Raw genomic sequence first — 72,089 nt, 5'->3', positions numbered from 1 at the left:
TAGCTTCATTCAGATTGTCATAGAGAGGAATCATATGCATATGCATCGGAGTCACGTCTTTCGCGGGCATTTTAGAGCTTGTTTCTACCACATGGCATCACCGAGTTAAGCATTGTTATAGAACACTTGATATAACCTGGATACGTTTTATGTATCTATTTCAAAATATAAAGCAAACAATATAGATCCTTTTTGCCCTTTTCTTTAACAAAGGGTATATGATACCCTCACTCAATTCGAGCCCTGGTTTAAGTCAAAGACACCAAGGTATTTAATCAGTGCATGCGACCAGGACTGGAATATTTGGTTATACATCTATGGATAGGATAATTGTGTCTATCAAACAGGTATGCTTACCACTTATTTTTTGGAAGATGAAGAAATAAATTCCAATTATCTATGTTATTCCATTTTTATGCCCATTAACATTTTTGGTGCACGTGTGCACATATTAGGAGATCCCTTACCAGGCAGAAGGGAATTTTACTTTAAACCCTGGATCGGAGAGTTACATTGTTGCTATCACTATGCAACCTACTACCTATAGTAGGAAAATGAGTTTATTATTAATAATATCCCAACTGTTATCACCCATGGCACGACCCCATAATTGTTACAATTACAATAAAATAACACTTATATGACATATTTAACATATTTTAATATTCCTGTAGAACTGTGAAACAGAGTAAGATCATTTGAACTTTAGAAACAACTGCTTTCATAAATGCATGGAGGGCCTCGTTTCACTGGAGCAGTGTCAAATAAGCTTTACGTCAATGACCCAGCCTTAACAAATTTTGTTTATTTACATATCGAATTTGATTGTCCAACATCAGTTTCAGCATGTATTTATTTAGTCTCCACCTAGAGTGACCTCTTTCCTCTGCTGTGGTGCTGCAAAGCAGTCAGCGATGTTTTCTCTCGGCAGCTGTCCATGGTCCTGAAATCAAATCATCTGAGTTTGCTTGGACACCAGCCTGATCTCCATCTCCTTTCCACCTCTAGAAACTATTTAGGTGGTCATGCGACTTCTCGTGCGAGCTGAGGATGTGGCACAGATTCTTCCAGGCCCTGGTTCCATCCCTGACCAGCGCAGATTTGCACTCGTGGGAAAAACGTTTTCAGCAAAAACAGAAGGCTCTATCGTTTTGCTTGGAATAGACAAGCCTTGGTCTCTCCACTCTCTCCTCGTGCGCCATCCACCAACTGTAGTGGGCCACCGAAAACTTTCGTTGCCCCTCATCTCTAGGGAAATGCCCCTACTTATCCTGATGTTGCCCAGCCTGCTCTAACATCCCGTAAAGATCCATTCATATATTTTGGCCACTCACCGGGATATTTTATGTTTTTTTTTGTCTGGGAGTCAGATTTAGCAGCAGCACCACTGTCTTGTTTTGTACGCTTTGTACAAATAATAAAACGCAGAACTACAGGATGTTTCTTAACATAACTCTTTTAACTAGCTACAACTGCATGTTCGCTTATCTCCAACCACGATCAACTGACGATGCCCTAACCGTCTGGGTGGTCTTAACCAATCACTGAACAGTAGGATACGGCGGTAAAATGCATCCAATTATAATTCAGTATGTATTCACATATGAATATTACATCCCCCTTCTTTTAAAACAAAATACAAATGTTTACATATTCTAAGCTTTTCTTTTGAATACATGCTCTGTAGTTTGAACTCAAGGTAAGTAACCATTTATATTGCATAATACACCAACTGAATCAACATAGACTCTGAAACAATGATCCAACATACTGTTACTTTAAGAACAATGGATTCACAGCAACTCAGCTTTCACTGTAGAAATGACATCTTAACATTTCAAACAAATACAATACTAAAGCATTTCAAGTGAACTTTCAATAACAAGTTTACAGTCTGGAACTCTTTTAGGGCAGCGATCCGCCTACACCCTTTGACATTTCACAGGTCGAGGACAGCTCTGGGCTTGACCTCTCTTCCTGACCTTGTGCGATATGATGTTGAGCATGCTTCTGTGTCAGTCAACAGCTCTTGTGGTGTTGCAGGTAAGTATGGTGTATGTTGTGCTGTGTGTGTGTTTAGTCCATCACGTTCTCTTTCAGGGGAACAGTTCATCTCATCAGTGTGTTGTTCTTTTGTGTTCAGTAAGTGACGACGATTGCGGCGGTACACTGCTCCTTCTGCTGTGCGGACGTGATATGAACGTTCAGTGTCAGCTGGCTGGATGACGACTGCTGGTTTCCAGAGGCCATGCTCCTGGATTCTAACTGACTCTCCGTCGATCAGTGGTGGCAGTGGTCTAGCTGACCTGTCGTAGTATCGCTTTTGTTGTTGTTGTCTCTGTGCACGTTTTCCATGCATTTCATTGTAGCTGACGACCTCAGGTTGCAGCTGCTGGTTGGTGCTGGGAAGGGTTGAGCGAAGTCTGCGGCTCATCAACAGCTGGGCTGGTGATTTGAAGTTGTCAACTGGAGTGTTGCGGTATTCAAGGAGACTGAGGTAGGGGTCTCTCTTGTCTGCTTTTGCTTTGTCCATGAGTGATTTAGCAATCTGCACAGATTTTTCAGCAAGGCCATTACTTTGAGGGTAATGTGGGCTTGTGGTGACATGTGTGAACTCCCATGCTTTTGTGAAGGATTCAAACTCATTTGATTTGTAACAGGGCCCATTGTCAGATATTAAAGTCTCTACAATGCCATGCCTGGCAAAGGCTGCTTTTAGCTTGTGTATCACAGCTGCAGATGTGGTACTGTGAAGCTTGTCGAGTTCGAAGTATCTGCTGTAGTAGTCCACTGTTACGATGTAGTCCTCGTTGTTCCAGGTGAACAGATCGGTTGCCACGACCTGCCAGGGTCGGTCTGGGATACAGTGAGGTAACATTGGCTCTTTGGTGTTTGAGGGGCGTCTTTCAAGACAGATGGTGCATCTACCAACAATGTCCTCTATTTGTTTGCACATTCCAGGCCAAAACATAATGTCCCGTGCTCTCTGTTTGCACTTTTCCATGCCCATGTGTCCAGCATGGATCTTTGTCAAAATCTCTTCTCTGAGACTGGTAGGAATAATGATTTTCTCTCCTTTGAAAATGATTCCGTTGATCTGTGATAGTTCATCACGATGGTTCCAGAATTCTGAGACGCTCCGAGGGCATTTTCTCCTCTCCTCAGGCCATCCATCCTGTATGACTTCCCTCAGCTGTGTGAGCTGAGAGTCCTTTCCTGTTTCTGCTTGGATCTCCTTCAGTTTTGTGTCACTAACTGGTAAGTTGCTGTACACAGTGTGTACTTGCATGTCCATGCCTTCACTGAGGCTGCTGTCCTTGTAGGTAAGAAACTTCCTGGAGAGTGTGTCTGCGACAGGGATGTCTTTGCCTGGACGGTGAGTGATTGTGAAGTCGTATTTTTGTAGTTGAAGGATCATTCTCTGTAGCCTTGGCGGGGCTGCAGCTAGGGGTTTCCTCATGATTGACTCAAGGGGCTTGTGGTCGGATTCCACAATGACTTGTCGTCCATATACATACTGATGGAAGCGTTTACATCCGAATAGAATGGCATAGAGCTCCTTTTCAATTTGAGCGTAGTTGATTTCACAGTCTGTGAGAGATTTGGAAGCGTAGCCGATGGGCTTTCCTTCTTGCAGTAGCACTGCACCTAGTACATACTTCGACGCGTCCACTTGGAGTCTGAGCTCTTTGTTGGGGTCGTAGTAGGCAAGGATTGGTCCTGGTTCTCTCGTGATCAAGTCTTTCACATTCTGGAAAGCAATGTCGTGTTGCTTGTCCCAAAGAAACTCACTGGACTGCTTTAGCAGTTGACGCAGGGGTGCATTAGCATTGGAGAGGCTGGGTGCGAACTTGGATAAGTAGTTGACCATGCCAAGCACAGTTTCCAGCTCTGCACGGTTTTTTGGTGGCTCCATTTCTTTTATGGCTGAGATCTTCTGTGGATCTGGCTTGATTCCATTCGCTGTGAGAAGATGTCCGAAGTAGCTGACCTCTGTAGCGCCGACTGTGCTCTTCTCTGGGTTGAGCCGGACTCCTCTCTCGCGGGATCTTTGCAGCATCGCGCGGAGGTTTCGGTCGTGCTCCTCTTTGGTTCGACCATAGACAAGGATGTCATCCACAATTGCCACAACTCCGTCGAGGCCTTCGTACACTTCGTCGATCTTTCGCTGAAACTCGTCTTGGGCTGAGATAATCCCAAAAGGCAGGCGACGGAACCTGTAGCGTCCAAACGGTGTGTTGAATGTTGTGAGCTTAGATGACTCTTCTGTGAGCTTGATAGCCCAGTAGCCTGATCTAGCGTCCATGACACTGAAGTAGTGTGCTCCCGCTAGCTTGTGTGTGATGCCATCTAGCGTCGGTAAAGGGTAATGGGGCCGTTTGATAGCCTTGTTCAAGTCTCTTGGGTCGAGGCATACTCGGAGCTTGCTTGTGCGTGGTTTCTCCACCACCACTAACGCGTTTACCCAGTCGGTCGGTTCTGTAACCTTGGTGACTATGTCAGATTGCTCCATGCTCTCCAACTCTTTCTTCAGACGGGCACGGAGAGCAAGGGGAATCTTTCTCGGGGGGTAGACCACAGGGGTTGCGTCTGGGTCAAGGTGAATGGTACATTCTCCTGGGAATAATCCTATTCCTGTAAAGACATCAGCAAACTCCTCCAGTACATTTTCTGTCTCTACTGGTGCTGTTACTGATAAAACTAGCTTGATGAGGTCCATGTCTAAACATGCTTTAAGACCTAGCACTGCAGGTGCTCTAATGTCAACAATGTAAAAGTCCAACATCATGTCACTTTCCTTGTATTTGCATTTGAAAGTGCATGTGCCTTTTACTGGGAGCTGTTCACCACCATAACCAGTCAGTCTGCGCATGGTGGGCTGTAGCTCGCACTCAGATGTCAAGCTGCGGTACTTATTCAGAGGAATAATGTTTACTTGTGCACCAGTGTCTAGTTTGAACTTTAGCTTTGTGCCTTGTGTTCCTATCTCAATGTCAGCAAAGGCTTGCTCTGTCTCTGATATGTGACTTTTTTGTGTCACTGAATCAATAAACAGTTCATCATCATTTGACTCTTTGATTGACATTTCATCTTCACTCACTGTGTGTACTGTTTTTCCACGGTAAGCTCTGCACACTTTTGCAAAGTGATTCCATTTACCACATTTAGTACACTGTTTGCCTTTAGCTGGGCAATTTCCTTGTTCGCCATGCACTTTGTATCCACAATATCCACATGTTTTGGGGCGTTTTGAGTCTGTGTCGCTCTGTTTTGGAGTTATGTCTCTCTCCGTTCTGAAACGCTCTCTCTGGGCACCGGAGGTGTGCTTTGATGTCTGCCTGACTGCGTGCACTGCTTGTTCACGTGATGCGCTCGTGCTGCGGCGCGAAATGGTTTTCATCTGAGCCTGTGCTAGCTCGTGAGATCTGGCTATGTCGATAGCTTTGTCCAGCGTTAGCTCAGACCCAACATTCAAAAGTTTCTCTCTCACTCGCGGTGAGTGTATTCCAAATACAATACGGTCCCTGACCATCTCATCCTTGTTTGCATAATCACAGTCTTTCACAAGCAGACGCAGCCCAGTCACAAACGGTTCAAAAGACTCGCTAGCTCCCTGTACTTTCTCATGGAATTTGTACCTAGCGAAAATTGTATTAGTCTTCGGCACAACATATGCTTCAAAACGATCGTAGTATGTTTTCAGTACCTTTGATTCAGCCTCGGTAAGTGTCCATGTGTTGTAAATATCTCTCCCTTTTTCACCGATCCAGAGGAGCAGGTAGCTACATTTTTCCTCTTCTCCTCTTTCCTTCAGAGGACCCGTGAACATTAGCTCCACATGCTGTTTGTACTTACGCCATGCTTCGGGTAAGTTTGTAGACTCCCAGTCCATTCGAGGTGAAGGAACTCCAGAAAAATCCATCTTTTAAGACCATTTACTCTGACACCATGTCTTGTTTTGTACGCTTTGTACAAATAATAAAACGCAGAACTACAGGATGTTTCTTAACATAACTCTTTATTAACTAGCTACAACTGCATGTTCGCTTATCTCCAACCACGATCAACTGACGATGCCCTAACCGTCTGGGTGGTCTTAACCAATCACTGAACAGTAGGATACGGCGGTAAAATGCATCCAATTATAATTCAGTATGTATTCACATATGAATATTACAACCACCACTGTCATCGGGGATGGGGAGCGACGAATCTGAGTCTGGGTCCAAGATAGTAGGGTTTTCGCCGGCATTGTTTGGAGGTGTGGCTAGGCCTGGTGCGACCACCTGTTCTTGTCCAGCCAGAGAGCGGTCATCATCGGTGGAAGTGCATGGCTCGGACTCTCTAGAGTCAGCGAACCGGGGCTCGTTGTTTTCGGCGAATGAATGGTCTGTCCTCGTAGGCTTGTCATTCTCCACACCGGCTGATGGACATTACTGCACGCTGATACATTTCACCAGCGAATTTCTTTGGTTTGGAGATCGTGCCTTTTTTCTCATTGTTTTTTTTTTTAATATTCGCTTCCTGATCGTTTTTGTCTCTTAGACATGGTAGCAAATTGTTTCAAAATCTCTATAGATTACTTTTGGCTAAAATTATATCCACTAATAGTAGCTAGCTAACGTTAACAGGCTAGTTAAGGCTACTGCCTTAATCAGTAATCGTCTCCGTTTCACACAAACATAAAAAAAATAAAAATACAATAATTGAATTGGCAGATTCATTTTTATTAATGTTTCACAATTGGATAATTCCATATAAAACACACACATCACCATAGCTACCAATGATAGTGGGAGTAAAACTTCGGGAGAAGCGGGGACGGGGTGCGGGCGGAAACTGAATCAACGCTATGAGCTGGTAGCTGGGGTGCAGCGGGCGGAGAAGTAGCCGATCAGGGGCCCCGGAGGGCGGCATCCAATTATCAAAATGCCGGCCCAAATTCAAGTGCCGCCATAGGCGAAGGCCTAATCTTGCCTAATGGGATCATTAGTGAGTTGGGTACTACCAACGCACCATTCATGTACACAGTGCAAAGGAGGAGATTACCGTGACTCAACGGTCATGTGTAATTTGACTGAAGGTGTGGTAGTAATATGGTCACTGCAACAGCCCCATTCATGACCCATAATCACTGTGATGAAGTTAGCCTTTGACTGCAGTGGGCTCAATCGGGGTCACACAGAGTGTTTCTTGGTAGTCTTAAACACATATACTTTTGTTTCAAAGTAGATACCTCACACACATGGTTATGGGCTTTAAAAAAGAAAACACCTGTATCATGTCAGATACAGAATTAAAATGTATTACATTTTGAGTTTGCATCCCAAGATGAACCTTTATATACATCACGGAAGACTGAAATATAGCAAAACCGTTTGACATTGAAACACCAGATTTTCTGTGGCTGTTTATCAATTATGAAATTATGAAAACTATGAATAACATTCCACCCATGAGGCCACTAGGTCATTTGACCTAGTTGCCTCATGTAGGTAGCATAAACGCAACCCCATGTAACATATGGATTTGCATTAGTATGCACATCAAAAGTCCAAATGCAAAGTTACACCTCCATTTTTGACTTTTCTATTACATAAAACCGATCAGAATTCTCAAGAATGCTGAAGTCAAGCCAGCCTGTTCCCTATAACGTAAACGCCATCAGAAATAACTTCATATGTATAACCGTTTGCACTCATGACTACTGGTTTCAATTTCATTTTCAGCGAACTTACAAGCAAATACTTAATGAATGTATTGTTACAAATCAACTTGCAAGGTTTCTAACCAACTAGCCTGCTAGTGTTATCCCCACCAGCCTGCTAAAGTCACGTTAGCACTACATGAGTCAGCCTGTTTCTATCAACACCTAGCTCACAGCTACAATAGATAATGCCATCTAACCAGTTATCAAAGAAGGCTAGCTATATGCAGTTATCTTAGCCAGCAAGCTAGCCAGCCACTTAATGTTAGCTATTTAGCCAACTAGCTATTAGCCTAGCCAGACTAGCCAACCACCACTGTTTTGGTCGGCAAGCTAGAGCCCAACTACTGGAGACCAGCTAGAACACAACTAACACAACATATACATAACCACAGATCAAAGCAAAGCAAGAGCAGAGACTTACAGATTGATGGCTGGGGCCCATCAGATGGTAAAACCTTTGAAAGCGTGCAGACTCAGTTAGCTATCAAAGCTAGGGGGAGGGGGCGCTTCACCGGCCGAATGAGAGGCAGGGAAATTCAAAATAGATAGATTCCAGATGTCTGTCGGCTAGCGCGCTAGCACTAGGGTGGAAAAAGTTACAAAACTCCCGTAGTCTACTTCACAGAGAACATGCAGAAAAGTTGACAAAACAAAAAGGAGAATAGACAAGGTACTACAAAATTAGAGCAAGCAGGTATGGTTTTCTCTTTTGTTTTGAGCCCACGTCAAGAAGGCACCAGAGCCTGCCTGCTAAAGGGTTTCCACTAGACAACACAGCCACAAAGTCTGTTAAGAGCATCCTGCATAGCCGCATGTGCTCCTTGTTAACATCACACTTCCCGTGATTTGTGGATTGTAGCTCACCACTGCCAACACTTGGTCTGGGATGTAATTACATGCTAGCATGGCTAGTGGCTAATGTTAGCCAACTTGAGCTAGCTACTGAGCTAGCATATGAATTCAGTAACACAGAGTAGATTCTCATATTCATCATTCATCATATTTTTGAGCTGTTCTTGCCATAATATGGACTTGGACTTTTACCAAATAGGGCTATCTTCTGTATACCCCCCCCCCCACCCCCCCACCCCACCTTGTCACAACACAACTGATTGGCTCAAACTTTTAACATGTCACACCTGTTAATTTAAATTCCAGGTGACTACCTCATGAAGCTGGTTGAGAGAATGCCAAGAGTGTGCAAAGCTGTCATCAAGGCAAAGGGTGGCTATTTTGAATAATTTGTTTAACACTTTTTTGGTTACTACATGATTCCATATGCGTTATTTCATAGTTTTGATGTCTTCATATTATTCTACAAAGTAGAAAAAAGTAAAAATAAAGAAAACCCCTTCAATTACTAGGTGTGTCCAAACTTTTGACTGGTACTGTATTTGCTAAAAACACACTAGGGGTGTGCGGGCAGTTGCCAAGAGCCTTACTTATAGTTCTTTGCACTCCTTACATTTTGGGACACAACTCTTTTCACGCCCCTTTTCACATGATTTCCGTAATTACATTTGTTTACTTCATCTTTGTGGCTCCCTGATGAAACAGTAACATCCGTTTCTGTAATTACTGTAGGTTTAGCCAACCTGTACTCAATGGGAAGATCTCAATTGCATACTGCTCGCTTCCTCTCTCTTCGTTTCCTTTTCAAAACCCATTGGATGAGAAAGCCAGAGGTTCCTACACTCTGACCTTCTCCTCCAATGGGTTTTGAGAAGGATATGAGAAGAGAGGACGCAAGAGTATGCAATTGAGATCTTCCTTATGGTCAGCGGTGTGTTGAACAGATTCCACTATCTGGAAATGTCGTTCTCGACACTGTGTGCACGCGTATGCACACTGAAATCTACACCCACCGTGATTTTTAGCACCGCCCTACTGGCAAAATGGTGTGAAAAGAATGTGTCCCGGACCATTGTACCCGCTTCTACTCCCTTGGAACATGACATGTCCGATGTTACCTCATATTATCTGTCTGTCTGTAAGAAAAACAACATGATGTGGAAAATATCATGCTTTCCTGGAACTGCTTGTTTTGTCTTATGCCTGTCATAAACAAAGAGGGTCCTTGATTCTTTCTGTCTCTTTTTACTGAGAAAGACTCAAGCTTGTCAGTTGGCTGTTGTCCATGTGAGCAGCTGGAGAGAATCAAAACGAGGCTAATGGCTTGAAAGCCCACACAGAGGTAATGAAGCAGGTTTGGTCACAGGAAGGGAAGGCCCATTGTTGGCTTTTTAAACCCATTGGACTGGAGTCCCTCCAGCAGTGACTTTTCCTTGGCAGCTCTGCATAGACAAATAGATGAAAGGCTTTTAGAGGTTATCGATTTTTTTTTTCTCCCACCGGTATTGCTGGATATTCTACCCTTGAAATATATTTGGACTCTGGATGGGAATGGGGAAAAAAGCCACTGGTATTTCTGCCTGAAAACCCTTGTGATAATTGCCTTTGATGTTTTGTCTCTGGCTTCTAATGTCAAGATTGTCTGCAATTATTTGGCCATTTAGAAAAAAAATGTATATCAAAGCTGCCTCTTTGCTGCTTTATAGCCCAATTTTCTTACCCACTTTCAAATGTCATCAATGTAAAATATGCTGTAATTAGATATATTTTCCCAAGAGATTCCATTATAAATTGGGTGTGGCGCCAGTCCAATGATAAGGAAAGTATCTACCCCATGATCAATCAAGATATAAACAAATTGTTCCCCTAAGGTTAGTGGATTATTCCTTCGTCAGCGCCACTAATGACTTTAATAAAGGTAATTACGCACCGTTGTGTGGATCAAATTGATTAATCGTGCCTGTGTCGCTGATCTATCCTCCTGCTATTACTACATGCGCTCCCAGCCCTTTACCTTTAGGGCTACCTCAACCACCAATTCCTCCCAAACACGTACCGCTGTTGATAAGTTATCATTCATCTCAATTCTCCTCTGTGTAATGAGTTGCGTAAGAATCCCTCCCATGTATCACTGGGAATGAATTACAGTAGCTAGTTTGATTTGCAAGTCAGCGATTTTGGCTTTGTATGGTCAGTGCATTTAAGGCTGCGATTAAACTAATGCATCACTTCTCTACAAAACTGCATTCCCCCGGCCAGAAAAAAAAGAATGAAATGAAGAAGTAACATATCTTCTGGCTAATAGACTTGCCTTTATACCTAACTACCTCTAACCCTGACATGTCTTTGCTACATCACCCCAAACTATGATCTTGAGTTGTGCAAACTGTTTCGTTTAGGATTGGCGGAACGGAACAGCCCGGCTACATTAGGCTTGGACACAGAAAGCACTTATGATGTACTGATGTGCTTTAAATAGGCTCAAAAAGCACTTAGGCTGAGAAGTGCTGACACGTTCTGGCCTTCTGTCTGAAATCTGAGACGTGTCACTGGGAATATATAGGTTAGTCTGTGGTAGCATTGGCTTTCGTTGTAGGCTAATAAGTCTTTGTTGTTTCTCTTTGTCTTTGACTGTTCTACACTTATGACTGAATAATGTTTTTCCTCATTTTCTTTTTCGTGATTCCTTCTAAACAGCCTTACCTATAGTACAAACACATGTATGCACGCATGCACACACACACAAACACACGTTCAACCTAGAGAGAGAGCTGGCAGAGACATGACCTAATTTCACAGTTGACCCCATTTAGGCCACACCCTCAATTAGTTCCTCAGCGGACCACTCCAGCGCCCAATCAATAGTTAAAGCTAAGAGCATGTACAGGAAAAGTGATATGGATCCCAAAGCTGCTACCAGTGTGCAGCCTAACCCAGGAGCCCCAACAAAGTAATCAACTGGCTGTTTGACCAGCAACAGCCACTGAGAAGCCATTCACCAGGGATCGCAACTCAGCATTCTCGCCTCTGGTGATGTTATTTTCCCATTATCATCAATAATGGAGAATCTGAAAGTGGTTCCAGGAACGGAGTGAGAACAGAAATCGGCCTGGGCAGACCTTTGTTTTTTTCTCAAGGCCCCCGCACGGCCCATCTTTCCTTGAAGCCCCCATTATTAGCCAAATAATGGTAATTTTCCGCAAAAAAGGAAAGAACAAATAAATAAATGTAGACAGGCCCACTAGCCTAAATAAAGAACCAGCCCTTCTGGCATTTGCCAGAACTGCCTTATGGCCAGTCTGCTCCTGTTCCCTGATAATACCTGGGCACTGGAAGCCCAGACAAATTTGATTAAATGAACCAACTACTGATTTGTAAAGTGGGATGTGATAGTACAGTATACATGATCTGGAGAAAAGTTTGACACCTCCAAACAATTAAGAAATTGTACTAACTATTGTATCCGCTGACAGTATCCACGTCTCCTGAAAGCTAACGTCACTATCACGGTGACACTTTGAACTGTTTGACAAATTAAAGGCCACTGTCATGTGGCATGCATTGGCAATAGTTGTGTTCTTACACAAGGATATTTGTACAGTGCATTTTTAAACTATAACATATACAGTGGCTTGTTAAAGTATTCACCCCCTTGGCATTTTACCTATTTTGCTGCCTTACAACCTGGAATTAAAATAGATTTTTAGGGGGGTTGTATCATTTGATTTACACAACATGCCTACCACTTTGAAGATGCAAAATATGTTAAATTGTGAAAAACAAGAAATAAGACAACAACAAAAAATAAAATAAAAAAGCAGATTCTCCAGCTCCACTTCAAATTGGTGTTGAAGACCAATGTACACATGCTAGGTATGAAAGAAAACTCTAGAAAGAATGTAGAGGATAACTACTTTTCCTGTAAGTGAAATAAATTAATCAGAATCCAACTCGTCTTGATTGCTTAACCAAAACAAGCTTCAATAGCAGAACTAGGAGCTGGGATAAAGTATACCAGGCAGAAACAATGGCTGACAGAGATGTTGGCATTCGCTGGGCGTTGCTCGAGCAGTGTTCGAAATGTGAAACGAGTTGAAGGGAGACGGTGACTGTACCAACAGGCTTCCCCTGGATGTCTGACACCTGGGAGCTGAGGAAATGGGAGAGAGGGCTTTTTGGAAAAGCTCTCAACCTTTACATCTTCACAGGCAAAGAGAAAAGCGGTGGGGTGATCACAGGGGGCCATTTCTTAAAACAAGCATCATTTTCCAGCAGCCTTGTCTCTATTACTCACGAACTGAGCTGAGGACATTTCGTGAATACAGCTCAGGGAGCCGGGGAACATAAGGCTATGGGGATAAGCTGACAACTAACTTGTGTGGGATACAGGGGGGCCCTGTTCACTGTCTTCCCTTGCAGAGAGAACGCATGTATAATTATTGGTAATTCAGTTTCTTTATGTGTTAGATTGTAAACATCGCTCTGCTTAGAACAAACTGAAAGTGCATTCTTGCAGTGCAAGGAAGAGAATGTTTTTCCTTTATCACGAAACACCGGATTTTACTTATAAGGGTCTCCGATTTTTCCCAGGTTTTAGTTGGTCATGTACACTACATGACCAAAAGTATGTGGACACCTGCCCGTCAAACATCTCATTCCAAAATCATGGGCATTAATATGGAATTGGTCCACCCCTTTGCTGCTATAACAGCCTCCACTCTTCTGGGAAGGCTTTCCACTAGATGTTTGAACATTGCTGCGGTGACTTGCTTCCATTTAGCCACAAGAGCATTAGTAAGGTCGGGCACTGATGTTGGGCGATTAGGCCTGGCTCGCAGTCGGTGTTCCAATTCATCCCTAAGGTGTTCGATGGGGTTGAGGTCAGGGCTATGTGCAGGCCAGTCAAGTTCTTCCAAACTGACCTCGACAAAAGGGCCTTCACTGTTGCCACAAAGTTGGAAGTACAGAATTGTCTAGAATGTTATTGTATGCTGTTGCGTTAAGATTTCCCTTCACTGGAACTAAGGGGCCTACCCCCAAAACATGAAAAACAGCCCCAGACCATTATTCCTCCTCCACCTAACTTTACTGTTGGCACTATGCATTGGGCCAGGTACAGTAGCGCTCTCCTGACATCTGCCAAACCCAGATTCGTCCGTCAGACTGCCAGATTGTGAAACACGATTCATCACTCAAGAGAACGCGTTTCCACTGCTCCAGAGTCTAATGGCGGCAAGCTTTACGCCACTTCTGCCGACGCTTGGCACTACGCATGGTGATCTTAGGCTTGTGTGTGGCTGCTTAGCCATGGAAACCCCTTTCATGAAGCTCCAGAGGAACAGTTCTTGTGCTGACGTTACTTCCAGAGGCAGTTTGGAACTCGGTAGTGAGTAATGTAACTGAGGACAGCCAATTTTTACGCACTGTGCGCTTCAGCACTCGCCAGTCCCATTCTGTGAGCTTGTGTGACCTACCACTTCGCTGATGAACCGTTGTTGCTCCTAGACGTTTCCACTTCAAAATAACAGCACTTACAGTTGACCGGGGCGGCTCTAGCAGGGCAGCAATTTGACAAACTGACTTGTTGGAAGGGTGGCATCCTATGACGGTGCCACGTTGAAAGTCACTGAGCTCTTCAGTAAAGCCATTCTACTGTCAATGTTTGTCTATGGAGATTGCATGGCTGTGTGCTCGATTTTATACCCCTATCAGCAATGGGTGTGGCTGAAATAGCAGAATCCACTAATTTGAAGGGGTGTACAAATACTTTTGTATATACTGTATGGTGTATGTATTTTCTACTCAACTGATCGAATGAGGGAAAGAATAGCCTGCAATCTGTGTTTGATGCAGCCCACAGAATACTCCCCTGCCAAGATGGGAATTGGAGGTTTCTAAAGGCTGCGTGAGTCTGTGAGGTGCTTGTCTTCCTCATATTAAAAGAAGAACAATTTATTCAAAGAAGCATTTCTGTGTCTACAGAACATATTGAAATTTGCTCATGATAAATTAAATCATGGAAAAGGCCAATAAATGAGGTTTGCTGTGTATTTTCTTTGGCTGACATTTCTGTTCGTCGTCTTATCAGCCAATTGCCAATAATTATTATCAAAGTGAAATAGTGGAGGCAATTTGAAAGATAAACACCTTCTGTGGATTTATAGTTTTTGCATTTTTGGTATGAAAATGGCTTGTTTGGAATGTTGACCACACACATCCATGTTGAATTTGGTATATTTGATATAATAAATGAGACAGCATATTATTGCTATAATGCCATATTTCCAGAGAGGTTTGCAGATAAATCCAATCATGGTTTTAAGACACATTCCTAAATTCCGTTTGTCATTACAGCTCATGTTTATACATTTCGGTTTCAACATTTTCTGTCAAAATTCACATTTATGTAGGCACAGTGAAGGTTCAATTGTAATAGCATGCGAGTTATCTTTCTGATATTTTCCAGTGTTCAGGTCCTCAAACAGACAGTGTCAATTCTTGCTGCAACAAAACTAAAACAATTGGCAGAAACGGGTGGTAATTTTTGTAGTTATTAATAAACCTCCATAAAATACATTTCTTTCACTGTGAAAGGAAATAACAAGGACTACTTTTTCCTCACTCCAGTCTGTAAAGGTCGGCTATTTTAATTCTCACTGAGTGGCCTAGTACATTCTCATGGATTGTGTTAGATACAATCCAAAACCTCCTTTTTAACTTCTAAATAATGCTAATAGGGTGTAAAAGTTGATAGGGAAGTATACATGTACTGTATTTTAATGAAGACACCAGTTGGAGAGGTGAATACGGAGTGATATAGTTTTCAAGGTCTACCAATGTCCTAATTGCTCCTTATTCCCTACATAGTGCATTACACCCGTTTGGACCCTGGTCAAAAGGAATGCACTACATAGGGAATAGGATGCCATTTGGGACATAGGCTCGCAGTCCTCTGATTTAGATGATCCACTTGGTGGTCGGCGAGAGGCAGTGTAGTAAATCAGCTTCATTACAGTGGAATTGCCCAGAAAGGCTAAGCAATAAAGCCAAATTGAATAAACAGGTTTCATTAAACACTTGATATGCATCAAATGAACGGGCTGTTTTAATGTAACGCGTCTCACTGGGTTTGAAGATTCCACCTGAGACTGATGAGGCTGAAAATAATTTGGTGCAATCTGGGATATTTACAGATGTCATAACCTGTCTTTGCAACCAAAAATGTGTCTGTCAATGTAAGACTTGGTACAGTTCTCCAGCCCAGTCCTTCAGTGTAACCTTTTTCTGCAGTCAAATGACCTAGTGGTCACGGGTGGAATGTTATTTATATTTTTCATAATTTCATAATTAATCAACATTATTTCCAAAAACCCTCCCGAAAATTTGGTGTTTCTATGTCTAACAGTTTTGTTATATTTCAGTCTTCTCTGTTGTATATAAAGTGTAATATTGGGATGTAAACTCAAAATGTAATACATTTCAACTCTATATCTGCCATGGTACAGGTGTCTTCTTTATTTTAAGCCCATAACCATGTGTCTGATGTTTACCCCCTTTTTCTCCCCAATTTTGATCTTGTGTCATCGCTGCAACTACCCAACGGGCTCGGGAGGCGAAGGTCGAGTCATGCGCCCTCAGAAGCATGACCCGCCAAACCTCGCTTCTAAACACCCGCCCGCTTGCAACCCAGAAGCCAACCGTACCAATGTGTCAGAGGAATTGATGTGTATACTTTTGCTTCAAAGTAGTTTTGTTTAAGACTACTAAGAAACACTCTGTGTAACCCTGATTTAGCCCACTGCAGTAAACGGTTAAGTGGTGGGACTGCCATTGGGCTGACACACAAATCCCAGATTGTAGCTTTTTTCAAAGAACATTTGAAGAGAGACAAAAGGGCTGTGATTTTCACTTTGCCAGCTCTTTTTTGCTGAGCAGAAAGATTTAGGCCCTGTTCTTCACCCTCCCTTCCATCATTCCTCATTTCCTCTTCCTCCCTGTCAATTGAGTGAGTGCAGTAACCACAGTGCAGGTGTCAGGACCTTGTCTGGGGGCCAGCACTGACAGAGAAACACACAGAAACACTGCAGGAAAAAATGCCTGCATCAGACACATGGTTTGCATCACAATACCAGGAGCTACGTTTCCTCTACACCACGGTTCTGCAACTGGCTTGTCCGCGGCCTCCCAATTTAAAAACCCAAAAACTAAATTGACATAAAATACTGTAAAAAGATCGGCAAATCAGCTTTCAAGTGATTTTAATTTGGAAATCTGTTCCACAGTATTATCACGCATAATATAGAGATATGTGTGATTGTATACAAATGTAAGCAAGGTTTGAAGTGATTATGTGTTAGTCATCTGTTTGGGCTTCTTGTGGTCAATTTGCCGTCTATAAATGATGTGTAATTATGTTCCCGCCCCCCTGACTATCTGCTCAAGAAGAAAAAAATCAGCCGGCAAATGAATCTAGTTGATGATCCCTGCTCTACACAGAGGTGGCCAGTCTTATCTAGACGTGGACAGTGGGGGTGCAGACATTTGTTCCAGTCGAGCAGTAGGATACACCCACTTTAACAAATCGAAAAGTTTATATTGAAGATTATGATTAGCTGATTAGTTGAATTAGATGTGTTACCGCTTGGCTGGAACAAAAACATGCACCCACACCGGCCTCCGCAGAGTTAAATTGCCTACATCAGATTGCCTACCTACGTCATCATTCTAAGTCATCCCCTCCCTGAGCCATCGACTTAACCTCAATACTATAGCCCACTGCGATAACACCACAGTTCCTTATGAATTGCTATTTGAGAGTCAGAAAGAATATGGGTCATCTCTCCTTTCACCGCTTGCAGTCTTCTAAAGTGCATTAGCACTAATAAGACAGAAGCCCACATGATGTAAATCCGTGTAGTTAAAAAGCCTGTGAAACAGTGAGCCTAAAATACACTCCTGTATCACTGCTTTCAAAGACTCTACTGTACGTGATGAGATCACACATCACACGAAAGTCATATTAGTCAAGACGTGTCAGCGCATGTCCAGATACATGTAAATCTTAGTCCCTACCCTCTTTATCTCGCCGACAAATAAGCGATGAAATTTGAATTTACAACTGGGAAATCATTTTAATTAGCCTAATTAACAGCCCTGGGGCATGTGCCTTCTGAAACAGCCCAGGTTGTTATTTTCCTTGTCATTTGAATAATCACTAATTGGATGAGGTGAGGAGGAAAGAAGTGAGAAGATTGCATTAGATTGCAATAGATTACATTAAGCAAATTAAACAGCAGGGATTTTATCAACCGAGGATATCTTTAAAGTCACCTTTAAATTGACATGTTTTGATGTACAATAGACCTTTCAGAAAGACAAGATGCCATCAATGTAACATTATAGACACGCCTTACATCATAGTGTCCTTGTAACAAAGTATGTCAAATTGCTTATAAACGACTTGCTAGGTTTGATACTGAAAGATCACTACTGAGCACTATATATTGTAACTGCAAGTACACACTGTACACATTTTGTGCTTGCTGATGACATTTCATTAGTATCAAAATAAAGTGTATTGAAGTATAGCTCCTGTAGGCAACAACTATACATGCGAGCATAATCATACAGGTAGCCTATTAGGCGGCAGGTAGCCTAGTGGCTAGAGCGTTGGGCCAATAACCAAAAGGTTGCTGGATTGAATCCCTGAGCTGACAAAGTAAAAATCTGTCGTTCTGCCCCTGAGCAAGGCAGTTAACCCGCTGTGCGCCGTGAATGTCAATTATGGCAGAGCCCCCCACACCTCTCTGATTCAGAGAGAGGTTGAGTTAAATGCAGAAGACACATTTCAATTGAAGGCATTCAGTTGTACAACTGACTAGGTATCCCCTTTCCCTTTATGCAAACTGTTCTGTAAAATATCCAAGGTAAAACAGACAGCAACAAGGCTTGTGGTCCCTAGGCAATTCAAGAAATCAGTTTCTCATTGAGATCTCCGATAGACCACAATGAACTGCAACAACTAGCAGACCCAGCAATATTCTAGGACCATATTTCACCATGGTTCACCAATATTTCACCTTTATGTCTTCGTACGCTAAAATGAAAGTTCCCTATTTTCAAAAGCCCCCAATATGGGCACGAGACATGGTCCTTCACATCTTTTTTAACCGGCTCATTTAAAAAATAAAATACAGTATGTAAGAACACCACTGGAGATAAAACTCTCCACTATAACTCAGTCTATGCTTTAGACATTTTGTTTGCCTCCCTGTTGTGCTGTCTATCTGTCGGGATTCAGACAAACATTTTTCCCTGTTGTTACTGGTGCCACTAACTTTTACAGTTGGTGTCACTAGTCCATGATTTGGTCGGACCCAAATCATATGTAATTATCTTATTAAGTAATTCATAGTGCTTTATTAGACGTATACTAAATAGATTACTGAAGTATTCAAGAAATTTGTTGTTTTATCTATCAAGTCCAAGCAGGAATGCATGACACAAGATATTTTGATGTGCAACCAAATCCAGTGATTGACATGAATTATGGGTTGACAATTAGACTACAGTTGCTATATTTTATTGTCAAAATAGGACTCCAGAATTTCCAGATTTTTTGTTTTGTTCACTAGAGATGAAACACATACATATTTCTGTGCACTAATACCGTAGGCTAATTCATTTGCGGTTCAACACCTGAGGAAGTGGAAACTCAAAACGCATTAACTAGATTTCTAACTCTAAATATATTACCCTTTGCTAGTTTCCATGTATTCTTCTAACAGTAAATGTAATGCCCTAAAAAGACATTGCAGTTGTATACTACTACCCATGAGACCTACAGGCCTATACTCTCTCAATGGCCGATGCAATTATTTTACGGAAGAAATGGCAGCAGTTATACGGGCGCCCAACCAATTGTGCTATTATGTGTTTATTTTCGCGTTATTTGTAACTTATTTTGTACATAATGTTTCTGCCACTGTATCTTACAGCAAAAAAAGAGCTTCTGGATATCAGGACAGCGATCACTCACCTCGGATTAGACAAAGATTTTATCTTCAACAAGGAGGACGAACAAGACATTCTCCAAACACCCGGCAGGGCCGACATCCCCGTTATTTGCAAGAGGAAGCGACGCAGGTACAGAGGACAAAGAGCCGGATGCCTGGTCAGGGCGAGAGGGGAAGCTGCCGTTACCGTTAATACTACTCGCCAACGTGCAATCATTAGACAATAAGTTAGACGAGGTACGATCACGAATATCCTACCAACGGGACATCAAAAACTGTAATATCCTATGTTTCACGGAATCGTGGCTGAATGACGACATGGATATTCAGCTAGCGTGATATACGCTGCACCGGCAAGATAGAACAGCACACTCCGGTAAGACGAGGGGGGGCGGTCTGTGTATATTTGTAAACAACAGCTGGTGAACGAAATCTAAGGAAGTCTCTAGATTTTGCTCGCCTGAAGTAGAGTATATTGTGATAAATTGCAGGCCACACTACTTGCCTAGAGAGTTTTCAGCTATACTTTTCGTGGCTGTTTATTTACCACCACAGACAGATGCAGACTAAGACTGCACTCAGACAGTTGTATAAGGAAATAAGCAAACAGGAAACCACTCACCCAGAGGCGGCGCTCCTAGTGGCCGGAGACTTTAATGTAGGGAAACTTACATTTCTATCAACATGTTAAATGTGCAACCAGAGGGAAAAAAATTCTAGATCACCTGTACTCCACACACAGAGATGCATACAAAGCTCTCCCTCGCCCTCCATTTGGTAAATCCGACCACAACTCTATCCTCCTGATTCCTGCTTACAAGCAAAAATTAAAGCAGGAAGCACCAGTGACTCGGTCTATAAAAAAGTGGTCAGATGAAGCAGATGCTAAACTACAGAACTGTTTTAGTATCACAGACTGGAACATGTTCCAGGATTCTTCTGATGGCATTGAGTACACCACATCAGTCACTGGCTTTATCAATAAGTGCATCGAGGACGTCGTCCCCACAGTGACTGTACGTACATACCCCAACCAGAAGCCATGGATTACAGGCAACATTCGCACTGAGCTAAAGGGTAGAGCTGCCGCTTTCAAGGTGCGGGACTCTAACCTGGAAGCTTACAAGAAATCCTGCTATGCCCTGCGACGAATCATCAAACAGGCAAAGCGTCATTAAAGGGCTAAGATTGAATCATACTACACCGGCTCTGACACTTGTCTTATGTGGCAGGGCTTAAACTATTACAGACTACAAAGGGAAGCACAGCCGCGAGCTGCCCGGTGACACAAGCCTCCCAGACGAGCTAAATCACTTCTATGATCGCTTCGAGGCAAGCAACACTGAGACATGCATGAGAGCATCAGCTGTTTCAGACGACTGTGGGATCATGCTCTCCGTAGCCGACGTGAGTAAGACCTTTAAACAGGTCAACATACACAAGGCTGCGGGGCCAGACGGATTACCAGGACGTGTGCTCCGGGCATGTGCTGACCAACTGGCAGGTGTCTTCCCTGACATTTTCAACATGTCCCTGACTGAGTCTGTAATACCAGCATCTTTCAAGCAGACCACCATAGTCCCTGTGCCCAAGAACACAAATGTAACCTGCCTAAATGACTACAGACCCATAGCACTCACATCTGTAGCCATGATGTGCTTTGAAAGGCTGGTCATGGCTCACATCAACACCATTATCCCAGAAACACTAGACCCACTCCGCATACCGCCCAAACAGATCCACAGATGATGCAATCTCTATTGCACTCCACACTGCCCTTTCCCACCTGGACAAAAGGAAAACTTACAGTGAGGGAAAAAAGTATTTGATCCCCTGCTGATTTTGCACGTTTGCCCACTGACAAAGAAATGATCAGTCTATAATTTTAATGGTAGGTTTATTTGAACAGTGAGAGGCAGAATAACATTAAAAAAATCCAGAAAAACGCATGTCAAAAATGTTATAAATTGATTTGCATTTTAATGAGGGAAATGGGGGACGCCCCCAGGTGGTAAGGGTAGGTGGCAACACATCTGCCACGCTGATCCTCAACACTGGAGCTCCCCAGGGGTGCAAGCTCAGTCCCCTCCTGTACGCCCTGTTCACCCATGACTGCATGGCCAGGCACGACTCCAACACCATCATTAAGCTTGCAGACGACACAACAGTGGTAGTCCTGATCACCGACAACAACGAAACAGCCTATAGGGAGGAGGTCAGAGACCTGGCCTGGTGGTGCCAGAATAACAACCTATCCCTCAACGTAACCAAGACTAAGGAGATGATTGTGGACTACAGGAAAAGGAGGACCGAGCACACCCCCATTCTCATCGAGGGGGCTGTAGTGGAGCAGGTTGAGAGCTTCAAGTTCCTTGGCGTCCACATCAACAACAAACTAGAATGGTCCAAACACACCAAGACAGTCGTGAAGAGGGCACGACAAAGCCTATTCCCCCTCAGGAAACTAAAAAGATTTGACATGGGTCCTGAGATCCTCAAAAGGTTCTACAGCTGCAACATCGAGAGCATCCTGACTGGTTGCATCACTGCCGGGTACGGCAATTGCTCAGCCTCTGACCGCAAGGCATTGCAGAGGGTAGTGCGTACGGCCCAGTACATCACTGGGGCTAAGCAGCCTGCCATCCAGGACCTCTACACCAGCCGGTGTCAGAGAAAGGCCCTAAAAATTGTCAAAGACCGCAGCCACCCCAGTCATTGACTGTTCTCTCTACTACCGCATGGCAAACGGTACCAGAGTGCCAAGTCTTGGACAAAAAGGCTTCTCAACAGTTTTTACCTCCAAGCCATAAGACTCCTGAACAGGTAATCAAATGGCTACCCAGACTGTTTGCATTGTGTGCCCCCCCCCCAAACACTATTTTTACGCTGCTGCTACTCCCTGTTTGTCATATATGCATAGTCACTTTAACTATACATTCATGTACATACTACCTCAATTGGGCCGAACAACCAGTGCTCCCGCACATTGGCTAACCGGGCTATTTGCATTGTGTCCCGCCACCCGCCAACCCCTCTTTTACGCTACTCTCTGTTCATCATATATGCATAGTCACTTTAACCATATCTACATGTACATACTACCCCAATCAGCCTGACTAACCGGTGTCTGTATGTAGCCTCGCTACTGTATATAGCCTTATAGTCTTTTTACTGTTGTTTTTATTTCTTTACCTACCTATTGTTAACCTATTGTTCACTCTATCAGAACTAATTTTGCATCGGGGGAGAGGAGAGTGTCTCGCTCATCACAGCAGCATGTCCCAGTTCCCTATACAGTACATTACTTTTGACCAGAGACCTATGGCCCTGGTAAAAAAAAGTAGTGCATTATGTAGGGCAATAATGTGCCATTATTCAATGGTTTAGTGGCCATTTAGTGAAGCATGTGGGACAAATGCAGGCTACCCATTAGGTTATACAAGCAATTGGCCCGCTGCTAAGTGAGAAAAAAGGTGGAAGGGGAATACATCTAATACATACAACTTTTTCATGACTTCTGTATTGCATGTATATGGTAAAGGAATTTCATTTTAGAGTCAAAATGATGTGGGCCTGTCTATGATCTTGTTCAATCAAGCACTAGCATAATGTAATGGGCTACACCTGTTGGGTGTGCAAGACTCATTACAGGCGTAGATGTTAGAGTATGAAGGTAAAATGGAGGTTGACTTTTAAATAGAACTTCTAACATCAGGTGAGAGTAAATACACTTTTATTCATAGTTTAAAGGAAACAATAACAACAGCAAACTATATGGGCATATGATGTGTATACAATCTGAATTCAAAACACAAATGCTTATTTGATATCTGATCTCGTATGGCAGCATCTAATGGTTTATAGATCTGTTGTAAGTATATTTATTACCATGGAATTTTCACTATTTTGACCGATGGCAATAGGCGAGTTCATTGGCAGTATAATGGTAGATGTGCATATACTGCCAGTGTACCAGATGGAGGCTACCTTTGCTAAGAAAAATAAGCATCACCGTTTTCGGCGGTGAAAGTGAAACAGTTTAGGTAAGAATCTTTCCACGATTGTTTGTCTCAACACTGAATAGGCCGAAGTGGAAAATACAGTGATTGTCATTGCAGAATTTAGAGCCCGTGTTGCAACTTTGTTTGTTCTGAGTGAGTTGCTATTTGTTACTTTCGTCTCCAGGGAAAATGTCTTCGTACGCGGGCGGTAGCTCGTTCGGGAGCGGGTAAGAAAAAGGGTATGAATGGTTGAGCTCGGGATCCGTGGGTGAATAACCCGGGAGCTCGATAGACGGGTGGCCCCTGCATTGTACTTCCACACCTGCCTCGTCGAACACGTGAAATATCCCCAAGTTAATATAGGAAACCGGTTGGAATTCGGACACGGTGAAGTCTTGCTCCTCACTGCAAAGAATATCCCCCGCGCTCTGCCTATGTGATTGCCTCCGTCTGTAAAATTGCGCTGTTTTGTACCTTTTGATGATCACCAAGTTCATAAGCCCAAGAAGGCATTCCAAAGTGCTAAAAATGGTCGAGAGGACTAGACTTTTCTGATAATCCTTCAGTTGGTTGCAGATGGTGGTTAATTCCACAGAGTCTATGTCTAGGCAATAATGGGAATATTTGCGCTCCACAAGAGACACAGTGTCCCCGTCCACCACTGCGCCGGAGAAAGCGGTGAGAACTCCCAACAAAAACACCAGGATACCCATGAGAAAGAAATTCCGACACCCGGGCTTCCCTTTGCAACAAAGCAGCGCAAAGCCCAGCAGCGCCTGTCCTAGTCCGACCAGTATCCCCGAGTAGAAAGCCCCAGCCGCGGTCGACAGGTGAAAATGCACTTTTACTTTGGTGCCCAGCGAGATGCATTTGAATCCGACAACAACTTCGCTCACGGCGCAGACGAAGAGGAGGGTGCTGGACACGATGGTACACAGTCCTTTCCCACTCAACTTCATTATATTCCTCCTCTACCACTCCCGGTCCCTCTCCCTCCTTCATCCTCCTTTGTCCTCCTCGTCAGCCCGTCTCGAAGCACTGTCAGATTGTGACATGATACGCCGGTGACTGCAGTTCAAAACTTGGATCTCCGGAGCTGCGTGCTCTCTCCCGCTTTCCCGCTGCTTCAGGAATGGATTAATTATTGATGGGAAGAGCGCGTTCCTTCTGCGGTAGCGACCCCCGAAATCCAACTGAAAGGTAATGTTCACCCTCATGACCCTGCTCGCCCCCCATCCACACTGTTATGCAAGCATCCTCATCTCCAAACGCGGTTCGAAATGATTATGGAGGACGACAAGCTCAAACCGGTGGTTATTTCCACGTCGTGTGATTGCGATCATACAATGAGTGCTAAACAGCATGCGGCAGTGGAGTGGCGCTAGGAGCGCAGAATAACTATTCCGGGGGAGGACGCAGGGGAGAAGGACGCTTTTAAATTGCTCAGAATCAGGCTTGCGGCACAAAAGCGAATGGCCATACTGGCTGCCCACTCTACACCATTACTCCTTTGGCTAAAGTCATATCCAATCTGACTCGTGAATAATTGGTACCAGACACACAATGATGTGGTTTTGCTTTGAAAATAAAACAAATAGCCCCATGCTTTTTAGTCTGGGTCCATTTTAATTTCAACCTAGGCACGTAACATCATGTCTGTGATTTAAGGCATTACTGTCCACATAATATCGTTCAGGCAGGCGCAGGTGTCCAATCATAATCAATTTCTAGACTGACACTGAGATGACGGGATTTGTTTTTGTTCGTGACAAGATTTAGTGCCATATTAGTTCCCATTTGTAGGCACCCAGAGTCTTGGGACAACTTTAGGGTGTTGGGAATTTAGCTGCAAGTTGGTGGGGAGCAGAATTAAATTCAAACATTGTACAATTAACCTTGGATCTACTGATTCAAATAAGAAGTTATTTATCAATGCATGTCAACATTTTATATTTTAGGCCTTCACTACACTGAGTGTACAAAACATTAGGAACACCTTCCTAATATTGACTTGCACCCCCCTTTTGCCCTCAGAACAGCCTCAATTCGTCTGGTCGGGGGCATGGACTGACTACAAGGTGTCAAAAGCGTTCAACAGGGATGCTGGCCTATGTTGGTTGGCTCCAATGCTTCCCACAGTTGTGTCAAGTTGGCTTGATATCCTGTGGGTGGTGGACCATTCTTGATACACCCGGGAAACTTTTGAGCGTGAAAAACCCCGCAGCATTGCAGTTCTTGACACACTCAAACCGGTGCGCCTGGCATTTACTACCATACCCTGTTCAAAGGCACCATTCACCTTCTGAATGGCACAATACACAATCCATGTCTGAATTGTCTCAAGGGTTAAAACCCCTTCTTTAACCTGTCTTTTTCCTTTCATCAACACTGATTGAAGTGGATTTAACAAGTGACATCAATAAGGGATCATAGCGTTCAGCTGGATTCACCTGGTCAGTCTGTCGTGGAAAGAGAATGTGTTCCTAATGTTTGTACACAGCTGTGGAAATTGATAACGAAATGAATCGCCTAGACATTTAAAACAGGGTTTTAGAGACAGATTATATTATGTGTATTAGATCTTCTTGTAAAAGTAGAAAAAGGGATATTGTCAGCGGTCTGAGTGACAGTTTACTATTAATTTTTCTGCACCTGTAATCCTGCATCTGAAAAGACTATCTAAAATTCAGACTAGAGAGCAATCCCCACCTTTATCTACTCACTGGAAGTAAAACCATATGGAGGTTGACAATAGTTTCTCCAAAAGGCACAGATTCATTTAGAACAATCAAAGTGTTTCCTTTCACATAATACATAGACATCCAAGGCACTCATCTCCACCATTGAAACCCTCCATTATCACCTGCTAAACAAGTAATAACTGCAATTAACTGCTTATCCCAACATCTGATTGATTTGCTATCTTAAAGAGAATACACCTGAACACTATCCAAACTGGGTAGTGTGTGTGTGTTTGTGTGTGTTAAACACACATATGCAGAGTTGAAGTTAGATATACAGTCGTGGCCAAAAGTTGAGAATGACACAAATATTAATTTTCACGAAGTTTGCTGCCTCAGTTTGTATGATGGCAATTTGCATATACTCCAGAATGTTATGAAGAATGATCAGATGAATTGCAATTAATTGCAAAGTCCCTCTTTACCATGCAAATGAACTGAATCCCTAAAAAAACATTTCCACTGCATTTCAGCCATGTCACAAAAGGACCAGCTGACATCATGTCAGTGATTCTCTCGTTAACACAGGTGTGAGTGTTGACGAGGACAAGGCTGGAGATCACTCTGTCATGCTGATTGAGTTTGAATAACAGACTGGAAGCTTCAAAAGGAGGGTGGTGCTTGGAATCATTGTTCTTTCTCATTCAACCATGGTTACCTGCAAGGAAACATGTGCCGTCATCATTGCTTTGCACAAAAAGGGCTTCACAGGCAAGGATATTGCTGCCAGTAAGATTGCACCTAAATCAACCATTTATCGGATCATCAAGAACTTCAAGGAGAGTGGTTCAATTGTTGTGAAGAAGGCTTCAGGGCGCCCAAGAAAGTCCAGAAAGCGCCAGGACCGTCTCCTAAAGTTGATTCAGCTGCAGGATTGGGGCACCACCAGTACAGAGCTTGCTCAGGAATGGCAGCAGGCAGGTGTGAGTGCATCTGCACGCACAGTGAGGCGAAGACTTTTGGAGGATGCCCTGGTGTCAAGAAGGGCAGCAAAGAAGCCACTTCTCTCCAGGAAAAACATCAGGGACAGACTGATATTCTGCAAAAGGTACAGGGATTGGACTGCTGAGGACTGGGGTAAAGTCATTTTCTCTGATGAATCCCCTTTCCGATTGTTTGGGGCATCTGGGAAAAAAGCTTGTCCAGAGAAGACAAGGTGAGCGCTACCATCAGTCCTGTGTCATGCCAACAGTAAAGCATCCTGAGACCATTCATGTGTAGGGGTTGCTTCTCAGTCAAGGGAGTGGGCTCACTCACAATTCTGCCTAAGAACACAGCCATGAAGAAAGAATGGTACCAACATATCCACCGAGAGCAACTTCCCCCAACCATCTTGCCATAATGCAAAAGTAATAACTAAGTGGCTCGGTGAACAAAACATCGATATTTTGGGTCCATAGCCAGGAAACTCCCCAGACCTTAATCCCATTGAGAACTTGTGGTCAATCCTCAAGAGGCGGGTGGACAAACAAAAACCCACAAATTCTGACAAACTCCAAGCATTGATTATGCAAGAATGGGCTGCCATCAGTTAGGATGTGGCCCAGAAGTTAATTGACAGCATGCCAGAGCGGATTGCAGAGGTCTTGAAAAAGAAGGGTCAACACTGCAAATATTGACTCTTTGCATCAACTTCATGTAATTGTCAATAAAAGCCTTTGACACTCATGAAATGCTTGTAATTATACTTCAGTATTCCATAGTAACATCTGACAAAAATATCTAAAGACACTGAAGCAGCAAACTTTGATTTGTTATTTTTGTTGGTCTAGTTTCAGTTTCCCATCACCACACTTTCTCTGAAGTTAGTACCTTCACACACAGTAATACAATAAGGCCATTAATGTCTTTGGAGCCCAGAGGCCCAAAGTGTATTGACTGAGCTATCCATGGTGCTGAAAGGCCTATCTCTTGCATGGGCTGCAAATGGTATGTTCTGCACTGGCCATGGTGCTGAAACACGTCTAATTTGAACTCTACAACTGTATGTTTTGAGTTGTCAATGGTACTGAAACATACAGTCGTGGCCAAAAGTTTTGAGAATGGCACAAATATACATTTTCACAGTGGTTTTCAACCAAACACCTTTCATAAACTGGTGGCTATTAGAAGAAGGGATCATAATAGCTGTTTCTAAGAGCCACCTGTTTATAATACACTATGGATGTATATCACCACATGGTGCAAGTATAAGACGTGCTATAAGCATTCATATCTATTGATAGCTATTTTTAACACCCTTTATAATTGTCTAAAGTCTACATTTCAATACTTAAAGGATTACTCACCTGGACATACACATTATAAAGCATAAGCATTCATAAAATTGACTGACAGCAGAAATATGGTCATATGCATTATAAAATATTACATAAGCAAAGCTCATGACTAAATGCTTAAATGCTTATGTGTTTATAATGCCTTACAAACCAGGTGGTTCATAGAAAGTGCTACCAAAGGGGATAACTTAATTATACCATGGTTATGAATCCCTTCACACTGTTCTCATATAGCCATCTTTGATATTATGCACATGCTTAGGTGTGTGTGCATGCCTTCCAGCATACATATGCATGAGCAAGATAATGCTTATGTATTTATTTTTTACTTGTACATGTGTTGATGCGAGACGTCTGTATGTGTCCTGTTTGACTGTGATGCCAGCTTGTTTGTTCACGCTTGCTTACTAGGTAAAATACAAATAAACGCACCTTGAGGACAGATGAGATTTCTATTTGTTTATACATTTTTTTCTCCCTTCATGCGTTTTCATCAACCCCACCGCTGCTCTGGTTGCCATGGCGTCAGGCAGCCATGGCGAGTGAGAGACAATGGGAAACTTTGCTTTTCGTTAAGGGCCCGATTCCGACTTATGAAATGAAGCCTTTCTTACACGTGCCTTTCCTACGCACTTCTCAGTAGTTGGTATTCAGACTAACCTTATGAAGGTCCTTAGCGGGCTTTGCACGCGTTGTGTTATTTTCATATTTTTATTTGCGCTCGCTGAATAAATGTAATTCAACCATCTCGCTGGCCAACAGATTTTCTCGTGGAGATTTACATCAATAGAGTTTTCAGTATATTTATCTTAAGCCCTCCCTTTAAATACGGTGTACCTTTAATTAGAATTTTGTCGACAGGCTAGAATACATAGAGAGAACGGGTTCAGAAAGAGAGCCATCTAAATATATGCATATTTGTCTCTGTTTCAACACCAACTGGTAGATAGCAAGTACTCTGTAGATTATTTAGGCACATTTTTGGGTTAGGAAATGATGTATGAATCATTAAAAAAAAACTGTTTTGGCGAGCCTTTACGCAAAAGAACATATTGATGAGTCAAACATACAGTGGTTTGATGTTGGAAGATTAGTGTACATATAATTATAATAGGGAGAATAGTTTACAATAGTCGGCTATACCCTCCTCTATTGCCTGTACTAACCATGGAGCTGTGTGATGACACAGCCAAGTATTGCGCCATGCGTCGGTTTCAAATTGCTATGGCTTGGACTGTGCCTCGCTCCATAACAATTGAATTAGTCTAACAATTGAATTAGCCTACATTAGGGCTGTTGCGGTGACCATATTACCGGCAGTCATGAGTCATGACTGCAGTAAAATTCCACGTAGCTGTTGAGTCATGGTAATCTCCTTTCACGCACTCTGAACATGCGTTAGTAGGACCCAACTCTGTAGTACTGTCAGGTCACTAAAGGCCTGGTACTCAGCGCTCTATTGTCCCTCTAACCACTCTGACATCAATGAAAATCCAATCCAAGTCACATTGAACACCTATCATCAAAACAGTACCATGCTTTGAAAACTCACCTCACTGTGATCGATCAATTTGAAGAAAGAAGTTCAACAGCAGGTTGAAACTGAGTGGAAAACATGGTCGTTGTGGATGTTGTTTCAAAGCCTAACACAACGAAGTGGACCACACTTTCTAAAGTGATGATTCATTCAAAACACCGATTTGCATTTAGCATTTTGGAACTTGTACATAGCAATAGTCCTATATATGAGCCCCAAAAATTGGAATTAAAATAATGATTGTGTCTTTATACAACACATAGCCTACCGCATATTACACATGGCAGAAAATATGTCTTTGGTAAATAATTGGTCTAGCTTACACTCCAACATTAAACAATTTGTATTAATGGCCTTTGTGTGTGGACTGTAGTATTATGCATACTGGATGGACTGGTTACCTTATGCTACGCTCCAAACTTTCTATCCATGAGTCAGAGAGAACATATATAGGCCTAGCCCTAGGCAATGCTGTTGGTTCATTGATTGTGCAGGGGATGCTTACAGAGTTAGCCTACAATTATAGTGAATTTCAATTTGATTTTGAATTGCCTAGTAATAGGAATTATTTCTATTTTCATCATGAATAGGCTGACACGTTACCTTTAACTACAGAATGTTTCACCATCATGCGTTTCCATCTCCTCCAATCTCTCCATCATTCCTTTCTCCAGCGTGCAGAGAGGGGCTGTCAACAGTCTAATGAAATATGTTCCGTTGTGAAAACAAGTTACTATTGATGTTCCCAAACAGATTTCTGTTAGTAAAGAAGAGATTAAATTGATCACTTGATGAGAGAACAGGGTGTGCAGCCTGAGGTCAAGGAACAGAGCGCAAACTTTTTTTTTAGCAACTTTCTCAAATCATCAATAGCATTAAGTCACATCATGCAGCCCATATATGTTTTGATTTCTAAGACATTCTAAGGTTTGTATCATTCACAACTAAAGTTGCCAAATAATGTATCGGGACCTGTTTCAAATGATCACTTTTACGGTCAACATAACCAACTCCATCTGGAATGGGAAAAATATATTTTCAATTTTATTCAGTTGAACTATATTGTTCTTACTATACAATCATATAATATAAAATGGCACGGGATTCTAAGCATGTCTTGTCTGCTAAATTAACAGCAGACTTTTGCATGACAATAACTGTCTGACAAAATTGGATGACCACCACAGCCCTATCTTACCTGTCTTCTTTTATTATCAACTGTTACTAATTATCCTCAGCAACAAACACACGGTCGTGACGGTGTTTAGAAGAAGCAAATGAAGGTAAACGAAACAATATAATGATAATGTAGGCTATGCCAACTAAAGGGAACTAACAGTAAATTGGCAGTTGAATATGTGTTGTAGTTAGGCCTACTGACAGTCTATGCTGACAGTGGCTAATATTTAACATGGTAGAAATAGGAAACAGAGAAAGTCAGGGTAGGCTATAATAAAGACATTTTAGTGCCCATCCCTGCAGGTTAAAAGGCTGTACAATTTAAATTCTGCATGATGGCACAGCATTTCATAAAGTTTACTTTGGGAAAGTTGATAGGTTGTAATGCTTCAGTTTGCTGCAATATGACTGGTTTGTCTAAAATAAGTGTAATTTACATTTACAATTCCCTTATACAAACCGATTTGCTCTTTTACCTAGCTCTTATCATGTAAATTATAGTGCATGGAGAATGCGGGAATTAATTCAAGATTCGAATATGGCATATTTGTAGTGCATAAAAAGTGAATAACGTTCAATTTACACACGCTTAACCGGGTTGTAATCGGGGCCTATGTAGAGCTGGGGGATATGGCCAAAATATCGTATCACGATATATTTTAAATGTTTGACAGTATGCCTGTATTTTATGTTTTTTACTAATAAACGTTATAAACTTGCATTATGAGTAGTGTGACCCTATGGTGGCAACACATATATTCTAAATTATTTCAATGGGTCTTTCTCCATTCTGATTGTTTTATGTTCAATTCAACCTAAAATAATTTCCTGCATTTTCATCAATTTCTGCATTTCCTGCACTCATTTGAGATGATTTCCATTTCCACGATATGGGCAAAAAAAACTAGGCCTTATTTTTAACAAAATATTGCAATTGTGATTTATTTGACTTGCCATTTAGATGAAAACACTTGGGTGAACTGTTGGAATCATGAAATAGTGTTTATTGTAATTATATAGTTAGAATATAATAGTGGGTACTTTCAATACAGTGTTGCTTGAAATGTCAACAAATACAAATGCCAGGGAGGAGTTATTGTGACAGGGTAGGAACCAAAGGGATGGTCAGTGTTTAATAGGGCAAAGGATCCGAAACCATGGTCTTGTAGCGGATGCGAGCTTCAACTGGAAGCCAGTGGAGAGAGCGGAGGAGCGGGGTGACGTGAGAGAACTTGGGAAGGTTGAACACCAGACGGGCTGCGGCGTTACAACAGGTGTAGACCTTACAGTGAAATGCTTACTTACAGGCTCTAACCAATAGTGCAAAAAAGGTATTAGGTAAACAATAGGAAGGTAAAGAAATAAAAACAACAGTAAAAAGACAGGCTATATACAGTAGCGGGGCTACATACAGACACCGGTTAGTCAGGCTGATTGAGGTAGTATGTACATGTAGATATGGTTAAAGTGACTATGCATATATGATGAACAGAGAGTAGCACTAGCGTAAAAGAGGTGGTTGGCGGGTGGTGGGACACAATGCAGATAGCCCGGTTAGCCAATGTGCGGGAGCACTGGTTGGTCGGCCCAATTGAGGTAGTATGTATATGAATGTATAGTTATAGTGACTATGCATATATGATAAACAGAGAGTAGCAGCAGCGTAAAAGGAGGGGTTGGGGGAGGGGCACACAATGCAAATAGTCCGGGTAGCCATTTGATTACCTGTTCAGGAGGCTTATGGCTTGGGGGTAAAAACTGTTGAGAAGCCTTTTTGTCCTAGTCTTGGCACTGCCGTATCGCTTGCCATGCGGTAGAAGAGAGAACAGTCTATGACTGGGGTGGCTGGGGTCTTTGACAATTTTTAGGGCCTTCCTCTGACACCGCCTGGTGTAGAGGTCCTGGATGGCAGGCAGCTTAGCCCCAGTGATGTACTGGGCCGTACGCACTACCCTCTGTAGTGCCTTGCGGTCAGAGGCTGAGAAATCGCCGTACCAGGCAGTGATGCAACCAGTCAGGATGCTCTCGATGTTGCAGCTATAAAACCTTTTGAGGATCTCAGGACCCATGCCAAATCTTTTTAGTTTCCTGAGGGGGAAGAGGCTTTGTCGTGCCCTCTTCACGACTGTCTTGGTGTGTTTGGACCATTCTAGTTTGTTGTTGATGTGGACACCAAGGAACTTGAAGCTCTCAACCTGCTCCACTACAGCCTCGTCAATGAGAATGGGGGCATGCTCGGTCCTCCTTTTCCTGTAGTCCACAATCATCTCCTTAGTCTTGGTTACGTTGAGGGATAGGTTGTTATTCTGGCACCACCCGGCCAGGTCTCTGACCTCCTCCCTATAGGCTGTCTCGTTGTTGTCGGTGATCAGGCCTACCACTGTTGTGTCGTCTGCAAACTTAATGATGGTGTTGGAGTCGTGCCTGGTCATGCAGTCGTGGGTGAACAGGGCGTACAGGAGGGGACTGAGCACGCACCCCTGGGGAGCTCCAGTGTTGAGGATCAGCATGGCAGATGTGTTGCTACCTACCCTCACCACCTGGGGGCGCCCCATCAGGAAGTCTGGGATCCAGTTGCAGAGGGAGGTGTTTAGTCCCAGGATCCTTAGCTTAGTGATGAGCTTGAGGGTACTATGGTGTTGAATGCTGAGCTGTAGTAATAGCATTCTCACATAAGTGTTCCTTTTGTCCACGTGGGAAAGGGCAGTGTGGAGTGCAATAGAGATTGCATCATCTGTGGATCTGTTTGGGCGGTATGCAAATTGGCCGGAGCACACGTCATAGCAGGATTTCTTGTAAGCGTCCGGGTTAGAGCACCGTACCTTGAAAGCGGCAGCTCTAGCACTTTAGCTCAGTGCGAATGTTGCCTGTAATCCATGGCTTCTGGTTGGGGTATGTATATACAGCCACTGTGGGGACGACGTCCTCAATGCGCTTATTGATAAAGCCAGTGACTGATGTGGTTTACTCCTCAATGCCATCGGAAGAATCCCGGAACGTGTTCCAGTCTGTGATAGCAAAACAGTCCTGTAGTTCAGCATCTGCTTCATCTGACCACTTTTTTATAGACCGAGTCACTGGTGCTTCCTGCTTTAATTTTTGCTTGTAAGCAGGAATCAGGAGGATAGAGTTGTGGTCAGATTTACCAAATGGAGGGCGAGGGAGAGCTTTGTATGCGTCTCTGTGTGTGGAGTACAGGTGATTTAGATTTTTTTTCCCTCTGGTTGCACATGTTGATGGAAATTTGGTAGATCTGATTTAAGTTTCCCTGCATTAAAGTCTCTGGCCACTAGGAGCGCCCCCTCTGGGTGAGTGGTTTCCTGTTTGCTTATTTCCTTTTACAGCTGTCTCAGTGCAGTCTTAGTGCCAGCATCTGTCTGTGGTGGTAAATAAACAGCCATGAAAAGTATAGCTGAAAACTCTCTAGGCAAGTAGTGTGGCCTGCAATTTATCACAATATACTCTACTTCAGGCAAGCAAAATCTAGAGACTTCCTTAGATTTCGTGAACCAGCCAGCTGTTTACAAATATGCACAGACCACCCCCCTCATCTTACCGGAGTGTGCTGTTCTATCTTGCCAGTGCAGCGTATATCCCGCTAGCTGAATATCCATGTCGTCATTCAGCCACGATTCCGTGAAACATAGGATATTACAGTTTTTGTTGTCCCGTTGGTAGGATATTCGTGATCGTACCTCGTCTAGTTTATTGTCCAATGATTGCACGTTGGCGAATAGTATTGACGTTAACGGCAGCTTTCCCACTCGCCTTTTCCAGGTCCTCTGTACCTGCGTCGCCTAGTCTTGCAAATAACGGGGATGATGGCCCTGTTGGGTGTTTGGAGAATGTCTTGTGTGTCTTGCTTGTTGAAGATAAAATCTTTGTCTAATCCGAGGTGAGTGATCGCTGTCCTGATATCCAGAAGCTCTTTTTTTGCTGTAAGATACGGTGGCAGAAACATTATGTACAAAATAAGTTACAAATAACGTCTGCCATTTCTTCCGGCGCATTTTGTTACCAGCACTGGTATCAGGCTGTATAAACTAGCTATGTTTGCTCTGACTCAGTACATTTATTAGCTAGCTAGCTAGCCAGCTAACTAGTGATTAGCATTAGTGGCTAACATGATTTAACTTAAACTTGCTAAGAAAAGACAAACTAGCTGTTTGCAGATGTAAGGGGCACAAACTAATAGTGTAATTATAGAACTCTGTGTGGCTCAGTTGGTAGATAGAGCATGGCACTTGCAATGCCAGGGATGAAGGTTCGATTCCCAAGGGAGACCGGTACGATAAGAGCATCTGCTAAATGACAAAAAAAATACAAAATGATTTAGATTAAGAAGGAAAGTGGAAACAACATTGTTGCATTGGCCATTTAGACTAGGTGGCGGGGCTAGGACTCTGTGGAAAGTGGCACGGAGAGGGATGACTTAAGTAGTGGTGTAAACTATAAAAATGGAAGTTACACATGGCATTTAACATTCAAATACTGTTATAGACGATAAAGTCAAATCCCAAACTGGTCTGTGCATCAATACCGGTATATAGTAAAATACGGTATACCGCCTAAGTGAAAAGCTGACGATAGTTGTTTTCCAGTAATGGGATCTTGGGAGTGATCAGGGAAAATAGGGAGGAGCAACACTGTCAACAGCATGGATACTGCTGAATCTAAACCATCTGAGAGCAGGATAGGGAGAAATTCCTGTTTGTCTGTATGACATGAAATACACCAGCAGACAACCCAAGCCTAATGAGGGCAGTAAACATATATGTGTGTGTGAGAGAGAAACAAAGGGTAGCCTACCTTTGCAAAGTAATTCAGCACAATAGCTAACATGCTTTAACAAGGAGCACTGAGACATTATTAGAGAATAGCTATGCTTCAAGTGAAGGCTACAGCAACAATTGTCACTTCAGGATAAAGCTCAGAGAACCTGTTCATTTCACCCAATCAGTTAGCAGCAGCAATGTGCCCAGACCATTTCACACCAAAATGTTCGGGCACTTTTCAATCAGATCCACATTAGCCGACATCCGCATAGCAGTTGTTTTGGTGTTGTCGGAAGTGGAACAGAGTTAGAGCTGTCAAATCCACAAAAAGCTCCAGGCTTTATACCTAAAGCGGACATTGCCATTGGCTGCACGGAGTTGCATTAACGGAAATCTCACGAAGCCTTGTTTACAAGTTTGAACACTGGAATGTGTGATGTAATCTACACCTCAATTAAGATGATAGAAATCATAATTCTTTTGTCTAATGATATTTCAATTTGAGCGAAATGATTTCTATATAGCCTACACTTTCTCTTTCTGAATTTCTAACAGGAGTGGCGGGTGAGGCTTCTTGACAATGATCGCAAGAGCAGCTTCTCACCGATTTGAAGGCTCCAATGCAGTTCCACCTCCTACACCGCCAAAAGTTATGCGGGTGTCTGCTATGGCTGGTTAAATCCTAATCTGATTGAATCTAGGCCTTACACTATCATTTGACCGTGACACAATTTTTTTTTGGGTGATTCCTCCCCTCAGACCTTCTTCTCCAATGCAAGGAGAGAGGATGCAAGGAATCTAGAAAAAAAGATGAATGGAGAAAGAGAAAACATATTCCATCTTTGGAAAGAAGCAAGAGTTCAAACAAAGGCTCTTAGTAAGAGACAGCTACACCTGTTAGCAGTGTGCTTGGTTTGTTGCTCAAGGTTTCTTGGCTATTGATCTAATTACCACCTAGTGTGATGGACTCCTACTGAGATGAATCAACATGTTCCAATGAAATATTCAAAAAAATACAGCTATGTGATGTTAGGTAGTGTGCGTGTTTGTGTGTGTGTGTGTGTGTGTGTGTGTGTGTGTGTGTGTGTGTGCCTACCCGTGCAAAGCAATTCAGTACAATCTTTGGTCGTTTTTCCTCTTGTTACTTGATAGCCTCAAGGGGCAGTATACATCAGTAGGTCTCTAACCGTTCAAAGATGCTAGAGATCCAGTCCATTAGACACTGCCACTAACAAGCCAAAGGCCATAGACTTAGGACTCACTACAGGTTTTCAGTACATTGGATGGAAGTTTCCCATCTTTGTTGAATAAACTACTCCGACAATGGCATCATGATACAGATCTAACAGGATAAAAATCCTAAACTGAATGCTCTCACGCTTCAAATAAGTGTGAGACGAATCTAGACAGGCACAGGCCTATGTGAGACATTTCGGCGAGGAGGCCTCTCCCTCCATCAGTTCTCTCATCCCCAGCCGGGCCATAGATTGTTTACCTGTGCCGTGACAAGGTGAGGGGGGGGGGGGGGGGGGTTCTATTTGTCACTTCCAAACTCATTGCCCTTCTCCCTCATACCACAATAATGAGGGCTGAGTGAACCAAGTTTTACCTGGCGTTGCTAAGCAACCATCCTCTTTTTCTCGCTCTCGGTGAATTTTTCCCAAAACGAGGACAAATGCAATGTAGCGTGTGATGCCTTGATGGTGCTCAATGACAATGATGGTGCATGCGAACAAGGGAAATGTGGACATCAATGAACATGTACAGCAGAGGAGGTTGGTGGGATGAGCTATAGGAAGGTGGGCTCATTGTAATGGCTGGAATGGAGTTAATGGAATGGGGTCAAACATGTAGTTTCCATGTGTTTGATACTGTTCCATTGATTCAATTCCAGCCTTTACAATGAGCCTTCTCTGATGTACAGTACTGTATATCAGCAAAGTCTTCATACCTCACCAATACGGATTTTCCACATTGGTAATGAAATTACTTTAAACCGCAACTGCACCTAAAAACCAACTTCTCATTTAGAAAATTTGATATGAGTCAGAAACGTTTAATCTACTGTAAAAATTGAACGCAAAGTGTAAATGGGATAATTTTGGTCATGAAGTCAGTCTCGTCAAAAACAGAGTTTTGTGAGACTGCATCACAATGTAAATGAAGGTTGTTGGTTTCAACCCTGACCGCATGCCCACTGCCGGCAGCACACAAGTGATCATACATTGGGGATCAGCTGCACCAATCGTAATGCCCATGGTAAATTTGGGTTGACTTTGGATATCCCTATGGGGCTAGTTAGGGACCATTGGTAAATTACACAATGTACATGGGACAATCTTTAAAAATTGCAATAGATCCAACTTTCAATTACTTAAAACCACAAATCAACTATAAATTCTATAAATTAATGAACAAATAATGAAAGAATTTTCTTGAAAACAAAAAAAGGTGTGCAACCTGAAAATATATTCTCATTAAATTGTGTAATTTATTGACGGTCCCTAACTAGCCCCGGCGGCTATCCAAAGTCAACCAACTTTGCCACAGTCACACACCAGCCAGCTGTAGCTGATTGGCAACAAATGATTTGGCTAACTCTTCCCACCTGCGAACACACACAAGAGACACCTACATCAAACCACACCCCAAAACCAACTGAAGTTTAAATTCAGTCATGGCCACTAGCATTAATGAACCAAATCTAAAATGAGGCAAAAGTGCAGTCACCATTTGATGTCAGGCACTGCTCAGAACATTTCTCTCCTCACAGTTCAGCTGACTGCAGTTGAAGTGTTGACACTACACTAAATGCTATATTTGTGGAACAATGTGCTCCAAAGACAGATGTTTCACCCTTCAAAAGGAAACAGGATAACCCAATACCTGTGAAAGAATGCAAAAGCCTATATACATGCACGCACGCACGCACACTACCTAACATCACATAGCTGTATTTTTGGAATATTTTATTGGAACATGTTGATTCATCTCAGTAGGAGTCCATCACACTAGGTGATAATTAGATCAATAGCCAAGCACACTGCTAACAGGTAGCTGTCTCCTACTAAGAGCCTTTGTTTGGACTCTGCAAAAATATCCTCTGTGTACAACATAGAACGCCAAATAATGCAGAGCACAACGATGCCCGCTAATTATCAAAATCCAGAAAAGAGCCGTTAAATTCTACAACCACCTAAAAGGTAGCGATTTCCAAACCTTCCATAACAAAGCCATTACCTACAGAGAGATGAACCTGGAGAAGAGTTGCCTAAGCAAGCTGGTCCTGGGGCTCTGTTCACAAACACACCCCACAGAGCCCCAGGACAACAACACAATTAGACCCAACCAAATCATGAGAAAACAAAAAGATAATTATTTCCAATGTATTAACAAAAAACAGAGCAAACTAGAATACTAGTTGGCCCTAAACAGAGAGTACACAGTGGCAGAATACCTGACCACTGTGACTATGTACAGACTCAGTGAGTATAGCCTTGCTATTGAGAAAGGCCGCCGTAGGCAGACCTGGCTCTCAAGAGAAGACAGACTATGTGCACACTGCCCACAAAATGAGGTGGAAACTGAGCTGCACTTCCTAACCTCCTGCCCAATGTATGACCATATTAGAGACACATATTTCCCTCAGATTACACAGCTCCACAAAGAATTCGAAAACAAACCCGATTTTGACAAACTCCCATATCTACTGGGTGAAATACCACAGTGTGCCATCACAGCAGCAAGAGTTGTGACCTGTTGCCACAAGAAAAGGTCAACCAGTGAAGAACAAACACCATTGTAAATACAACCCATATTTATGCTTATTTATTTTCCCTTTTGTACTTTAACCATTTGTACATCGTTACAACACTGTATATAGACATAATGACACTTGTAATGTCTTTATTATTTTGGAACTTCTGTGAGTGGAATGTTTACTGTTCACTTTTGTATATTATCTACCTCACTTACTTTGGCAATGTTAACATGTTTCCCATGCCAATAAAGCCCCTTGAATTGAAATAATTACGCTAGAAAAATCATGAAATTAAATAATGAGCATATCAGCTAAAGAGGATCTGATTGAAAAGTGCCCTAACATTTTTGTGTGAAATGGAACTGGGCCGATTGATGCTGCTAACTGATTGGGTGACAACTGTTGATGAAGCTGTCACTTGAAGCATAGCTTCTCTAATGTCTCAGGGCTCCTTGTTACAGCATGTTAGCTATTGTCATAGTGGATGGTGTGTTTGGTTGGAGTCCAGAGTCAGTCCTCCCTTTTTCTGTACAGTATACAAGCATCTGTGTGGGAGCGTGCGCGTAAGACCAACCTCTGGTCTTGTGCGTCATTGTTCCTTGACGGGCTCAGCATCTGATTCATTATGGATAGCTGTAGGGGAAGTGGATCTGTCAGTATTTTCCCACTCACCTCCTCCAATGCCGTTCTACCCTATTTGTTTTCATGTGCTTCGCATTTCCCTCAATAACTTATGAAGATCACAGTCACAGGGCTGAGCTTGCTTGCTGAGCTTGCCTGCTGAGCTTGCCTGCTGAGCTTGCCTGCTGAGCTTGCCTGCTGAGCTTGCCTGCTGAGCTTGCCTGCTGAGCTTGCCTGCTGAGCTTGCCGATAAATTAAGTCGTAAACTCAGGAATTCAAAAGTAGCAACACTGTCTAATAAAATAAAACTTTTACAACAGAATACTTTTAATTTCCCCCTTTTCCTAATTTAGCCACATTGAAAACAATGTCAATTTGATGCTGGAAATGCTCAATTGATGGCGATTGATGCTCAATTGATGGCGACACAAACCCTGAAATGCATGGATCTCATCTTGTAAAAACAGTGCTTTATAACGTGATGTGTTCCATTAATGTGAAGCTAATTATGTCAAAATATGTGGAAAATTAGTTGTATTGTATTTTCAAATTCCATTTCTGTTTGCTAAGCATTGTCTTTAATTGTCAGTTTTTTTGTATATTTCTCAAGTTCACACAATGGGAGGCTGTCTGGATGTTCATGGGGTTGAGGCTGTAGACTAGAAACTTCTTTACACCATGCGATAATGGGAGTTTTGTGATCTGATCAATATGATCAGGTGTCAATGTGGGCAGCAGCCTCTCTGAGTTAGTGATTGCTGTTTAGCGGTCTGATGGCCTTGAGATAGAAGTTGTTTATCAATCTCTCGGTCCCAGCTTTGATGCACCTGTACTGACCTCGCCTTCTGAATGATAGCGATGTGAACAGGCAGTGGCTCAGGTGTTTTTTTTGGCCTTCATGTGACATCGGGTGCTGTAGGTGTCATGGAGGGCAGGTAGTTTTCCCCCGGTGATGCGTTGTGCAGACCGCACCACCCTCTGGAGAGCCTTGCCGTTGAGTGCGGTGCAGTTATCGTACCAGGCTGTGATACAGCCCGACAGGATGCTCTCGATTGTGCATCTGTAAAAGTTTGTCAGGGTTGAAGAGGCGCTGTTGCGCCTTCACCACACTGTCTGTGTGGGTGGACCATTTCAGTTTGTCAGTGATGTGTACGCCCAGGAACTTAAAACTTCCCACCTTCTCCACTGCTGACCCCTCGATGTGGATAGGGGGGGTGCTCCCTCTGCTGTTTCCTGAAGTCCACGAGCATCTCCTTTGTTTTGCTGACGTTAAGTGAGAGGTTGTTTTCCTGACACCAAACAACAAGTGTCCTCACCTCCTCCCTGTAGGCTGTCTCGTCGTTGTTGGTGATCAAGCCCACTACTCGTGTCGTCTACAAACTTGATGATTGAGTTGGAGGCGTGCATGGCCACGCAGTCATGGATGAACAGGGAGTACAGGGGAGGGCTGAGCACACACCCTTGTGGGGCCCCAGTGTTGAGGATCAGTGAAGTGGAGATGGTGTTTCCTAACTTCACCACCTGGGGGCGGCCCGTCAGAAAGTCCAGGACCCAGTTGCATAGGGAGGGGTTGAGACCCAGGGCCTCCAGCTTGATGATGAGCTTGGAGGGTACTATGGTGTTGAATGCTGAGCTGTAGTCAATGAACAGCATTCATACATAGGTATGCCTCTTATCCAGATGGGACAGGGCAGTGTGCAGTGCAATGGTGATTGCTTCATCTGTGGACCTGTTGGGGCAATATGCAAACTGAAGTGGGTCTAGGGTGGCCGGTAAGGTGGCGGTGATATGATCCTTGACTAGCCTCTCAAAGCACTTCATGATGACAGAAGTGAGTGCTATGGGGCGGTAGTCATTTAGTTCAGTTATCTTTGCCTTCTTGGATACAGGAACTATGGTAGCCATCTTGAAGCATCTGGGGGCAACAGACTGGGATAGAGAGCGATTAAATATGTCCGTAAACACACCAGCCAGCTGGTCTGCGCATGCTCTGAGGACGCGGCTAAAGATGCCGTTTGGGCCAGCAGCCTTGCGAGGGTTAACATGTTTAAATGTTTTACTCACGTCAGCCACTGAGAAGGAGGGGGGCGCAGACTTTGTTAGCGAGCCGTGACGGTGGCACTGTATTATCCTCAAAGCGGGCAAAGAAGGTGTTTAGTTTGTCTGGAAGTGTGAAGTCGGTATCCGTGACGTTGCTGTTTTTGTAGTCCATGATTTCCTGTAGACCTTGCCACATACGTCTCGTGTCTGAGCGGTTACATTGCGACTCCAACTTGTGCCTTTACCGGCATTTTGCTTGTTTGATTGCCTTGCGGAGGGAATAACTACACTGTTTATATTCAGCCATATTTCCAGACCTCTTTCCATGGTTAAATGCGGTGATTCGCGCTTTCAGTTTTTCACGAATGCCGCCATCCATCCACAGTTTCTGGTTAGGGTAGATTTTAATAGTCACAGTGGTTACAACATCGCCAATGCATATTTATAAAACCCACTCACCGAGTCAGGGTATAGATCAATGTCGTTCTGAGGCTGATTGGAACATATTCCAGTCCGCGTGATCAAAACAATCTTGGAGCGTGGCTTCCTATTGGTCAGTCCAGCATTGAATGGTTCTCGTCACTGGTACATCCTGTTTGAGTTTCTGCCTATAAGCCGGCACGAGCAAGATGGCGTCGTGGTCGGATTTTCCAAAGGGAGGGCGGGGGAGGGCTTTGTATGCATCACGGAAGTTAGAGTAGCAGTGGTCAAGAGTATTAGCCCTACGTGTCTTGCAGTCAATATGCTGATCAAATTTAGGTAACATTGAGCTCAAATTTACTTTGTTAAAATCCCCAGCTACAATAAATGCAGCCTCCGGGTATATAGTTTCCAGTTTACGTAAAGTCAAGTGAAGTTCCTAGAGGGCCGTCTTGGTGTTCGCTTGAGGGGGGGGGATGTACACAGCTGTGACTATAACTGAGGAGAATTCTCTTGGTAGGTAGAATGGCCGGCATTTGATTGTAAGGAATTCTAGGTGGATGAGCATAAGGACTTGAGTTCCTGTGTGTTATTAAGATCGCACCATGAGTTGTTAATCATAAAGCATACACCCCCCACCCTTCCTCTTCCCAGAGAGGTGTTTATCTCTGTCGGCGCAATGCATGGAGAAGCCCAGTGGCTGGACCGATTCCGGCAACATATCCCGAGAGAGCCATGTTTTTGTGAAACAAAGAATGTTTCACAAAAACATCTTATGTCTCTCTGGAAGGCAACCCTTGCTCAAATTTCATCTACCTTGTTTTCAAGAGACTGGACATTGGCGAGTAGTGTATTCTGGAGCGGTGAGCCCGTTTACGAAGCCTGAGCAGAAGACCGCTTCTTCTGCGTCGCCGTTGTTTTCGGTCAGCTGTTGGGATTAGATCCATTGTCCTGGGTGGTGGTCCAAAGAGAGGATCCGCTTCGGGAAAGTCGTATTCCTGGTCGTAATGTTGGTAAGTTGACGTTGTTCTTATATCCAATAGTTCTTCCCGGCTGTATGTAATAAGACTTAAGATTTCCTGGGGTAAAAATGTAAGAAATAATACATAAAAAAATAAAATACTGCAGTTTCCTAAGAACGCGAAGCGAGGCCACCATCTCTGTCGGCGTCATCTTATTCCCAGCTATTAGGTCAATTAGACAGGTAGACCTTTAACTGAAGGTGGCTTTGGGGTAACAACTTGCCTTGCCACAATAATGGCTATGAGTTAATAGTTTTGCATTATTGAGTCCTGCAACTATCAAAATCAAAACATACAAAGAGAGTAGAAGAATTGTGAAAGCAGCTGTGGCTTTGGGGTTAAGGCCTAAATTCAATTAGATCAAGCGTTTGCCAATATCTGACACCTGCATAGCTGGTGTTTTGGCTGTGTCTGAGGTGTAACTGTTAAAAATGTGACAGAGCGACTGCTTCTGTGGTCATTGTCACGAAGCCACACCCGTCCTACTCGCACTAGAAGTTCAGAATGAGAAAGTGTAGGCAATATAGCACTAATGACACTTAAATTGAAAATCATGAAAACAAAATAATTCGGATTTCCATCAGCCTAATTGAGGTGTAAAGTACATCTCACATTCCAGTGTTCGAACTTGTAAACAAGGCTCCATGGGATTTATTTTAACGTGACTCCGTGCAGCCAATGGCGATGTCCACTTTAGGTATAATGCCGGTGTGGTGATACTGATGATTCGTCGCCACAAATGGTTTGCAGGTTAGGATTATTAACGTGGCAGGTTAGGATAATTAACGTCAGATTAGGGGAATTAACGTGGCAGGTTAGGAGAATGAGGCTAAGGTTAGGAAAAGGGTTAGGATTAGATTTAGCTACAATGCAACAAGTGTCAACAACCGTTTTCCTAGACGCGAAATGTAAACAAACCATCTGTGGCGAATCATCAGTATCATAACACCGGGAGCCAGTTGTGGACTTGACAGCCCTACCCAGTTCCACTTCCGACACAGCCAAACCAACCGCTATGCGGGTGTCGGCTAGCGCGGATCTGATACAATCTAGCACTAAGTACCTATCTTGCAACGTAGTTCAACTTCGGAACTATGAACCGTTGTGATAATGGAGAAAAACAAATGAACAGTTTGTGGGTTGACTTGTTTGGAATAAGTAAGAACTAAGATTACTCATGGTGGCGATAGATTATTTTATACTCTTCATATACTCTAATTAAATCATTTTAAAGTGGCTATAGGACCAAAATTCTCCATCAATTAGCCATAACATGACTAATTATAAGCAACTTCAACCGCAGGCAAAATAACCCGCTGGTATATTAAGAGTTGTCTGAATGCTGAGCAGTCATAGTCCTGATGAGGCTGTGGAACATGCCTTCTCGTCTGATCCTCTCTCATGCTGGAACAGATCGTCTGAATCGAGGAAGGGAAGCAGAGTGAGAGAGGGTAGAAGGAGGGGGGATAGAAAGAGAGACAGATTGAGAAAGGCAGAGAGTTCAAGATGCCAGAGCCTACAACCTGAATCCATTAGGGAGAGAAGAGAGATGGGAGAGGTATAAAGATGCCCTGCTGTGAATCCCAAAGTGTCTGGAGGTGAGTGTGAAGGAGTGAGATAGACAGAGGAGAAGGCCCATGTAATGGAGTTGTCAGCACCAGAGCCAATCCCTCCTAGGCTTCCCTGAACACATGGGAGACAGACATGGCGCTAATAGCCATGGCTGCCACCTCTCCTGTGACATCTTGTTATACCAATGGAAATTATTAGGACCGCTTTGGGTGGGAGACTTGGTCATGTAGCAGGGAGGAAGGGTGCTGAGTGTGTTAGCTTAAAGATGGGAGGGGCTAAACAGAAAATTACATTCCATTCATCCTCTGTCTTACAGTATAATGGGTCGCTAGTCCATTGTAAATTGTCTTAGAGAGCCATGTCTGAGAACAATTGGGATTACCAGTTATGCATTTCGATCACTGCAAGGCGCCAGGCCTGAGACGTTTGCAGTATGTTTGTTTAGCTTGGGTTAAGACTGACTGTTTAATATCATTGCAAATTGACCTCTCGCAGTTTACTCTGTAGAAAGTTAGTACATTAGAGTGAGTCGCGGTTGAAGTAGAGAATGTTACTGGAGTATTTGGACGATTCCATGTGTCTCAGTTCAAATGTCCTCTCCCACAGAAACACTTCTCAATAAACACAAACTTAACGATCTCGGTTCACACAGGGACCGATTCAGACTTAGGCAATGTATGCCTTTTCTACACGCCTTTCTTACGCTCTTCTCAGTAGTTGGTATTCAGACATTATGCAGGTGCGTAACGGGCTTTGGTCCCCTTGCGCGTGCTGAATAAATGTAATTAAATCTGCTGAAAACCGGCCCACTTGCTGACCAACAGATTTTCTCGTGGAGTTTTCATTCATTCATTAGGGGTTTTCAGTACATTTATCAAAAGCTATCCCTTTAAATTTGGTATAACTTTAATTTTCAGACTCACTAGAATATATGGAGAGAACAGTTCAGAATATTAGGGATCAATGAAGGAAAGCCATATAAATACACACATATTCATCTCCTTTTCAGCACCAATTGGTATATTATAAAAATATAGAAGGGGTCTGAATACTTTTGCAATTCACTGTATGTGGATGCGTGTGGCATTCCCGACAACTTTGAGAAACGAGGCTCTATTCAATCTTCATCATAGAACTTCAGCTTTACAGTGGGATTGAAGTTTAAAGGCAATGTTCCTGCTTTAGCGGAGACTGCATTCACGGTAAATACTGCATATGTCGGCTCAATCGGAAATGACCTTTACATTTCTATCGTGGAATCTGTAAGCAGCTTTACAGATTGAATATTGCCCTTAGTTGCGCCTGCTGTTCACGCGCATATCTAATCTCTCATTGGCTAGAATGGTCCCACCTGATCTCGTCTGCCTTCAATCATTGGGGACATTTATTTACATTGTTAGAGCATTCACTCAACTATCTTCTCAATATAGATAATATGCCTATAATCTTGCTAATAAGCGTGGCCTAATGAATGCCAGGTTGTCTGGCTGAGTCCCTGGACAGTCCGGCATTTATGAGATCTGATTACATTTTGCCCTATTATTTATGCTCCTTAAATACTGATGTGACTGGGAGGAATTACAGAGAATCAGCACAACTGATGTGGGTAACATTTTGATTAAACCCAATAGGTATAATTCATTATGATATGGTTATAATGCATTGTACTGTAAGACTTGTCGTATGTACCCTAAGTCTTCATGATTTCATAATGATCCTGACTGAATACGTTTTTTTTCTTCAGTCTGTTGAAAAATGTCTGCATTGAAATCCATACCAATTTGCAATACAGGAATACTTTTCATGAAAGTTCATGTTGCACTTACAGCACTGTAAAAGCCCTACATTGTTATGGAACCATATGCAGTTATCCATTTCAAAAAGGTCAACCCTTCATATCTTGTAATGACTTGACTTTCCATAGCGGGCCCAGTGAAAAAGTCCCATGACGGGTACTCCCACTCTCAGCTATCCAATGACGATCCAACGGTCCTTTTATAGCTTTTGGAGCTGCAGAGATGGATGCAATGGCTCCAGAATCAATTAACAAGAAAGCCTGGAAGCTAACCTCATGCTGCTCCATTTAATTGTGATTTGACTCTTTTAGCCCAGTGATTTAAGATGATACGCTTTTTGTTCCTCCAAATCTATCAGCTATAAATTACAGTCGACGCAAAGTAAAAAATAATAATTTTGTTTCGCAATACGGGTTCAATTTCATTTGGGGAAGACATTGCGATTGAGTCATGCTTTCGATGTGTAATTTCCAAATGACCAAAAACAATCCCTGGTTAATGTATTTTAGCTCAGCGGCTAACTGCTAATACGGTGAAATGGTTGTTCAGTGAGCGGATGTGCTTTATTCATCTCGCTCGTTAGTGGGAGCGAATCCAGATGAGACAATTACTGGCTGAACTCAAACGCACAGGCCCATTATGCCAAGTAGAGTGAACGAAAATGACTGAAAAGTAGGTACGTTAGAATGAGGCACGTGTGTTGGAATCGAGAGAGAGAAAAAAAGACAAGGGTAAAACTTCCAGTTTAGAATAATCATAATTAGTTCTAGCGTACAAAAGACTGTAGCCTACAGCAATGCCGAGTCTGGTTATACAGTGTTTTGGCAACGTCATCAATATGAATCTACACAGAGATTTGTTAATGGCTTAACGGCTTCTTAGCTACAGCGTTCCTGTGTACTGCGCAGCAGAACAAATCCAAAACAAGCCTAATTTCACAGTAATGACTCGTTACCACACACTCACGTAATCAACATCCAATCTAGCTCAACTATGGCTATAAACTTGAAAACATGACAATGACAGCAGCTGTCCATACTTGGAAATCCAGGGATGATCCAACCCTATGCCATAACACTTATCTGGAGTGATTTACCTCTTTTACAGTAAGCTACAAGTGTTTATTTTGTTACTTAGCTCCTTTTTTTTTTATGTGGTAATGCTATTGCCAAACAAACTTGGGCTGGTTAAAAGCGGTTGCTCCCTCGACTCCCATTGAGTTCTATGTCTTCCCTCAGCTACTGCAGGGTGTCTCCTGATAAACGGAGCCTGAGGCTGATCCTGGGTCAATTCCTGGGGCGCTGGTGGTGGTAGAGGGGTCACTGGAGCCGTATTTAGTCTGCAGGGAGCGGCCCACGTAGCTCCAGTACTCCCTCCGGATGGTGTCCTCATGGGCCAGGAGCTCACAGAGCTGGGGAGAGAGACAGAGGGTTAGGGATATAGCAGGATTAAAGGTGCAAGGGACGAGAGATGGACAAGAGATCTATTTAAAACAAAGCAGAAAGATTAAAGGAATGATTGATATTGTAATGCTATGTGGGGTGAAACCAGATAATGTTCACTTTAATGCAAAAAAGAAAAAAAAGGAAGCCAAATCAAAATGTTTCTTTTTGCATAGTCTTACAACCCAAGGGTTTGGAACTTTGGGCTGATTTGCTAACACTTGCTTGTTCGCAAATCAAATGATCTGGTCATGATTTCTATTCTATCTATTACCACAGCTAACATTGCTATGGTAGAAGTACTGGTAGTCAAGTTGTTGGCTAGGGGCTACTCAACATACATTTTACACTTCTCACAGATGCACTAGCGTTGAAACAGCAGCTAATTTTTTTTATAAAACACTTCCCAAGAAACCTAATTAACTCCGACAGACAGCCGAGCATTTAGTTGCCAAAAATAGAGGCAACATACGATCTGTCACTCAAACTGCCAGGGAGATTGTCATTGGAGACTTGGAATAACATGCAAGAGATCCGGTGCGATAGGATAGTGTTTTCAAATCCGACTCGTTGAATAATTCCGACTGATTTTCCTTGTTGCTCAGCCTTGAACTCTTTGTGCGAGGGCTGCTCTACACTGATTGACTCTCAGTCAATGTTTTACACTCGAGGTATACAAAGGAAGGAGACGTCTTGGCTATGGTAGAAGACACAATTTCCATTCTCTGCACATTGTTGCCAAGTTCTTCAGCATCTACACAAGTTTCCCAGTGCATTCCTGGGGGATCCCCAAGATGAGATGTGTACATTTCTGTTTGTGCCCGAGCACTAGCACATTTGTTTCAACTCATCAAAGCTTGGTGTTTAGTTTAATCAAGCGTGTTACTGCTGGGCTAAAATTAAAAAAAATGTGTACTCCCTTTGCGTCCTCCAGGAAATGACTTTCAGCTGAGACTTTCAAAGTCTAAAGACTTTCAGCTGAGTGCACAATCCCACTTCTGCCACCATCTGTCTCTAAATCAGTTTAAAGTAGTATAATCCCAACTCTAGAGTAATACCAAATAAGATAGGCACTATTTTCCCATACATCTGGTCCATGTGCTGAACTATCCTTTGAAGTAGGAGAAGTCCCCATGTTGAACTCTTCTTTTAAATCAGATAGGTCCCCATGCTGAATTATCCCTTTAAGTCTAGTAGGACGGACAATGTGCTAAACTAGCCCAGATAGGTCCTAGTGCTGCTCACCTCCAGGGCCTTACTGAGGACTTCCTCCTGGTGTTCCAAGGTGTTCTCCAGGAAGTCCTCGTAGATGTCCACCAGGAAGCCCAACAAGTAGGGCGAGCAGTGGGTCTCCTTAAGCTCCAGGATCTGCTCCAGGAGACCCGGGTGGGATGACAGGCCCAGGTCCTGTAGAATCCTGGGGGTCGGGGAAAGAGGGGTGTGAAAAGCTTTGACCAACTCTGCAAAAGCAGTATCCCTATCCAGAGCTCCTAAACCATGGGTCGGGAACCAGCTGGTCAAGCTGCATGTGGCTCTTCAACCTCCCCTTGCCCCTCCCTACAGTAGGCCTATGATATCTGGCTATATGCTCCATGCCATAGGCTGTAGACTTGTTAATTTAGCTGACAAGAAATGCTTAAGTCCAGTGCCATTCTTTTATAGTAAAGAAGAATAGAATTTAACTTAGCTGAATAAAATAGAACGTTTTTCTCCCATTATGGATCCGCATATGAAGTGCCAATGTTGAGCATAAAAGTAATTATTTGAAACAAGTCCTATATGCTATATTTAGAGTTTTGGCAACTATAGTTGAGAATGATATAAACCTTAGAACGTCTTAGAAATCAAAACATATGGGCTGAATGGTATGACTGTAGGCTATTGATGATTTGAGAAAGTAGCAAAAAAAGCTTGCGCTCTGTTCCTTGCCTCAGGCTGCACAGCTCTTCTCTCATCAAGCGATCATATTTTCACCCGCCATCAGACTACTCTCAATTTAATCTCGTCTTTACTAATACGTAAAACTTTTTTTTTTTTTGTTAAATCGATTTAGAAGAATGGGCCATTATTAAATGGGCAGGAATAGGGGCAGGGTAAATGCATGTCATTTGTACGCACTCGAATAGCGAAGGGAGGCCGTGCGCTTTCATTCGGGACCGTTTTGTAGCCTACCTCGGTTTTATAGCGGAGCATGTATGTGCTTTAGAAATAAATATAAGCACACTTATTTTACGCCACTGCATCAACCACGGTTCGAGGTGCATTGTCTCGCAGCCAGACAGGTGCTATTCAGCCCAAACTCTGTATGCTATGGGCTCTCTAAACTTGTTCATGCATCCACCTATTGCTTCATTTTGGAAACCAAACATAATCTGTTCGGTAACATCAACAGTAACATTTTTTCGCAACTAAACATATTTCACTAAACAGTTGACAAGCCCGACTGTGCGCTCGAGAAAGGAATCAAGGAGAGAGGAGATGGAAACGCATGGTGGTGAGATTCTGTATATCTAAAGGTAATGTCACCCAATTCATTTAAAATATAAAAAAACTTCCTATTAGTAGGCTATTCAAAATCAAATTCACTAACTGTAGGCTAACTGTCGGCTAACTGTCAGCTGCTCTGCACAATCAGTGAGCCAACAGCATCGCCTAGGGCTTTACGTTCTCTCCCAGACACATAGATAGACATGTTGGAGCATAGCATAAGTCCACTATGCATAATAATACAGTTCAAAGGCGATTACTCGAATGCGTTTCATTTTGGAGTGTAGGCTAGACCAGTGGTTCCCAAACGTTTTATAGTCCCGTACCCCTTCAAACATTCAACCTCCAGCTGCGTACCCCCTCTAGCACCAGGGTCGACGCACTATCAAATGTTGTTTTTTGCCATCATTGTAAGCCTGCCACACACACACACACTATACGATACATGTATTAAACATAGGAATGAGTGTGAGTCTGTCACTTCCCACGAGCCGGGTTGTGACAAAGAGCGCTTATAGGACCTGGGTACAAATAATAATAATCAATAACTTTGCTATTTATTTAACCATCTTACATATAAAACCTAATTTGTTCATCAAAAATTGTGAATAACACCACAGGTTAATGAGAAGGGTGTGCTTGAAAGGATGCACATAACTCTGCAATGTTGGGTTGTATTGGGGAGTCTCAGTCTTAAAAATCATTTCCCACACTAATGTGCCTGTATTAAGGTTTCATGCTAGCGAGGGCCGAGAATCCACACTGACATAGGTACGTGGTTGCAAAGGGCATCCGTGTTTAAACAGCGCGATTTGCCAAGGCCAGAAACTCTTGAGCGCTGCCCAATCCAGAAATCTGGCAGTGGCTTCTGATTAAATTACATTTTTACAGAACCGCGTGTTGCAATTTCGATGAGACTCTCTTGTTCAGATATCGGTAAGTGGAGTGGAGGCAGGTCCTTGTTAATGTAGGCAGAGATGTGCTCCAACTTCTTAAATCATAGCCTCAATTTTGTCCCGCACATTGAATATAGTCGCAGAGTCCCTGTAATACTAGATTCAGATCATTCAGGTGAGAAAAAACGTCACCCAGATAGACCAGTCGTGTGAGAAACTCGTCATCATGAAACTGGTCAGACAAGTGAAAATGATGGTCAGTAAAGAAAACTTTAAGCTCACCTCTCAATTTAAAAAAAAAAAGGTCAATGCACCATATCGTTGCATAGTGCAGAAAATACACGAGTTCAGGGGCCTTGCTTTAACAAAGTTTACAGTGAAAATGGTTGTGTCCAAAACATCTTTCAAGCTGTCGTGCATTCCCTTGGCAGCATAAATGTAACGGACATATATATACCAGGAGCTGTGTCAGGCCCGCCACGTCTGTTGACTCATCCAGCTGTAACGCATACAATTCACTGGCTTGTATGCGAAGCAGTAATTGTTTCAAAACATCTCCTGGCCATGTCACTGATGCGTTGTGAAACAGTGTTGTTTGATGAAGGCATTGTCTGTAGTTTTTGGGGCCTTTTCCCCCAGCCATATCTGTGGCAGCAGGAAGAATGAAGTCCTCCACAATAGCATTGGGCTTGCCAGTCCTAGCCACGGTAGCTCACCATATAAGACGCTTCTAGCCCCTTCTTATTCAATGGTCTCTGTTGCTTTTATACAGTGGGGGGGGGGGGGGGGGGGGGGGAGTATTTGATCCCCTGCTGATTTTGTACGTTTGCCCACTTACAAAGAAATGATCAGTCTATAATTTTAATGGTAGGTTTATATGAACAGTGAGAGACAGAATAACAACAAAAAAATCAAGAAAAACATGTCAAAATTGTTATAAATTGATTTGCATTTTAATGAGGGGAAATAAGTATTTGACCCCTCGGCAAAACATGACTTAGTACTTGGTGGCAAAACCCATGTTGGCAATGAGAGGTCAGACATTTCTTGTAGTTGGCCACCAGGTTTGCATACATCTCAGGAGGGATTTTGTCCCACTCCTCTTTGCAGATGTTCTCCAAGTCATTAAGGTTTTGAGGCTGACGTTTGGCAACTCAAACCTTCAGCTCCCTCCACAGATTTTCTATGGGATTAAGGTCTTAATGTGCTTCTTCTTGAGCCACTCCTTTGTTGCCTTGGCTGTGTGTTTGTCATTGTCATGCTGGAATACCCATCCACGACCCATTTTCAATGCCCTGGCTGAGGGAAGGAGGTTCTCACCCAAGATTTGACAGTACATGGCCCCGTCAAATGATGTGGTGAAGTTGTCCTGTCCCCTTAGCAGAAAAACACCCCCAAAGCATAATGTTTCCACCGCCATGTTTGACGGTGGGGATGGTGTTCTTGGGGTCATAGGCAGCATTTCTCCTCCTCCAAACACGGCGAGTTGAGTTGATGCCAAAGAGCTCCATTTTGGTCTCATCTGACCACAACACTTTCACCCAGTTGTCCTCTGAATCATTCAGATGTTCATTGGCAAACTTCATACGGGCATCTATATGTGCTTTCTTGAGCAGGGGGACCTTGCGGGCGCTGCAGGATGTCAGTCCTTCACGGCGTAGTGTGTTACCAATTGTTTTCTTGGTGACTATGGTCCCAGCTGCCTTGAGATCATTGACAAGATCCTCCCGTGTAGTTCTGGGCTGATTCCTCACCGTTCTCATTATCATTGCAACTCCACGAGGTGAGATCTTGCATGGAGCCCCAGGCCGAGGGATATTGACAGTTCTTTTGTGTTTCTTCCATTTGCGAATAATCGCACCAAATGTTGTCACCTTCTCACCAAGCTGCTTGGCGATGGATGGTCTTGTAGCCCATTCCAGCCTTGTGTAGGTCTACAATCTTGTCCCTGACATCCTTGGAGAGCTCTTTGCTCTTGGCCATGGTGGAGAGTTTGGAATCTGATTGATTGATTGCTTCTGTGGACAGGTGTCTTTTATACAGGTAACAAACTGAGATTAGGAGCACTCCCTTTAAGAGTGTGCTCCTAATCTCAGCTCGTTACCTGTACCTGGGAGCCAGAAATCTTTCTGATTGAGAGGGGTCAAATACTTATTTCCTTCATTAAAATGCAAATCAATTTATAACATTTTTGACGTGCGTTTTTCTCGATATTTTTGTTGTTATTCTGTCTCTTACTGTTCAAATAAACCTAACATTAAAATTCTAGACTGATCATTTCTTTGTCAGTGGGCAAACATACAAAATCAGCAGGGGATCAAATACCTTTTCCCCCCACTTTACATGTCGTACTACTCGAAATTCGTCTTAATTCTCGCTCAAAAAACTACCGTGGCTTATTTTTCAAACTGGCATGTTTTGTTTCTAAATGTCTGCGCAAGAGTGAAGGTTTCATCGAGTTGTGAGAGTGTGTTATGTGCAAAAGTACTGTACCTGAGGAAAGGCACTACTCCCAATATAAGTGAACCCCAAATCAATGTAGTTATCATATTTGCGCCTCTTCGATGGTCCAACGTCACGTTTTTTTGTTCGGTGCTTTCCCGGGTCAGTTGGCAGTAGCTCTTCGGCTGCATCAGATTCACAACTGTCAGTGTCCATGCTAGCTGGGCTAACAACAGATGTAGAATTACTGATGCTAGCATTGGATGTGCTCGTTGAAGCTGAACAACTTGTGTCATCTACAGGTGCAGGTGTAGCAGAGCTGGTAGTAGCAGTACTACCAGCAGAGCTGATAGTAGCAGTACTACCAGCAGAGCTGGTAGTAGCAGTACTACCAGCAGAGCTGATAGTAGCAGTACTACCAGCAGAGCTGGTAGTAGCAGTACTACCAGCAGAGCTGGTAGTAGCAGTACTACCAGCAGAGCTGGTAGTAGCAGTACTACCAGCAGAGCTGGTAGTAGCAGTACTACCAGCAGAGCTGGTAGTAGCAGTACTACCAGCAGAGCTGGTATGTGTCTATGGATGCAGGCCTTACTTTTTTTAACCATTTATCAATTTTTCAAGCAAACGGAATGAGCAGCAGCTAAGTTTGGCTACATACGGACCGTTAGTGAAATTCTAGCGAGAGAGTAACGGTTAATGTGATTAGATGTTAATTATTTGACTAGGCTACCTGTATTTGACATTGTGTTATTTTGCTGAACACTAGATGGTTTCATTTTATTTTTGGCAGTGAAACGAGGCTACTCAGGCGAGAAGAAATCTCACCCAAATGTATAGCCCCGTCGGAAAATATAAATGGACTGTTTGAAACGTATTTGTGTTTTAAATGTGAATCACATTTTTATTTGGCGTACCCCCGACGGCACTGCGCGTAACCCAGTTTGGGAATACCTGGGCTAGACCAATTCTAGCCCAAAGACATCTTAAATCCGTTTTGCTTGATGTTTTCTCCCATGCATAATATGCATTCGGCGGTGTATTGTATAAAAGCACAATCATAATTTCAATTCAGGTTTTTATTTTGCCCTGGGCTCATTTGCCTATACATAAGCTCGAATATGTATATGGGTGTTTTGAATGAATCATCACCTTAGAAAGCACCGTCCATTTCGTTGTGTTAGGCTTTGAAACAACATCCACAACAACAACAACCATGTTTTACACTGTTTCAACTTCTTTCTTCAAATTGATCATCACAATGATGTGTTTTTTTTTGTTTTTTTTAAGTACTATAGGCTTACTACTGTTTTGATGATAAGTGTTTGATGCGATTTTCGATTGCATTTGCATTGATGTCAGAGTGGTTACGGGAACAAGTCCATTAGCGACCTGATGTTAGTTAGCAAGTTGTGGATTTTTACTGTGGTCATGACTCATGATGTGGGCAGTAATACGTCACTGCAACAGCCCCATCTGAGATGGGCAACGTTACAATATACAGGACAATACACGTTAAAACCTTATCTTTCTTTTCATTTTTCTGTTTCTGAAATGTACAAAACATAACCTGTTGCAGGTTAAGTTTCTGTTGCTGAAAGTTTGCAGACTAGGCTTTTCAATGGGCTAATTTCTAAAAGTTAAGAAAAAACACTTTAGTTAGCAGTATAATACATATTGATTACAATCAATCCGTTTGCATTACAATACATGTATCTGTGTTTCATTATAGAATTTCTTGTGGGGCTTGATATGGGCCTTTCAATTAATCACCGCAGCATTTTTTCTCAATAAAGTAGCTATCAGCAAAGTCAGTGCTAGTGGGTTGGTGGGGGAGTCAAGCCTTCACTTAAGTCTTTTTTTTGGAGGGGGGTGCAGTGGGATTATTTAAAATACACTTTGAAGAGGTAGGGTTTCAGACTTTTTTGAAAGATGGGCAGGGACTCTGCTATCCTAGATTCAGGGGGAAGCTGGTTCCACTATTGGAGTGTCAGGACAGCGAAGAGCTTCGACTGTGCTGAGCGGGAAGGCCAAGAGACCCAAGGTGGCAGAACGGAGTACTCGGTAGGGATCGACATTGGTAACTGGGATCACTTCACATTTCCCCAAATCCCAAAAATGACAAGACCCAGGAAATTATATTTTGCCCCAATGTTGGCACTAAAGCAATTCCACAAGATACACAACGTATGCAGCATGAGATAAGCAAAAAATTAAATAGCACATTATCAAAACAGGTTCACACAAAGTCGCCATAAATTCAAAGCACACGTGACCTGTTTTAAGTGAATAAACCCTACAGGAAACCCCTACAGCATAGCCTATAAAATAGCATGTGCCTCTGATAGGCCTATGCACAATTCACTCATAGGCATCTCGGTCACAGACAAAGTCTGTTAACAATTCAGTGGCATGACAGAAAATTATATCTTCTGTCCTAGAGCCTAGGCTATTTTCCTATCCAGTCCCAATCCCACTGAAACCCAAAATCCTGACTCTTGTCTTGCATGAAAATTCCTAACTTTCTTCTGTAATCCATAGGTCACATTATCAAAGCACATCTCTCGCCTATGCATGTCGAAACAGAGGTCTAACATTTCTCCCACTTCTCGTACTTGCTGCCCATATGAGAGCTTCGGTAGAGAATGTGTGATCAACATACGGTACGAGCGTAGATTTCAGAGTTGGTCCCAGTTAAGATACCTTGATATTTAAACTACTTCCATTCTTCATCTGACATTTATTCAAGAACTGATCTGCTATCTGTATAAACATCTCGATTTAGCCAAAATATAGGAGATATTCTGTCATTCGTTGAACGAGGTTATCTATCAAGCTTAGAAACTTTGGTCATTTCACTTTTGTTTGACTGCCGTTAAAGTATGTATGATTCAACAACGCTCTGAATTTATGAACCGTCTGTTTGGCAATTCACATCATTGCTGATTAAACAGTTACTCTATCATTACTAAATATCAGTTTAATTTGCTATGAAATCTTCACATAGTGGCGCAGCCAAGCCAACAAGGTGGCGCCGCACCCATCTATTTGGGGAGAACCCTGGCATAGTGGCCATATCTTGGTTTTAAACACTTTAAATGGGCACTTCCGATTTTTTGCAATATTTCCCGGGATTCTCGTGATAAACATGAATTATTCCCGGTATTGAAACTTGGTAGATTTTGGAGAAAATAATCATCCCTATTACACAGGTTGGGGTGTAGGTTTTGAGCATAGCCTGAAGGTAGGAAGGGGCAGTTCCTCTTGCTGCTCCATAGGCAAGTACCATGATGTTGTAGTGGATGCGAGCGTCAACTGGAAGCCATTGGAGTGTGCGGAGGAGCGGGGGTGACATGGGAGAACTTGGGAAGGTTGAACACTAGGCTGTGGCGTTCTGGATCAGTTGCAGGGATTTGATCGCACAAGCGGGGTGCCCAGCCAATAGCCAGTTGCAGTAGTCCAGACAGGAGATGACAAGTGCCTGGATTAGGACCTGCGCCACTTCCTGTGTGAAGTAGGGTCGTACTCTACGGATGTTGTGTAGAGCATGAACCTGCAGGAGCGAGTCCTTGCTTTGAGATTTGCAGAGAATGACAGGGTGTTGTCCAGGCTGTTTTTCCAAATCAAAAGTTAACATCACTCCTGTAGCATATTTACTGTATGTTCACGAGATTGATTCTCTACACCTTCACCAGATAGCCGCTGCGTCCACTGCTCTGTGAACCTGAACGTCACATTTCATGATAATTTGATCTGACTGCTATCCGTGGTGCTGAATATCAGATATTGCCGCTATTGGCTTGAAAAGGCTCAAATTTCTAGTGCGGCTCTCTCAACACTTTTTTTTGTGTGGAGAAAAAAAAGGCTCTTCCAATCAAAGGTTGCAGACCCCTGTCCTAAACTAAAAAAAACATGGTGACTTCTGACATCTGCTGGTGGAGGATAGAAACTGCAAGGCAAGTGTGTTATTACCCATAACGTTGTAGACTCAGAAAGTAAGTAGGATTTAATTCCCTACTGAATGAATCCTATGACGCTTACCCTTTTAAATAGTTCCACACACTTTCGTTGTGGGGAGCCTTCTTAATCTGTTTGAGACTGTACCTTAAAAAATACAAAGGAGAACACATGTATCACATATTTGTTTGATATAGCACACTGGAAATCTTTGCCCAATCCAGAAACAAGACCTACCCCATTTTCAAAAACAATCCCTTACCCACGGATATCCAAAAGGGTTTGATAGGTTTAATGCCGGTTAAACTCCTACCAAGCCTATCAGAGGGCAAGGTGGAGTTATAACCATGCTGCGCATACCCATCTCATCCTTTCAGATATATGGAGCAGGTAGGGGCTTGGAGGATGAAGTGCCAAGTGGGTAGCGGCTAGGAGGTTGTTTCTGGGCCAAGCCTTTCCCATTTTCAGTTTGTGGGGCAGTTTGTGGGGCTGACATGAGATACGGCTTGTAAGGAGAGCAGGTACGTACTGAACTTCTCTGTTGAGTATGGCTGGGTCTGAGTAGCCCGTCGTGTGGGAGATGATGTAGTGCCTCTGGTTCCATGCCGAGTTGTTCCTCACATCTTCCTCCAATAACTGCTCCACATACTCCAGCTCACTGTCCCAGAGCTTGTACTCCTAGAAAATAAGACACTTTAGTACTGACACACACAAACTAACTTAGTACAGGCACACTGTCTCACAGCTTGTACTTCTGGAGTACACTTATTTAGCACTGACAGAAACACATCATTGTCCTTGCTATTGTGTATTCCAATGGTATGTGTCCATTCAGATTTGTGATTAATATTCACTGCACATAAAGGATTTTCTTGTTCAGATATCACTATTCATTCTGATATCCTATTTTTGATCCACCCGCTACTAGATACTTTCCAAGACAATACATCGATTCAATCACACAACTGTATTAAAATAAAACTGCACAGTCATATAATCAATGCAGCCCATTTCAGAGAGCTATAGAGTCTATTCGGTGGCAGAATTCAAATGGGACTTCATTTACACAGACCTGCAAAAATAAATTGGTAATCAACGTCGTTTGGTTTCATGTATCAAACCAGTTGCCGTGATAAAAGTTGTTTTTGTGCACTCTCCTCAAACAATAGCATGGTATTTTTTCACTGTAATAGCTACTGTAAATTGGACAGTGCAGTTAGATTAACAATAAGTTAAGCTTTCTGCCCATATAAGACATGTCTGTGTCCTGGAAAGTTTGCTGTTACTTACAGCATCCTGCTAATCACATTAGCGCACGTTAGCTCAACTGTCCCGATATAGGGACACCGATACCGTAGAGGTTAAGAACAAATTCTTATTTACAATGACGGCCTACACCGGCCAAATCCGGATGGCGCTGGGCCAATTGTGCACTAACCTATGGGACTCCCAATCACGACCGGTTGTATTACAGCCTGGATTCGAACCAGGGTTTCTGTAGTGACGCCTCTAGCACTGAGATGCAGTGCCTTAGACCGTTCCACCACTTAGGAGCCCAATATACTCTCTGCCTCATTAGAAGGTATGTGAATGTGCAACGGGGTCAGTATAGTCCCTATCCCAAACTGGGCTTAACCAGAGACACTCTGCACAACAACACTTCTTGCTCAAGAAGCACCGTCAATACCGTTGACCCAGAAAAGCCAAGGTGCAAGCAAAGGTTCAGCTAGGTCCAGGACAACGATTTTAAGTCTCAGGGCAGGAGATGTCACTTGCACGATGGTCGCTACTAGCGCACACACACATACACAGAAAACTAGCTAACAATTCACCATCGGTTACAAACGCAGCCTGGTTGTTGAGGCTCATACCTTGATGACCCACTGTCTGTGCTGCCAGGCATGGTAGTTCTTAGCGTCCTGACTTAGGATCTCTGCAATGAACTCCAGTTCCTCCGAGGGGTCGTTCAGCCACTCCACCACCATTCGTCTATGGTGCCTAGGATATGGAGCAGACGGTTAAGTCTTTGTAGAACCGAAAAAAAAAAAGAACTTTATTGTCCAACTTGCAGAGAACGGAAATGTGTCTTTATGCTCACAACCCAATGTTGGAGACAAAAGAGCCTGATGTTGTCATCCAGTCACATTTGTTAATTTCTTTAAAAAGTAAAATACACAATATTTTACATAAATTAGGTTCTTAAAGGACCATAGAGTTTAGTCTGCTTCATCAAAAATCAACTATGGTCGTGACACTGGATTGGCAGAGCTCACCAGACTTGGTAGTTTTTGGGCTGGTCCTCGATGATGGCTGTGATATACCTCATCTCCTCTCTCAGGTCCTTCTCCAGGGCCTGCAGTAACACTCGCCGGTAGTGCCTTCACATACACAAAATGGAGAGAGGAAAAGTTCACCCTTTCTGAATGATCTTGCACATTTCATTTTCAAAGGAGGGGAAAATAAGAAAAAAAAGTATTGGTTTCCTACTGTTCTGTTCGTAAATCATAATAACACCTGCTTACCATACAGTGTAATTTGCAGCGTTCAGTTCAATGGCTTCAGCTGTCAGCAAGAGTGCCCGGTCACTTTTTTCATCATTCTTCAGTAACGCTCGGAAATAGTCATACACGTCTGTGACTATTGGAGACGTGTGAAATGTAAAGTTTGGTTACGTGTGAAATGTAAAGTTTGATGCAAAGTGAAATAATTTTTCATGAATCATAAATCTACTTAAAGTGACTTCAGAATAACAGTTGAAGTCTACATAAACGAGTTTTAATGACTCCAACTGAAGTGTTTCAAACACTCCACAAATCTCTTGTTAACAAACTATAGTTTTGGCAAGTCGGTTAGGACATCTACTTTGTGCATGACACAAGTCATTTTTCCAACAATTGTTTACGGACAGATTATTTCACTGCATCACAATTCGTGGGTCAGAAGTTTACATACACTAAGTTGAGTATGCCGTTAAACAGCCTGAAATTGCAGAAAATTATGTCATGGCTTTAGAAGCTTCTGATAGGCTAATTGACATCATTTGAGTCAATTGGAGGTGTACCTGTGGATGTATTTCAAGGCCTACCTTCAAACTCAGTGCCTCTTTGCTTGACATCATGGTAAAATCAAAAGTAATCAGCCAAGACCTCAGAAAAAAAATAGTAGACCTCCACAAGTCTGGTTCATCCTTGGGAGCAATTTCCAAACGCCTGAAGGTACCGTGTTAATCTGTACAAACAATAGTATGCAAGTATAAACGCCATGGGACCGCGCAGCCGTCATACCACTCAGGAAGGAGACGCGTTCTGTTTCCAAGAGATGAACGTACTTTGGTGCAAAAAGTGCAAATCAATCCCAGAACAACAGCAATGGACCTTGTGAAGATGCTGGAGGAAACAGGTACAAACGTATCTATATCCACAGTAAAACGAGTCCTATATCGACATAACCTGAAAGGCCGCTCAGCAAGGAAGAAGCCACTGCTCCAAAACTGCCATAAAAAAGCAAGAATACGGTTTGCAACTGCACATGGTGTCAAAGATCAGACTTTTTGGAGAAATGTCCTCTGGTCTGATGAAACAAAAATATAACTGTTTGGCCATAATGACCATCGTTATGTTTGGAGGAAAAAGGGGGACGCTTGCAAGCCGAAGAACACCATCCCAACCCTGAAGCACAGGGGTGGCAGCATCATGTTGTGGGGGTGCTTTTCTGCAGGAGGGACTGGTGCACTTAAAAAATGGATGGCATCAAGAGGGGAAAAAATGATGTGGATATATTGAAGCAACATTTCAAGACATCAGTCAGGAAGTTAAAGCTTGATCGCAAATGGATCTACCAAATGGACAATGACCCCAAGCATAGTTCCAAAGTTGTGGCAAAATGCCTTAAGGGCAACAAAGTCAAGGTATTGGAGTGGCCATCACATAGCCCTGACCTCAATCCTACAGAAAATGTGTGGGCAGAACTGAAATAGCATGTGCGAGCAAAGAGGCCTACAAACCTGACTCAGTTACACCAACTCTGTCAGGAGGAATGGGCCAAAATTCACAAAACTGATTGTGGGAAGCTTGTGGAAGGCTACCCAAAATGTTTGACCCAAGTTAAACAATTTAAAGGCAATACACTCAATTAGTATTTGGTAGCATGTAAACTTCTGACCTACTGGGAATGTGATGAAAGAAATAAAAGCTGAAATAAATCAATCACTCTATTCTGACATTTGACATTCTTAAAATAAAGTGGTGATCCTAACTGACCTAAAACAGGGAATTTTTACTAGGATTAAATGTCAGGGATTGTGAAAAACTTAGTTTAAATGTATTTGGCTAAGATGTATGTAAACTTCCGACTTCAACTGTATTTGGTAGGCTAAATGCATGACATTGACAACATAAAACAATATGGATGTCTGGTTTTAAATGATATGCCAAGTTTAATTTCTTACACTTGTCAGAGTAGGCAATCTTCACAACAGGATTGGGACCATCATCTTGAGGAACAGGCTCTAAATCAGCCCATTCTTTCCTGTCTCTGTAGATGAGGGCGAGAGAGGGAAGGTGAAAATGGACAGTGAATAAGGGAACTGTTCAGTCTCGGCCAATGCGCCTACCTCAACTGACGTGAATTTCAGGTATCACTTTTAAATCAATTAAACATAGAAAACAATAATACCTAGCTAATTGTAAGCTTACTATTAAGTATAGATCAAGGCGAGCAATAGCTAACGTTAATTAGCGAACTAACTCACACCGGCTAGGGATGTGGTGGGGGGAATTGACGTATTGGTACAGAGAAGAATATTTGACTTCACGGACTCGTCATACTCGTCTCAGATACTGGTTCAGCTAGCTACGCTACTTAACACTAGCTAGCTTAGCCTACCTGTAAAACACATAACGGAACGGGTCTTCATAGCCAATCTCCTCTTCAACCTCTTCCTCGCTCCTCTCCTCCTGAAATTCTGAGGATACATTTGAAGTTTCTTCAATACCTGACATTCTGTAATAAACTGGTCTTTCGGTTGCAAGCGGAATAAGAGCTGCCTTATTTGTAAGGTCGGACGTCTGTGCTATTGCACTCATGGACGTCATTTCCTGTTTTGTGCAACTCTGTTAATCGTTTTACAAAGATAAGTGTACTGGAGCACGTATGGTCCGCGTAGGGGTTGATACAAATATAAAGGAACGTTTTTAAAACGTGTTTATGTCCGCAATCTGTCACCTCATTCTCGAAAAAAAAAATAGTCTTAAAAATGGATGAATATGTGTGTGTTTCGTTAGTATGCACACAGGTTTATCAACGAGAGTATTACATTTGGCACGAACATGTATTTCATTCCCTACACTGGATTCATTGTTTTGGATCTTTAGAGAGATTCGTACACCGTTTTGAATTTTAGCAAGACTTTATCCCATAAATGCCAAAAACCGAGTAAAAGCCAGTTTCAGGTTGGGAAATTCGACGGATATTCGCGCTTTCAAACCTCAATTGCTTTCAAACCACTTGAGCCACAGACTCCAAATAAGTGTCATGATGTTGGAAGAATGTTGCACAACATTGCACTGGTCTGATTTTCACGATTTGGACATTAATTAATTTTCAAAAGGTAATAAACGTGTTAATGTGAGCAGCATTTTGTATGCCTAGTTGAATTAGTTAGGGAGCTTAAACTAAGTAGAAACTTTTTTACATTTGAATTTCAATAGTTCCTTGGTCATGTGACCTACTGACTTCAAACAAGGTTAAGAATGTACACTCAGTGGGCCTACACATTGCACATCCTTTAGTTTATCCATTTTCATCTTACACGTTTTTACAATAATTTTTCAAACTTTCTCATTTCAATAGCTCATTGGTCATGTGACCTACTGGACTCAAACAAGGTTCAGAATGTCGACTGACTACCCTTCTATAGCGCACACCCTTTTGTTCGTCCATTTTCATCCCACACAATATTACATACATTTTCAATGTTTCTAATTTAATAGCTCCTTGGTCATTTGACCTACTGACCTCAAACAAGGTTCAGAATGTACACTCAGTGGGCCTACACATTGCACACCCTTTAGTTTGTCCATTTTCATCCCACACGATTTTACATGAATTTTGTAAACTTCAGAATTTCAATAGCTCCTTGGTCATGTGACCTACTGACCTCAAACTACTTTCAGAATGTCCACGGACTGGCAAAGACATGGTGTCCAGTGAGGTAACGAGAGGGGCCAAAGCCCTGGAAAGGGGCCCAAGCCCTGGACAGCGTTGCAGTTCCGGCGGCGTCCGGTGACCTCTCACTGGCCCTTGAAAATCCGGAGGAGGGTGTAAATCTCAAGCCGGGCCGTACCCATATCCGCAGCAAGTCTCCAAGGTGAACAGGCTCTCGGATGTTATAACAATGTAGGTAAGGTAAGTTGGCAAGTCAGATCCGGAACTTTGGGATGAGGATTGGCTCTAAGGGCTGGGTCGGGGTGCGAAGGTCAGGATGCGAAGTGGGGCTGGGCTCAAGCTGCAGCTGGGGGAGCATTCGTCACCGTTGGAAGTTCGTCCGTCTCTCGTGCGTGGTCTCGCAATGAGCTGCGTGCCAGTGTTTGTCCAAGTTGTGTCTGTCTGGCGGGCCGGTGGAGGGTTGGGTCCGGCGGTTGGCGGCTGCAACTCTGGACGCGCACCAGGCCCTTCTTGCGTATCTCCCCAGCTACGGCGCTCGCCCGCCCTGTTTGCCCTGGTCACTTTGGATGGCACCTACAGCTGACTTCGAACTGGTAGGATCAGGGGAATCCGACTGTTTAATTAAAACAAAGCATCGTGAAGCCCCAATGTGGTGTTGATGCGATGTGATTTCTGCCCATTGCTTTGAATGTCAAAGTGAAGAAATTCAATGAAGCGCGGGTAAACGGCAGGAGAAACTATGACATTCTTAAGGAGTCCTTTGCCCAGGACATTGGTGATCCATGCTTCGCGAATTAGTGCAAGGTCGAATACGGGCGACTGCATGCAGGTGGCCCTAACATAGCATCAAACTGGAGCAAAAGGTGCCTTCAGGTCGAACGAAACCCTGGTCTGGCTGTGAGTGACTACCTCGAATAGGTTAAGACAGGGGAGGTAAGGAAAGACAGCAAAGTCAGATCCATAACTTCGGGATAAATAGTACCATAGCCCTTGGAGGGCTCTTCCTACCCCTACTCTGTGTCACCTGTTTGAGGGAGTCTCCAACAGCTAGGAGGCAAACTGTTTCTAGTACACAGGGTGTAAGGGAGATAACGAGGTAGCCCTCTAGCAGGACTCTGATCCTTGTCATCTGTTTTCAGGTGTCACTAATGATGCAATCCAAACGGGAGTTACCTGCAGATGGTGACGGCTGTTGATCTTTTACGGATGGCTGTAGTCGATCCTGGAATATGGTGCTTTCGGTCAAGCATGAAAATGTGCTTAACGGTTATGGATACTGCCAGGTCTCAGGTCTGCCTGGATGTGGGACTCTACACATTCTATGTGGGGGTTCTCCTCCACGCTCCTTGGAGCATGTAGTGGAGATGGCATGTGCCTTACCATTAGCTGACACTACCAGGCCTCAGGCTTGCCTTAGTGCGGGACACCACACATTGTAGGTGGGGAGGTCTCCTCTATGCTCACTGGACTTGAGGCGGAGACTTAACCCATTGAACCCGCAGTGATAGGGAATTGCATGGATCTGGCTCATGCCCTATGAAGTGAAGAGAGGTATCTCCAGCTTGTCTGGGGAGGGAGGCCTATATCTGATGTGGGTAGTACCATCCACGCCTATTGATTTGCTGCGGACCTCAGAAAACGGACGGAAGAAGCCTAGGTTCCCACTGGGCACGGATCACTGAATGTCAACTTCATGAAATTCAAAGGAGCGTACCCATCTGTAGTAATCCTGCTCAGTACGAGAGGAACCGCAGGTTCAGACATTTGGTGTATGTGCTTGGCTGAAGAGCCAATGGTGCGAAGCTACCACCTGTGGAATAGCCCTAAACGTAACGATACCGTAGCGCTGCAGATCTTCAGTTGGCCCGGCATAGCCTGCTTCTTTTGGCAGGTGACTAGAGCCGTTCATGACGGGGTTGGGGTGCAGCCGGATGAGTTGCCGCCCCTCTCCTGATGAGCACCGCATGTTTGTGGGGAACCTGGTGCTAATTCACTCGTAGACGGGTGAATGGGTCAAGGTTGAGGGTCAAGGTTTCGTACGTAGCAGAGCAGCTCTCACACTGCGATTTATTGAAAGTCAGCCGTCGATCCAAGTTTTTGGTCGGGGACGGACGGCGTCTTCCTCCACCACCATCCTTCTTTACTAACGGGTTACCAGGTGCACGCAGAAGGGCCAGAGGCCAGACACAGAGTGTGAGAGCCCAGGCAGGCGGATAGAAGGCGTAAGATATTGACATTGGGCTCTGGATAGGTAAGGGACTAGGTAGTGGACGCCTATCCGCCCAGGCCCGTCCTCTGGTGGGACTTTGAGTCAGGTTGGGACTCGCTGTGGAAGTTAAAGGATTACCAGGTGCACGAGGAGGCCTCCCCCAAGGCGGGGGGCACTCAGTCTGAGCAGGGGCGGCCGGACTGGGGGGCTGGTGGCAGCACTCAGGCTGTGGAGGTTGGAGTAGGGACTTAGTCTCCGAGCAGAAAAAAAGTGGGCAGGTCACCAGTGGAAGAGTCTGTTTTGGGTTACCAGGTGCATATGGTTCCTGATAGCGGGACTATAGACGTTTTAGTAATTCCAGGGAGTAAGCTATACTAAGGCGAAGGGGTGTTGACTGGGTAGGGAGAGTAGGTGCGGAGGCCTGGAGGTCTGTAGTTCCAGGGAGTAAGCTATACTCTCAGGCCCAGGGAGAGGGCAGGCAGGCGGGCAGTCAGTGGTCACTGGGGGCCTGCCTGCCTGGAGGTCAGGAAGCCCCCAGGAAGAAGGCCCAAGTGAATAGGTGTGAGAGTGGCACTATCCTTCCGGGGGTCAGAGCAGGCAAATGAATGTAAAATGAAAATGGACAGACGAAAGGGTGTGCAATGTGTAGGTCCACTGAGTGTACATTCTGAACCTTGTTTGAGGTCAATAGGTCACATGACCAAGGACCTACTGAAATTCTAAAGTTTACACAATTTATGTAAAATCGTGTGAGATGAAAATGGACAAACTAAAGGGTGTGCAATATAGAAGGGTAGTCAGTAGACTTCCTGAACCTTGTTTGAGTCCAGTAGGTGCTATTGAAATTCAAAACAATGAAAAACAGAAAAAAATCTAGTAAAATCACCTGAGATTAAAATGGACAAACTATAGGGTGTGCAATATATATTGCCAGTGCGTGGATGCTCTGAAATTAGTTTCAGAGTTGTAGGTCCAAGGAGCTATTGAAATTAGAAACATTGAAAAACATTTAAAATGAAAGTAAAATCGTGTGAGATGCAAATGGACAAACAATATGTAGGCCCACTGAGTGTACATTATGAACCTTGTTAAAAGGTGTGGGGGTGCTAATGAATAAAAAAAATGCCCCCTACTGACCATCTTCTGTATGTACTGTACCAGTTCTTCATGGCTTGTCATTATAATGGCAATTGTCATAATATTCACAGAACTGCAAAGAAGTGATAAATGTACTATAGAACCTGTAAACGTCTACTAAATTTCAAGTTTAAGTTCAAAAAGACCTTTATTTTTTGAACACATGACAATTACAATTTATCATGTCAAACAAAAGTCATTAGTATCTAACAATTGTACATAAAGTTAACAAGCTTATCGTAGGCTAATGTGTAAGTTGGACATAAAAAAAAAAAAAAGGCTATTATCCATGATCATTCAGGTTACAGTATAAGGGATGGAATTTAGCCTCCTTTGTTCAGCAGAATTTACTGTTTGCCATTGCCGTTAATGGGCAGTTTCTTGTAGGCGTCAGAGTCTAGGAAGACCTTGATTTTGGGACGGGCAGACATCTTGTCGACAAAACTCTTCAGGGAGGGGAAGGTATCCAGGCAACTGGAGCAGAGCACCAGGTGGTTGAGCAGCACTTCAAACAGACTGTAGTCAGCAAAGGAAGGCTACGTAGAATAGGGATCATAGAAATAGAATCTCGCATTATGGCATTATTAACTTCAATGGGGATGCCTGCTCTATTCGATCTAGTTTTGTGATAGGTAACCGACAGTACTGTGTTTACAAGAGAACCAAACCATTTAGTTAATGCATTTTGGTAAATATAATTTTTTTTGGACCACAACTAATGATTGCGGTATGTACTATGTTAGAACTCCATTTATTCAAGAACCCTATTTTTGGGTGCATTGCAGGATCGGTTACCTTGTCGCCAACAAGAAAACCTGTCTTGTTTTTGGCCATCACAGCTTCAAACTTGTCAAGGTGGTTAGGGAGGTCTTTGATGTATGCGTCTTTACCAGTATCCTATGAAAAGAGAAAGTGATTCATCATAATGATGCTTCATAAATGTTTACCCATTAAGCTGCATACATTTATTTTTTATTTTTTACGTTTTGTGTCTCTACACACTGAAACAAATGTTTACTGCACAGTACAGGTAAAACGTTTTATGAACTGTACCCTTAGTCCGAATTTCAGCTTTCATGAATACTTACGTATTCCTGGTAAATCATTTTTGCATATTTAAGACGAAGGTCCTCAACGCCATCACACATCATGTCAATGAGGGCAGCCTCCTTGCCATCTTTCCCGTAGGCATCTGTGTGTGTGTCCGAGTTAAGCATGAAATGTTAATTATACTTTCACCTATATTTGATACATTATAAAGGATAAATAGAGTGAGGAAAACTATGTAAATATATGACATAGCGATTGAGATCAATTACCATGATTGCGGCCCAAGTGCCTCAGAATGGCATTTGACTGGTACAGGGCAAATCCTCCATCTTCTAACTTGGGCAACTGACCAAATACCTAAAACCCCAAAATGGAAGTGTTATTTATTATAGATTTTAACAACTAATGGGGACATGGGGGTTTACATTTGTTGTAGCTGAATCAAATCTACATTGATGATAACAGAAGATACAGGTAAATAATGGAACACAAAGCTCACGAGGTAAAATCTCTCTACTTAAATAAGAATAATGGAAAGCACAGGCAGAGATTGTAGAAACAAACAGTGTATACTAAACGAACCGATCATCCTTTCAAAAGCACATCCCAGCTGTTATCATTAGACCATCATTGGCTAAACTGAACAGGTTGACAAATGAACAAGATGGTAACAAAGGAATAATCCATTCCCCACTCACACAAGTGGCTTTCAGATCTCCCTTCATCCAGTCCGCAAAGTCCACCACGATCTCCTCCCATTCCAGTCCCTGGTCGGCCATCATGATTCTCATAGCGCCACAGCGCCCTGTGGTAAACAAGGGTCTCTGTTAGCACAGGTCAACCAAAACAGATCTCAATCATAAGACACTTTGGCACAGATCTAACAAGTCATACATAGCACTAGTGTTGGGCAAATACATATGTTTCCAGACTAGATAATTATTTATACATACAACCTTTCTTGATTATTCAAGACAAAACCTTTCATGGGTTCAAGTCAATGAACCCTTAGTCCCATGACACAATTGTTCACCAGTGCACTCCACATTAATCTGGGTCACATGCTCCTGACAGAAAGCCAGCCCTTCTCATTGCTCAAGCACCATGAATAATGTAAACAAATAGGAGTACTTTGGAAAACAAAACTGTTGAAGTTTATAAACAGTGATCATGGGGGGCCAGCTGAGCCAAACTAATACTCCACGTATTTCCTGTGATAATCAAAAAAGTATGGGTGAGGCTAAACTGCCACTGTGGGTGAAATCCAGGTCATATCTTGTTTAAAACCAATAGAAACACAACATTGAGTATTGAGTCAAGCTGCTAGCAGTAGGCTATTGCAGCATTTCCCAAACTCTGTCCTCGGGACCCCTTAGAGTGAATGTTTTGGTTTTTGCCCTAATACTACACAGCTGATTCAAATTACCAAAGCTTCAAGATTAGTTGACGATTTGAATCAGCTGTATAGTGCTAGGGCAAAAACTAAAACACACAATTTGGGAAACCCTGGGCTATTGGGTAATGAATGACAGATAAGGTCTTTGGATATGACACTTAAATGCAAAGTTCATTCATATGCGCAGTAGCATTTGCAAGGCTTTTGTCTTCCGACTTCAAACAATCTTACTCCATCACAATATAACATTTATGGCTGTCAAATTGAAGGAAAGATTTAGTAATAAATTATCAATATGAAAAGCTTACAACAGGGAATAATAGCCTCCATTAGTAGGCTATTATTACTTCAAAACAATAGCCAGGCTCTATCATGCGATGTTGAATAGGATTAACTGACTCAACATACCTCGGACTCCAAAGTAGGTGATTGTGTAGGGACCCACTGGGGAGAGGAGACGCAAGAACACAACAGTCAAGTTATTCAACTAAAATGTATATTTTAAATCAATGTAGTTTAATTAGTCTGACTTATTCCATGGATTCAGAGAAGTCTGTGTCCCATTGATATTTCAACTAATTACATAGCTGATTTTAGTACATTTAGTATGGTATAGTATCAAGTGTTATTTGCATGTGAAAATGCCATGCATCATTACATATTGCTTGACATAGTTTTGTTGCCAAACAAATCTGTCAAGTGTGACCAGTCTGTGGTTCTTTTTTTGCATATCAAGTATCCGGGTCCTTTTTGGTCTAGTAAAGTTCACCCACACCACTGTTATGCAAGGAACCTAAACATCTTTGGCCACTGTCTGACAACACATCTCAACCAACTAAAATATAGACATGCTCGAATACGAAGTTTTAATCTGCACGTGAAAACATTGCACCTTCAGCTAGCTAGAATATAATGAATTAAAAACGTCAACCATGCGTAACTGGGGTAGAAGGGCAATCGGTTGTGCCGTTACATAAGAACCCTCCGTTTAAACCAAGAAAATAGCCTAACTTCCGGCTAACTACAGTGCTTTTCGGTCGTATTTTGCGTTTACCGTCGACGATCAAGTTGCAAACACGATTAATCCTCGATAGTTAGGCTATTTCAAATTAGTTTAATTAAATGGCACAATGAGTGCACGACCGACTAAAGGACAGACGGCTGTCTGTGTGCTAGTATGAGGTGTAAATCCTAATTTAGATTAGCTATTGCAAATCGCTTTATAATGTTTAAAAGGCATTACTGTCTATAACTAGTTACTTACTTTTACGCTGTAAGAGTCGTGATGGTCCTGACAGTAACTATGGAACTCTGTGTGGGTCAAAAAGCACGTGGTCAAAACGCAATATTGTCAATGCTACTCGTGTAGAGTAATACCCTGACTACACCGCTCGTGTCGCGTGCGCGAGCGTTGCAAAATACATTTACAAATCTATATTATTCAATTATTGCAGCCACATTCCATCTGGTTATTTTTTTTAAATGCCTTCCTCACCATCTTAAATAAGCTTGCCACATTGAAGAAATTTAGAACCAGGAACAGATATAGCCCTTGGTTCTCTCCAGACCTGACTGCCCTTAACACAAAAA

The 72,089-nt window shown here is 42.9% G+C and overlaps 3 protein-coding genes across 3 annotated transcripts; all 3 read right to left on the bottom strand.

The window, feature by feature from the left end:
* Positions 1-23,294: 23,294 nt before the first annotated feature.
* Positions 23,295-24,898, bottom strand: tmem271 (transmembrane protein 271). The gene has a single exon (XM_029770483.1). It carries the CDS (start codon positions 24,536-24,538, stop codon positions 23,741-23,743), a length of 798 nt encoding a protein of 265 aa, XP_029626343.1. The 5' UTR covers positions 24,539-24,898; the 3' UTR covers positions 23,295-23,740.
* Positions 24,899-47,865: 22,967 nt separating this feature from the next.
* On the bottom strand, positions 47,866-63,643 carry LOC115205086 (protein farnesyltransferase/geranylgeranyltransferase type-1 subunit alpha). Its single transcript, XM_029770677.1, has 9 exons — positions 63,427-63,643; positions 62,990-63,075; positions 61,065-61,179; positions 60,816-60,920; positions 60,414-60,540; positions 59,072-59,220; positions 58,627-58,689; positions 50,009-50,180; positions 47,866-48,732 (listed from the first exon to the last, which is right to left on the bottom strand). The coding sequence occupies exons 1-9, from the start codon at positions 63,633-63,635 to the stop codon at positions 48,556-48,558; spliced, it is 1,203 nt and encodes a 400-aa protein (XP_029626537.1). The 5' UTR covers positions 63,636-63,643; the 3' UTR covers positions 47,866-48,555.
* A 4,539-nt stretch (positions 63,644-68,182) lies between these two features.
* LOC115205085 (glutathione S-transferase P) lies at positions 68,183-71,871 on the bottom strand. Its single transcript, XM_029770675.1, has 7 exons — positions 71,764-71,871; positions 70,908-70,943; positions 69,802-69,908; positions 69,373-69,460; positions 69,142-69,245; positions 68,849-68,950; positions 68,183-68,589 (listed from the first exon to the last, which is right to left on the bottom strand). Coding segments are annotated over exons 1-7 (627 nt in total). The 5' UTR covers positions 71,765-71,871; the 3' UTR covers positions 68,183-68,400.
* Between the last annotated feature and the right edge of the window lie 218 nt (positions 71,872-72,089).

This window comes from Salmo trutta, chromosome 13 (genome assembly GCF_901001165.1).
Source record: "Salmo trutta chromosome 13, fSalTru1.1, whole genome shotgun sequence".
Taxonomy (NCBI): domain Eukaryota; kingdom Metazoa; phylum Chordata; class Actinopteri; order Salmoniformes; family Salmonidae; genus Salmo; species Salmo trutta.
This window is presented reverse-complemented; position numbering and strand designations above follow the sequence as displayed.

Excerpts from the sequence above, each read along its gene's own strand:
- tmem271 (XM_029770483.1), bottom strand. The coding sequence starts at position 24,538 with ATGAAGTTGAGTGGGAAAGGACTGTGTACCATCGTGTCCAGCACCCTC.
- LOC115205086 (XM_029770677.1), bottom strand. The coding sequence starts at position 63,635 with ATGACGTCCATGAGTGCAATAGCACAGACGTCCGACCTTACAAATAAG. Across the intron at positions 59,221-60,413 it reads ACAGACAGTGGGTCATCAAG|GAGTACAAGCTCTGGGACAG; the intron begins GTATGAGCCTCA and ends CTTATTTTCTAG. Across the intron at positions 50,181-58,626 it reads GTGTGGAACTATTTAAAAGG|GATTCTACAGGACCTGGGCC; the intron begins GTAAGCGTCATA and ends CCCGACCCCCAG.
- LOC115205085 (XM_029770675.1), bottom strand. Across the intron at positions 69,909-70,907 it reads CACCTACTTTGGAGTCCGAG|GGCGCTGTGGCGCTATGAGA; the intron begins GTATGTTGAGTC and ends TGTTTACCACAG. Across the intron at positions 68,951-69,141 it reads AAATGATTTACCAGGAATAC|GATACTGGTAAAGACGCATA; the intron begins GTAAGTATTCAT and ends CTCTTTTCATAG.